Source organism: Ictalurus furcatus, chromosome 3 (genome assembly GCF_023375685.1).
Source record: "Ictalurus furcatus strain D&B chromosome 3, Billie_1.0, whole genome shotgun sequence".
Lineage (NCBI taxonomy): Eukaryota > Metazoa > Chordata > Actinopteri > Siluriformes > Ictaluridae > Ictalurus > Ictalurus furcatus.
Window position 1 is genome coordinate 29,534,771 of NC_071257.1, and position 59,513 is coordinate 29,594,283.

Here is a 59,513-nt window from a genome sequence, read left to right on the forward strand (position 1 = left end):
TCCAATTTAACATATCTGTTAGTGGCAAAAGTATGTGAACCACTAGGGTTAGCAGTTAATTTGAAGGTGAAATTAGAGTCAGATGTTTTCAATCAATGGGATGACAATCAGGTGTAAGTGGGCACCCTGTTTTATTTAAAGAACAGGGATCTATCAAAGTCTGAACTTCACAACATGTTTGTGGAAGTGTATCATGGCACGGACAAAGGAGATTTCTGAGGACCTCAGAAAAAGAGTTGTTGATGCTCATCAGGCTGGAAAAGGTTACAAAACCATCTCTAAATAGTTTGGACTCCACCAATCTACAGTCAGACAGATTGTTTACAAATGGAGGAAATTCAAGACCACTGTTACCCTCCCCAGGAGTTGTCCACCAAAAAAGATCACTGCAAGAGCAAGACTTGTAATAGTCCACGAAGTCACAAAGGAACCCAGAGTAACTTCTAAGCAAGTCCACCATCAGGAGAACACTGAACACTGAACAACAATGTGTGCATGGCAGGGTTGCAAGGAGAAAACCACTGCTCTACAAATGAACACTGCAGCCCATCTGCAGTTTGCTAAAAATCACGTGGGCAAGCCAAAAGGCTACTGGAAAAATGTTTTGTGGATGAGACCAAAATAGAATTTTTTGGTTTAAATGAGAAGCGTTATGTTTGGAGAAAGGAAAACACTACATTCCAGCATAAGAACCTTATCCCATCTGTGAAACATGGTGGTGGTAGCATCATGGTTTGGGCCTGTTTTGCTGCATCGGGTATAGGACAGCTTGCCATTATTTATGGAACAATGAATTCTGAAGCATATCAGCAAATTCTACAGGAAAATGTCAGGAGAGAACTGAATCTCAAGGGAAAGTGGGTCATGCAGCAAGAAAATGACCCTAAGCACACAAGTCATTCTACCAAAGAATGGTTAAAGAAGAATAAAGTTAATGTTTTGCAATGGACAAGTCAAAGTCCTGACCTTAATCCAATAGAAATGTTGTAGTAGGACCTGAAGCAAGCAGTTCATGTGAGGAAACCCAAAAACATCCCAGAGTTGAAGCTGTTCTGTACTAGGGAATGGGCTAAAATTCCTCTAAGTCGATGTGCAGGACTGATCAACAGTTAGCGGAAACATTTAGTTGCAGTTATTGCTGCATAAGGGGGTCACACAAGATACTGAAAGCAAAGGTCCACATACTTTTGCCACTCACAGAATTGTAAAATTGGATCATTGTCCTCAATAAATAAATGACCACATATAACATTATTGTCTCATTTGTTCAATAGGGTTCTCTTTGTCTACATTTAGGACTTGTGTGAAAATCTGGTGATAATTTTGGTCATATTTATGCAGAAATATAGAAAATCCTAAAGGGTTCACAAACTTTCAAGCACCACTGTACATGCCTCCTCATAACAAATGCACATGTCATGGCAGATGCCAATATTAGTATATAAACAGCCAAGAAATGAGTGCAATGGAAATGTAAATAAGACAGATTGGCCACATATGTATGAGCAATTTCATATTTAGAGCCGTGAGCCTTACACTCTGTCCTTTACCATCTCTCTTTGATTCTCCTCTCTTACACTCATCCTGTTCAGTGGCATTTCATTAAGTTCTATTCAATAACATGTTAATCAGCTGCTTTGAAAACTGCTGCAAAATTCATGAGAATGGTGATGAGCTGGCTTATAATGGGATCTATGACTATAATTAGGCAGCACACTTTGAAGTCTTTTTGTATTGTGTGGTAGCCAGATGCTCGCTCTCTCTCTCTCTCGCTCTCTCTCTCTCTTTCTGTCTCACCTCTTTTACCCAGTCCAAGAGTCTCTTGATTGATTCATGGTCTTTGTGCTTCCATCGAAAAACCAGAAATCCTTCCATGCGCAGCTGCTTAAAGATCATATGAGTTTGAACATATGGCCCTGAAACACAAAGCATCCCATGAGATCAAGACCAAAACCAAAAATCCCAAATAAGATACAGTTAAAAGCTTTTACATTTTTACAAAACAAATGATTTTTTTAAAAAAACATTTAGATTATTGTCCTTGCGTCCCATCTTTAATTGTTTTATAGTATATTACGTCTTTTATAGTGTCCTGTCGTTTATTATGTATTTATGTATTGTCACTACGTAAAGAATGAAACAAGTGCTGATGCGATAGAAAATGAGTCAACACCTCCTGACCAATCAGAAGTGAGAATTCAACGGCACTGTGGTATAATGTATGGAGTAGCATGGCGTTTTATGAAAGATATCATTTACTGTAGATTGAAATATAGGACATGAAAAGATCCACAATAGAAATATCAATTGGTTATATATCTGAATGGTCATTTTTTTTTTTTTTTTTTTTAAATTGTGGAAAAATGCAGTGTAGACTTTTGATGAAGGAAATTGTGTCACTGTCTTTCTGGGTGGATATACCTATGCTATTTTCATATTATAATTACAATTAAAAGGACATTAATTTTATCGTTATACTATTAAGTAATGAATGTCATTAAATAACATGAAGACATTCATAATCCTTTGCTCTTAAAATGAGAGTTTTCTAAGACAAACAAAACATTATAATGCTTTCCACCATTTTGTACATTGTTGCCAAACGGCAACAATTTACCAACTACCCTACCCTATATAAAGTTAAAATGAATAGCTTTTCTTGGAGAATTGTAGCTTACATTCACCTTCATAATGAAAACTGCAATTTAAGACTACTGAATATTCCTTTTTATTTGATGCTACCCTGGTAGAACTGGTGTGATCAGCAGTCCTGTGTACCTGATTGTAATTCGGTATCGTTGTAAGTGGCGATGCTTCCACAGACAGCGATCCTGCCAAACTGCTTCATCTGTGGCATCACAGCACTGCTGAACTCTCCACCTACCTGCAAACAGAGGAATTATCCTGATCCTCAGATTGCCCATAATTCTATAAGTAAATGCTTACATTTTGACACTACCACTTTTTGACTTATTTTTTAAAAAACTTATTATGTACTGTAATCAGTTAACAAGAAAAAAATCACCATGAACTTTTGCATTAATACACTGTAAATAACGTTAAAATTGAGCAACAGTAAACCAAATAAGCCAAGTAATCAACAGCTGCATTAACCAATATTCATATCATTAATGAGTAAAATGAAACCCACAGTGTTCAATGTAAATCCACACCTGAATGGACATTTTGGTAGTTGTTAACTGGTGAAATTGTACCAGAGTACAGTAAGCTATCATTTAGTTACATTCTGTAATTTATGTGGACTTATTTTTAGCCATGAATTGAATAAACTGTATTTCGTTACCTTTCAAACAAATGTCAATTAATATTTACTTGAAGTATTTTAAGTACTTGTAAGTGGTTTAAAAGGAAACAAAATGCAGTTTATTTAATTCATGACTAAAAATAAGTTCACAATGTAACTAAATGATAGCTTATTCTGGTGTCTGTGTGTAAATATTAGAACTTGTTTCAGACTCGTTTCTGAATTTCACCAGTTAATATCTACAAAAATGTTCATTAATGGTGTAAATGATCTGCACTTATATAGCGCTTTTTTTAACCTTAGCAGTTCCAAAGCACTTTACACTGGTTCTCATTCACCCATTCACACACACAATCACACTTCAATGGTAGCAGAGCTGCCATGCAAGGCAACTTGGGGTTCAGTGTCTTGCCCAAGGACACTTCGGCCTGTGGAGTCATGTGGGTCGGGAATCGATCAGTCAACCCTACGATTAGTGGACAACCCGCTCTACCACCTGATCCACAGTCGCCCATGTTGTGCCCATTCATTAAGGTGTTGATTCATAATGAACACTGTGGGATTCATTTTACTCATTAATGGTATGAACACTGGTTAATGAAGTATTTACTTACTTTTACTTACTATTAGCATCACTAGTTTAGTGTTTAATCTAACCAAAGTGGTAAATAATATAATTAAAAGCAGTAAATAATGTTAGTTAGGAACCTTGATGTAAAGCATTACCAATCATTTTAAATGATGATAGAGTATATTACCAGATTCCTAGTAGAGAAACATTAGTACTATGACATACAGGCGAGTGTGAATATTTGCATACTCTTAGGACAAAATGATCACGGTAATGAGATTTAATACATCAAAACATCTTGTTGCTATAAACTGGTTTCTAGATGTTCAGATGCATGAGCATGCTCCTCTTACATTCTCAAAATAGCAGTCGTATCCTTGTGGTGCTGCCTCTAGCAGCGTGTCCTTCAGTGAGCTGATGGTCTTGTAGTTGAAGGCATAGTCAAAGCCGAGCTCCTTGAGATAGGAAACCTTCTCATCTGAGCCTGCACAGCCCACTACTGTGCAACCCTGCAGGATGAGAGAAATGTTAAACATTCATTTAAATCATGTTCACATTTGAAGTAAAATAAATAAAGAAAGAAAGAAAGAAAGAAAGAAAGAAAGACAGTGCTGAATGGACAGGTCTTATTTTTACAGTCTGGACCCAGGAATGACTGCATGTCTAATAGTACTGAGAAACCGAATAGAAATAGAAAATTTGTTTTATAATCCTGAAGATATTTTCATTCATCTGAGTAAGTTCTTCATACAGAATGACCTTGATTTTGGCGATTTGTCCAACCACAGAGCCCACCGCTCCAGCTGCAGCATTAACCAGAAGGGTTTCTCCTGCCTTAATCTCACAGACCTCTTCGAGACCATAGAGAGCAGTCAGTCTGCGCAGAGAAATTCAACATAAAGGCTTTAATCCCATGTTCCTAGCAATGGTCAAGATAATGATCGTGATCATCAATGTAGACATACCCTGGCATGCCGATGGCCCCAAGAGCCAGAGACAGTGGCAGTGCCTTTGGCCAATCAGAGTGAATCACCCTGAGGTCAGAGCCATCAGACAGAGAGTGTGTCCTCCAGCCACAGTTTGCAACCACATAAGTGCCCACAGGATAGTTAGGATTTTTGCTCTGGACCACCCTAAAGTCAACAGAAACAGTGTGTTGGGTTCATATTCTTTAATAAAGAGAGGAAGGCAAATTGGCAAGAGATTTCTGAGAAGGCAGGTTGTGAAAAACACTCAAGTGACCGCAAAAGACCTGCAGCAAGACTTTTTCAGTTAGAGGTTTCAGTGAGCACAGTAAGGCGCGTACTAAACACAGAAGGTTTCCATGCCAGAACTCCAAGACGTACACCACTACTGGCCCAAAAGCACAAGAAAAATCAGCTGAAAATAATACAAATAAGCCCCAGAAGTTTTGGGATTCTGTTCTGTGGAGCGATGAAACAAAACTGGAACTTGAAAAAAGCATGTTGACCAATGAGCATTTATCTTTGCTCCCATTAAATCAAAGTGTACTTAAATCTGCCATAGAACCAATGGAGTCCACCAAAACTGTGCTGTCCACCAAAAATTCAAAAACAGTTTGCATTAAATGAATGAGCAGCATGATATTACAGTGAGATATCATATTTCATAATTTGAGTGATGAGTAGAGAGATGAATAATATAACAGCTTTTCATAGATGTAGGTTTAGATAGCTAATGAGCAAGGCAGAGGGGTTAATGGCAATGAAAGTGCTTTTCTTAAGAGTTCATTTTGGTCTGGAAAAATACAGAAAAATATTGTGATCTATTGTATCAAAAGCTGCATCAATTAGTGCAAACAAAAATATGCAATGCTGATCAGAGGTCAGTAGCAGGACATTTACTACTTTAAGCAGTGCTGCATTGTTGCATAAGCACAGTATTGAGGCCTAAACGCTGACTAAAATATTTAATGCAATTCCCATTCAAGCATGAGCTTTGCTGTTGAGCTACAGCTTTTCTTGGCTCCTGTTAATAAAAAAGGGGAGGAGGGCGGGGATACTGGCTTATAATTTGACAGTTCACACGAGTTGAGGTTAGGCTTCTTAAAATCACAAGCCTGAAAGATTTGGGTATACTGCCAATGCTATGGAAGGTATCTTTTCTTCCCCTTAATAATAATAATATTTCCCTAAAAAAGTTGTGTTTTTGGCTATATTTGGGCCAGGGGATTTAAATATTTGCTGGAGGAAGGCTGTCTATTACATTTGATTAGTATCCTCTGGGACTGACAGAGATAGGAAGCCTGTTTTGGTTACATAAGGGATTATCATAGCAGCCAAATATACATGAGTGCTTAATATAAGAGCAGTACAACTACAAATAAGTTGATTCTACAATCATTAAAAGCTGGATTGGACATTTTCCCCATCCTATTTCTATTTCTTAAAGACATTAAAGAAACATACAACTACTTGGATATAAGTCCTTTCCTTAAACATTCAATTCTGTATTTATTTATTTATTTAGTTAGTTAGTGTGTGTGTGTGTGTGTGTGTGTGTGTGTGTGTGTGTATGCGCGCCTGCATGCAAACACTATACACTGTTATAAATATATAAATCCTACTTGGACACTTGGGATCCAATCATTGTATCTCCTTCCTTCATGAGATTACGACTGTATGGCCTGTGAATGAATGACAATAAATTACTGAAAATACTGTAGTGTATATTAAAGACTTACATTGGTGCAAGTAACATGATGCCCTACTGACCTCATATATGGATCCACACTTAAGAAAACAGCCTCCAGCAGTACCTCTGAAACAATTACAATACAAAATGTCATTATTGTTTATGTATATGTTTGAGTTAAACTTTTAAAGTATGAGTTTCAGGTCATCTCGTCAGACATAAAAAACTATTATACAAGAATGAAGGCAATTATTTCATGACGATCTTTTTGGAAAGGATCTAAAAATAGAAGCTTTATATATTTCATAATTAATTAAGTTGTCATTGAGGGCTGCAGCACTGTGGCATATCTTAACATTTCTGATTTCGATTATTCATCTGATTATGCAACAAAATAACAATGCCCTTCAGGAAGGAGAGCTGATTCCATAGTAGTGCTTCTCTGAGTATTACCATGAAGCTGCTTGTTTATTGTGAAAATGCTGACACCGTGTGGTGTGCCCTTTTCAATACACAACTAGTGTGGCCTCATTCACGAGATCATTTATCTAGCAGAAATCATTTACAAATCAATCTATTCCTACTATAAGAAAATTATATAATTGACCATGAGAAAACAGGTTACTGATCAGATGAATGAATGAAGGAATGAAGGAAGGAATTCACTTTTAGTCACTATATGATATTCTCTAGTTCATCATCCTAGTTGATTTATTTTGTGCCAGAGACCTCCATCTTGTGGTTCTCGAAGATTCTCTTCTTTCAGTTCAAAGTCACTGTCCTTGGGAAAGCCCACAAAGTGCTGGCGAAGTGTCCAAAACTTAGCGTGAACCATCGTCCTGGATTGCAAAGAAAAGACAAATAAATTAGTTTAGTTACATTTTATGTAATTAAAATTTAAATTGTTTAAACAGAGGACTGTTTTTTTTAAAAGGTTAAAAATAACCATGACATGTTGTGCTGTGAACCAGATTGAATAGATGAAATTTATTTGAAATGTGGCAGTAAATAATTTCCTTAGTGTATATTGTAGTTTTCATGGGTTAAACCCTAAAAGAAAGAAAGAAATTAAGCCAAAACTACTATGTTTTATATGAACCACATACTTTTGTAAAGGTTTTCACATGTGCTACTGCTAACTGTTTTTCCACAATTGTGCTACACACTAAACAATTGAAAGTCTTTACTAGAACTGGGCAAAAAGATGACATAATATTGATAATATAATATGATAAAATATGTCATTTTCTGATGTATCAGAGTTATCTTCAGCATTTACAAACTTTCCCTACCATCTATTACTACTCTACATTCTTCCACTTCTCCTCTTTCGACAGAACAAATTCTGAAACTGAGACGATTTCTAAAGATCTCTTCTCTTTCATCACTTCACCAGTGACAAGGGTTATACCCATTCTAAAAAAAGCCCACACTAGACGCTTCAGATATTAGCGAATACTGACTGGTATTGTTTAGCTCTTTCTCACATGTCACAAGGACCTCCAGAAACCTAAATCGTCTGGCTATAAAGTGTCACTCTCTACAAAATCTGCCCATATGGCTGTTATTGTGAAGCTTCATGCTGGTAGATCATCCAATATGTGATCAGTCCTGATTTGTCTTAATCCATTTGACACAGCCAGTCACAAGATTCTCCTGTCCATCCACACAAGAGTTGGAGTTAGCGATCCAGCATTGCGATGGTTTGTTTCCTACCTGGTTATATCAGGTGACATGAAGATGATGTATATCTGCTCCATGCAGACTATCTACTGGTTTTCCACAAGGATCATAGTTTGGCCTGCTTCTATTTTCTCTATATAACCTTTCTCCTGACAAGGCAATATCCTCACATGCAGTAGTTTTCTGTACCACTGCTCTGGTGATGGCACACAGCTCATTCATTCCTTTCCTTCCTAAGACGCTTATGTTTCTGCTCAGATCTCAGTGTGTCTGGCAGGTGACAGGAGACCAGCAAACTAAATCACAGCAAAACTGAGTTGGTGTATATCCCTGGAGATGCATCCCCATGTCAAGGTCTTTTCATCTCCCTAGAGAACATTCAAATCATGCCATCTGACAATGCACAAAACCTTGGTATGGTTCTGAACAACCAGCAACCATTCTTCACTCATGTTGCTAAGCACACTCAGCCATGCAGGTTTCCTCTTTATGACATCAGGAGGAACCAACCTTTCCTCTCTACAGAGGCCACTCATGTATTTTTTCAGTCCCTTGTCATCTCTGGGTTGGACTACTACAACTTGCGGTCCATCGGACCAGCTGAGACTAATTCAGAAAGCAGCTACCGTACACGACTTGTGGTCATCTCCCCAAGTTCTCCTATGTGACCAATTGCTTTGTTCCATACTTCCTGTAGCTGCCCACATCAGGCTTAAAACACAGATGCTTGCATACAGAGCCAAAAATGGGCCAGTCCCCACCATCCTTCAGGCACTCATCAAATCTTGCTTTGCACCACGTTTCTTTCAATTCTCTAGCACGACTTGACTCACTATCAAGACACAAGGAAGACATTTATCAAGACTCTTCTCTTCCCTGGCTGAAAGAACACCTGAGTCACTTTCAGGCTTCAAATGAAAATGGAAGAGTCACCTGTTCACTAAGCACTTAAATGAGCACTAAATATATACCGCTCATTAAAAATAAAATAAACGTGTACTCTTTTTGCTGTACTAATTCCTATGTCACAGAGTTTTACCTTCTTAGCTATTCCTAGACCATAGCCTATTTGCACTAGAGTGAGCATATGTATTTGATAGAGAATCCAAATCCCTTCTGTAAGTTGCTCTGGGAAAAGAGTGTTTTCTAAATGCTGTGAATGCAGTGTGTTTTCCTTTCTTCTGTGTGATACTTAAAATGATGAAACTAAAATCATACAGCTGTATTTTTAAAGATATCACAGGGATTATTTTACAAGTCCCTCACATTAGTACTGCCGATTTATTTAGAGCATGACTAAATAACCTAACGTGACTAAATCTGAACTGTACAACGCATCAGTAAAGTGGGCCACCTGAATGCTGGTGCAAGGTTGTCTTCAGAAAAGCCAACTGATCGCTCAGTGCATTTTTACTGTAGGAATAAAACTCTTGAGAGTGTGCTGTTGTAACAGAATAATCAGTACTGGAGTGGTACGGGTGGCCTGACACGTAGTTATTGTTACCACACCGAAGTTGGTTGCTTTCTTCCTGCAACCTGTATGTTTGTGTTTTCCTTTTAAACCACAAAAAATTGCCAATGATTTAAATTTTTGTTTAATATAGAAGGACACAATATAGTTTTTATCCTTTTATCCATCCATCCATCTTCTATACCACTTATCCTTCAGGGTCACTGGGAACCTGGAGCCTATCCCAGTGAGCATCGGGCACAGGGCGGGGTACACCCTGGACAGGGTGCCAATCCATCACAGGGCACACTCACATACACATTCACACACCCATTCATACACTACGGACACTTTGGACATGCCAATCAGCGTACCATGCATGTCTTTGGACTGGGGGAGGAAACCGGAGTACCCGGAGGAAACCCCCGCAGCACAGGGAGAACATGCAAACTCCGCACACACCAGGGCCACGGTGGGAATCGAACCCAACCCTGGAGGTGCGAGATGAACGTGCTAACCACTAAGCCTCTGTGCACCCTTTTATCCTTTTATGGTTATATTTAATGTTGTGCAATAATCAGTCATCCCCTCACCAGTCTCCTTTTTCCCTTTTCTGAAGTTAAGGCAAAAAACAAAAAAAAGCTTGTCATGTTACTGAGTAACTGGAAAGAGCGAAGTCCTCTATTAGGAAATTAATCAACACCTTTTGACTAGCTACAATCACAAATCCAACAGCGCTGTGACTTAAATAAGTTTATATGTGTTAATTCAACAGTGTAACTTCTCAATACTGGAAATATTGCCGCATAAGCAAATATGTATGAAATTAAACGGACAAGTTGCTCCAAATATGAGCTCTGTGCCACAATTACACAGTGGAATATGAGTCATAGTTGGCTATGTAGTGTATATTTTCAGAGTATTGTCTTGTATGTGGCATCGTGATCCTGGATGCTCTATATATCCTCTAATTGGCTGATATGATCACACGGCATAATATGTTATCATACAGTATAAACATAGCACCTTTACCTATGTAGACAAGATATCCACATATCAATGGCTTACAAAATAAATAAATAAACAAATAAACAATACCAAAATCCAACAAGTTACAACAACCCTCATGATTAATTGTTATTATCTGTCACTTGTTTCTTATAAATTGAACTGTATCAGTGTTTTGTACAGCTCTACTCTATATTTTTAACAGGGGTTTGGGGTTGGGGAGGTAACAAAGTTACCACTGCCACTAATGCAATGCTTTCTTTATAAAGCTTCTTCCAGATATTTATAAAGTTACAGATGCACTAATTTCAACTTCAAGAACACTTACATCTACACAAATGACTTTGCCAAAGAAAAAAAATGGCTAAATTACCAAAAGCAGCATGTTGTAAACCATTTACCTACATATGAAGGCTGAGATATTTTGTATGCATATAGAGTTGCACAGGAACCAGAACAAGACTTATCATGTCATGCTATTCAGAGTAATTACTAGAGTTATAAACCTATAAGAACTGCATTTAATAACAATGAAAAACTTACAGAAACACAAACTAGTCAAATGCTATCCTAGTTTACTCAAAAAAATTCAGAAACATGTGCATGCAAGCATATTCCACTTACCTTTGTGCTGAAATATGTGCTCAGAAAGTCAAAAGCATGTACAGAGGTTGCTCTGTGTGAACTCAGAGTATCAGGGTTGCCAGATTGTACAGTATCCCAACTACCTGTGAACATCACTTATATTAGACTAAACCCGCCCAGTGTCATCATGACTCAGCCCCAAAATGAGTCATGGTGAGAAACAACAATTCAAAAAATGTCTCTTTCTTATACAGGACAAAAGAAAAGGAGGGTCGGGAAGCCAATATAAAAAGCACAAATGACCTACAAATAATACACTTTCCTCAACACTAACTGATAACTTTGTTTTCAGAGTTTGTGCACACTGCTTCTATTTACAAGACTGTAGCCAGGTGGGAATATGGTATAACTGTAACACAACTGCATATTGCTTCAGAGGGGCTTCGGAGTGAAAAGGTGGCAGAGCTTTGAAAGAAAAGACACACATCGATATTTATTCTTGTATATGAATAAGCATTACTGATAAATAACTCATAAAACCCTTATTCTTTTTCAAAATCATAGAATTACAATTAAACCATAGTAACCATATACTGTACCACAGTAATTTTGGTCACTATGATATAGCAAAAATGAAATATATATATATAAAAAAATACCTTTGATATTTATGACCTTTGCATCATCAGTCAATGACAATGCATGTTTAACTGGGTGTGTCACAATATGGAGGCGCAAACAGAAGCAAGTGCAGATGTGGCAGTTTAATAAAACAATAACAAGTCCAAAGGGTAAGAAGCCAATAATCATGAACAGGCAGAAGTTAGGGAATCAGGCAAACAGTGCAAACAGGACAGGGCAAAGAGACAAGGTCATAAACATAAGCAAATTTAATAACCAGAATAAACAGACATAGTACAAAGGCTTGGTTGCTCTGGAGAAAGGCGTCTGCCAAATGCCATAAATGGTATAGACAGAGACACTGGGCAACCGAGCATATACTGCGCAACTTGATGAATGAATGAGAGTCTCTTTACCAATTTGCAAGTACAACTGTAACACAGGACTACTTTTAGTTTCAGTGACACTGTACAGTATGCCACAGCTGATGATATGGGTAAACTTATGCATGATGTTATGTGGGATGTGTTTCAAATCACATACTGTGATCTAATAATACATAGTTCAAATATAAACTATGAAGTAATCTGTAAGATCTATCATTTATAATCAATACAATTAATCAATAGAAGCATATATATATAACTGCGCTTGGATGCACTAATAAAAGTGCAACAATTTTTCTTCATGTCAAGAATCATTTTTCTACTAACGCACTAAATTTCATCTTATTTCAGGTCTGTAATGGTGATGGCACACGCTGTAAAAGAACCACTGTCAAGTGGGGCCATTGTCTCCAGGTAGAGTGTAGCCCTCGGTGGTGACAACGTGGCTGGTACAGGTGGTGGGCTGCTGGGGTGTAAGCTGTGGTGCCCAAAATGAAAGAAATTTATGAAGAGGAAGAGGCAGTGTGTGCAAACTGACGTGCAAACTCCAGCACTGTGCGACCCGGAGTTGCATCGACTCCACGTTTACAACAGCGGGGGTCCACAGCCATGCAGAGCAGCTCCAGAGAATCAGTCCCATGTGGCCTCGCTGCCACTATACCAACTACACGGCCTTCCAACACTGCCACCCAGAAACCTGACCCTGTGATATAGATGGAAAAGAGAATGTAACGCATTTATGCTGTTGATCAAAGTATCCAGTGATGTTAAACGGGATCCCTTCACATATGTATATACATACACTTAGACATACACTCACCATCCACTTTTAGGAACACCTGCACATATACAGTACAGATGCATTGTGCTGCTGCCACCTGGTTGGCTGAATTAATAACTGCATAAATGAGCAGGTGTTCAGGTGTTCCTATTAAAGTGTACAATGAGTGTATATACAGTACATATTGGAGGTATAACGCAATGCCATGATCTGTATCTTTTTAATGCTCCAAATATTCATATCTGTATTTGAATTTGAACAGGAAGTAGGTGTAGCCTAAACCTGATTACAGATATACTGTACACAGCATGTGGTCTGTGTGGGAAATATGATGTAGATGCTCTGCTGGAAAGTGACAGGGATATTTTTTAAAATGGAAATGTTAAACTGAAATCATATTTGCATAAGCGCCACATAGAACAAGTACAGGTGAGTAGGGACACAGATACGTATCACATATGGAAGATCAAGGCCAGGGGAAATCCGCCACGTATGCTTCGGTCTTGAGTTCCGCCACTGGTTACCCGTGGATAAAACCACGGCCCATTAGAAGCTTTCTGGCAGAGGCAGTCAGGTTTCATTTAATATCTGTTAATATTTGATGGTCCGTGATGTCATGTATCCTAACAAAATGTCCAGGTCCTCTGGCAGAAAAACAGCCCCAAAATATTAAAGAGCCACCACCATATTTAACTGTGGGCATGAGGTACTTTTCCATATGGCTACCTCTCTGTGTGCGCCAAAACCACCTCTGGTGTTCATTCCAAAAAAGCTTTTTTTTGTTTCATCTGACCACAGAACCCGATCCCATTTGAAGTTCCAGTAGTTTCTGGCAAACTGAAGATGCTTGAGTTTGTTTTTGGATGAGAGTAGAGGCATAAGATATATATATATATTTTTAAGTTGATTTATCAACTTAAAAATTTTGAGGTAATTAGTTTCCTCAAATTTTTTGAGTTAAATGAACTTATCTGGTTTTACAGTGCACTGGTTTCCTGTAGTCGCCCTTATCAAATTCAAGGCCTTGATGTTCACCTACAAGACCTTGTCTGGACCAGCACCCTCCAACCTCAACTCTCTCCTGAAGGCTTACGTTCCCTCACGCAATCTGCAATCAAACAACGACCGACGCTTAGTAATGCCTACTCAGCGTGGTTCAAGGTCCCTTTCAAGAACCTTGACACTAACTGTCCCTCAGTGGTGGAATGAACTTCCAACCTCAATCCGGACCGCAGAATCTCTCACCATCTTCAAAAAACAGCTAAAGACCCACCTCTTCCGTGAACACCTAACCAACCCATAAAAAAAATGGCACTTATACCTCTACTCTGCGTACTTTGCTTCTTCTAGAACTCAATTATAAATCTTGTATCGTATCACTACTTGTATTGTTCTCTGCTAGATAGATCGCTTTGTTTGTATTTCCTCATTTGTAAGTCACTTTGGATAAAAGCGTCTGCTAAATGAATAAATGTAAATGTAATAAATGCATTATTAGTTATGGTTCTTTCCCTGAAAGAAGGGTAGAAACGAAGAGTAGAGTTTACATTTACAACATTTAGCAGACTATCAAAAATGCATCCTCATTAGTTTACTAGGTCAGGGACTAAAAGTGCTTTCACACTTGGTCCATCTCAGTGCTCCAAGTGATCTCAGACCGATGACTAAGCGTTTTTCTGTGCATATGGGAACACAACACATGAAGGGTGTTTTCAAATATAGTTCTTTTTAAATGAACCATACTCATTGCTTTTAATGGGATATAGCTGTAAATGGCCTCAGTGCTTTTGGTAGTCACAAGTGGACTCAAAATGAGACTCTTTCTGGGAATTTTAGCATTGATGAGATGTCAGACCACTTGTTCAGAGTACAACTTCTTTACTATAGGTTTGTAGTGAATATGTGGAACACATGACAGTGTCATTAAAAACGGTTGCTTTATACTGTATGGTGCAATGATTTGGCTGAAATACTATGATTTAGCTGAAAAACAGAGAAGGCAAAACAGATCTGAAGTAAAATACCTAAAGCATATTTGATGCTTTTGATCTCATGCTTCATGCCACAGCACTACTGACAGTAGTACTGGCTGATGTGAGTTGGTGTTGGGGTAGACAAAATTTTCCATCATTTTGCTGTGAATGAAAAATAGAGAGCAAAACAGAATTAGATTGAAATATCAGAAGCATTATCAGTTCGCAGATATCAATGGCGACTTCTCCATGCATACCGAGGTTAAATTTGGTGTTCCACAAGGTTCTGTTTTAGGCCCACTCCTTTTTATTTTATATATGCTACCTCTAGGTCAAATTATTCGTAAACATTGAATTCGCTTCCACTGTTATGCTGATGATACACAGCTGTATGTTTCAGCAAAGCCAGAGGACAGACAGCAGCTTAATAAAGTTGAGGAATGTGTAAAGGACGTTAGACACTGGACGATTATTAACTTCCTTTTACTTAATTCTGACAAGACAGAAGTACTTGTACAAGGACCACATGTAGCTAGAAGTAAGCTTTCTGATTACATAGTTACTCTGGATGGACTTTCTGTTTCATCATGTGCAGCAGTAAAAGATCTTGGCGTGGTTATTGACCCCAGTCTTTCATTGACACACATGTAGATAATACTACTAGGATAGCCTTCTTTTATCTCAGAAATATTGCTAAGATAAGAAATATATCGTCACTACATGATGCAGAAATATTAGTTTATGCTTTCGTCACCTCTAGGTTGTATTATTGTAATGCCTTACTGTCTGGATGTCCCAGTAGGAGCATAAACAAACTCCAGTTAGTCCAGAATGCAGCTGCTAGAGTCCTAACTAGAACCAGAAGATACGACCATATCACCCCGATCTTATCCACACTGCATTGGCTCCCAGTGAAATTATGCATTAATTATGAAATACTATTATTTCTTTTATATTACTATTATATTATTATTGTCTCAGTGTTTAAGTCTAGGCTGAAAACATATTTGTTTACTCAAGCCTACCATGAGTAGATTTTCTGTTACGCAAAGCACAGTTTTACTTAATCATCTCTCCCTCTCTCCTTCTGTCGGGCCACAGATGATTTTATGGAGATGCTAGTGATCCTGATCCTTTCTGCTCTCCAGACCTGCCTGATCCATTCGGATGCCCTTCCTCTGGATGGAGCTCTCATCAACTCCAATTACACATGGACATTCTCACTGTGGTTGCTAGGACTATGGTTTGCTACTATGGCCCTGGGACTGCAATTACCACATGCAGTTTCCTTTGAACAGTGGACTAGTTCAACAAACAGACTTCATATAAAAACCATAATCAACTTTCCTTTGCTTTTACACTATCCGTTGTTACACAGATGAGGATGTATTCCCTTCTGAGTCTGGTTCCTCTCAAGGTTTCCTCCTCTTATCATCTTAGGGAGTTTTTCCTTGCCACCATCTTGCTCAATTGGGATTAATCAACACACTTAAAATCTGTATGCTGTGTTTATGTTTCTGTAAAGCTGCTTTGAGACAATGACAGCTGTAAAAAAAAAAAGAAAAACAATTTTTGATGCTGAATCATCAAAACCAATATGCTTGATGCCACTGATGGTCTTCTGAGTTGTAAGTGTAGACAAAACATAAGCATACAACACATACAGCATTACTATATTACTATTACACATACTAATATACAGTAACTATTGTTCCTGTCACTGACACAATACTATTATTACTGCTGCCTAACTCTGAAGTGGTATTAGAGGCCAACAGGTTGTGCTCACCCTGTGGTCTGCATGGGGCCGAATGCCCCAGTATAGTGACGGAGACACTAAACTGTAAAAACAGCACCGTCTTTCGGATGAGACGTTAAACCAAGGTCCTGACTCTATGTGGTCATTAAAAATCCCAGGACACTTCTCATAAAGAGTAGGGGTATAACCCCGGACATTCCCACATTGGCTCCCTAATAATCTCCATCCCTGAATTGGCTACATCACTCTCCTCTACACTCCACTAATAGCTGGTGTGTGGTTGGCGTTCTGGCGCACTATGGCTCCAGGTGGATGCTACACACCGGTGGTGGTTGAAGAGATTTCCGCCCATACAATTTAAAGCGCTTTGAGTGTCTAGAAAAGTGCTATATAAATGTAACTGTAACTAACTACTTGCGCTATGACATAATTGCTAGTGCCACAGTGCCTCTATTAGCTATCTACTATGTTGCTAATTTGAGTATTTTTTTCTGTTAGGTGTCAGAAACCTCTAGCTTATGTACAGCATGTACACAACCTTCAAGTTCTTTATGGATGAAGTGGACTGAAATCTGTTTGTTTTCACAATATGCAAATGAAGTGCACCACAAAATGAACCACATACAAACATTTGCTTGTCACTTCAGAGTGGTCCGAGTTCATTTGCTGTGTTCACATATGCACAAAACTGCTGAGTCAGACCACTTGGAACACTTAACTGGACCAAGAGTGAAAACACCCAAAGAGTACCATTAGTTTAAAAACCGTGTTAGGGAGCAAAGCAGAAAAAGAAAACACAACATAAAAAACATATTAGTATGGAGAATATAATTTTTGATACCAACAACTATGATGATTTGGTCACAGGGCTTTATTTATTTATTTATTTATTTTTAAAGAAGATCATTTTCAACAGGAATAACATTTTGGTTGGTTATTGGCATTATTGGTACTCAAAAAAAATCCCTTCAAGAGTTGAATAGTTAATGGTCCTACATGGAACCCTTGAAAAGGAAACACTAATGTATAAGAAGTTACATTTAACATAAAACAATACATTTTATATTTACTGAGGACTGTTGCCACCTCACAGCTCCAGGGTCCTCGGTTTGATCCTAAACTCGGTTACTGTGGCGTTTGTGCAGATCATGTGCATGTTCTCCCCATGTCCATGTTCTGGGTTTCCTCCAAGTTCTCTGGTTTCCTCACACCTCCCAAAACAGGATAGGTAGTCTCCTATCTTGAGTATTGAGTCAGTTATTCTAGTTTTTGTGTTATTATTGTGAGTTATCTGGCTACAGTTATGATAATTCTCACACAGCATTTTCATCCTAAACAGTGTAACCTGACTATGGGGAATCCTGTAAGTTGTGGGTGTAACCGAGTGCTGGGACAGGAGAAATGAATGCTACTTGCTTAAAAAAATCATCGGTCTTACACATAATAGATAAACTTTTTAAATGTGCCTGATGCAGACATGGCACTCATCAACTTGTAACATGGGTCAAAGACGAGACATGACTTTTTTGCATCTAAAGGCTGTTTATTTTACAGAAATGTTTTAATATGCATAAATATTACATCTCATTCCATTCCTACTTCTCATTTCTTTAGTAAAGGTGTTCACAGGAACCTGCCTTACTATTCTGCTGTTTAAAAAAAGGTAATAAAGTAATTAAATTTCTGCAACATGTCTGAATATTACATATTTTATTCTTTCTCTCTGTGGCATGTTTAATAAAATAATAACAATAATAATAATAATAATAATAATAATAAAATGATTTCCTTTCTATTTATATACTGTATATATTATATAATATAATATAATATTATACTATAATAATATATAACTTAATTGTAATATCTATTGCATATTTTAATAATAATACATATTTCCTTTCTTCCTTCTTGCAGTTCTTTCTTTCTTTCTTTCATCACAACAAACTGACATTGATCTCTGTGGCATGTTTTAATAATACATATACCTTTCTTTCATTTCCTTTTCTTTGTTCTTTCTTTCTTTCTTTCTTTCTATTTACATTTATTATCTCAATACTTTAATTGTAATTTAATTGCAATTTACATTACAACAGTTCCACTAATATCTGTGGCATATTTTAATAATATTACATACAGTATTTCCTTCCTTCCTTCTTGCAGTCCTTCCTTCCTTCCTTCATTCTTTCCACTATATCTATATGTATTATTCTGTTATCCACATTATGTGGTAACTGTAAGCTTTGATAAATTAAAGTAAGTACTTAATGCATGTACAGTTTGGTAGTTATGTGGCATTACTGACATTATTCGAGGTGCTGTTAAGTGTGTGCTCTGTGTCACCCGGCTCTCTCCATCCACCGAAAGCTTTCTCCAGGTACAAAGCGGTGGCCAAAGAGAGATGATCCTGTAGCTTTCCTGCCACAAGCTGCAGTCCAAGGGGCAAACCCTCCACACTAAGTCCTAAAGGACACTGGGTCACTGGCAGCCCGAGGATATTAAAGATCCCTGCACAGAGAGAGATGTTTGTAGGAGAAAAGCAAGATATTGATGTTCTGAACAAAAGCATCTTTACGATTTGGCTTGCTATTATACTCAACATGAGATGAGATCATACAAAACCAATAAGAGAGGAAGGTGATGTAATAGACATGGGTGTGTTGCAGTACAGTTTTAACACTCTCATTGAATTCTCTTCGTTATTTCTCCAGAGAAGATCCCTGTCACCATCTTAAGGGTTGCTCCGGTGCTTTATTACCCCTTTGAGGCTCGAGTGATAGGGTCAACATGAACAGGAAGCATTTTGATTTAATTGTTCAATAGTTACTAATGGAGCTAGAACCCAAGATGGATATCTGTTTAGACAGTTTTATGTGTCTCAAAAGTGTCTCTAGTGACCACTTACAATGGATTTCATGACTAGCAAGGTTGCCAGAATGACATGACAAATTCCACTGTGTGAGGCTAAACATTCCTGTTGGGTTCAGTTTTGGGACGAACTCAAAAAATGGATGAGTATTCATCTCACAATGAATATCCAAGACGCTTTGAAAAAAGGCCAAGGGTGCTTTGGAATGCTTTGAATTTGTGATGGAGAATTAAATAGAAAGTGACTCAAACATTACTGAAGCACAAGGAAGTGTAAAGGCTGACCTGTGTAAGAGAAGTTGAAGGGGGTGAATAGAGGCTGATGGTGTTTAGGGGCCAGCTGAGGGTGTGAAGGATAGAACAGCACTCCATCAGTACCCAAAAGCTCATCCAACTCCTTTTGCAAACTCTCTTTCTGCTGAAGAATGAACTGAGATGGCTGTGAGCTCTGAAACATCTCCACCAGGGCCAGACCTGAGCAACAGAGACAGGCAGTAAGCAACAGAAATGAGATCCCAGGAAGAGTCGTGATATCTCTATCCTTCTTTTTCACACACAAAAACAGAAGCATGTACCTATAGCAGCCATGGTGTGAGAGGACAGTCCTAGAAACCATTTGAAAAGCTCCCACACAGGCCACACCCTCTTCTCTCCTCCACCCATCAGCTCAGCAAAAGTAGTAGGGGGCTGAAATAAAAACAATCCTCAGTTAGTTAGCACTTATCAACCCAAACATAAAGCTTTATACAAATTCGAGAAACGTTTTCCATCCACAATTCATGGTTTTTGAAAGTCTTTCCACAGATTGAGAGGAACATCTCAGTTGTTCACCTAAACCATCATCACCACCACATTATGTGTTCCCTCAAACCTGCCCATGTTGGGGTATGTCTGAATCAGTTAGTGTTAAAGGGATAGTTCACATAAAAATGAAAATTCTGTCATCAATTACTCACCCTCATTTTGTTCCAAACCCATAAGACTTTTGATCGTCTTCAGAACATAGATGAAGACATTTTTAATGATACCTGGAAGATTTCTGTGCCTCCATTTATAGTCCAGTAACCAAAACTTTCAAGCTCGAAAAAGTTCATTAAGGCATCGTAAAAGTAATCCATGTACTGTAACTCCAGTGGTTTCATCCCAATTTTATGAAGCGATATGAATTAAGTCTGTATTCACAAAATATCTTCAAGTCTGCATAGATCTCAAATGCACGTTCATGAGAGAACCACGACACATGTGTGTTGTGTTGACGCGAGGGTGGATAAACAAATGCAAGTCCTCCTCTATGTCGAAATCTGCAGACATCTTTGTTACAAAGGTTGTTCTATGTGACTCAGTTTGTGTACAGTGTCTCTCTTCCTCTACAGCAAACAGTGCAGGGCTTCCGGGTCCCGCTGTTCTCGCGATACAACAGGGTCCGTTAAAAACGATTGTTCCAAAATCATTTTTAACATGTCCTCATCAACTTCACAACTGGCCACTTGCAGTACTAGAAGCAGTTTTTCAGTAGAAACCATCTTGAACTTGGGGCAAGTACAAGCAAGCTAAAGTTGTTTTCTTGGCAAGTCTTTTACACGAACTGGCTAGTATTCTAATTAACTAGCAGAATAATGTAATAAAGTTCAGCCATCATGTACAGATAATACTATATGAACACGCTATCTGAACATAGCACGTAAAAAATGTCAAACTTGTGCATTTCAGGGTTTCTGTGCATCTTTATAGGCAACTTCAAAGTCTGCTCCTGAACGTGACAATCATGTTAAATTGATCGCTTTGCTTCCAAGTTCACTAACAAACTTCACTTAAGAATTGCGACGTCCTGTAAGATGGCAAAGATAATTCCTAAGGAAAATGCTAAAGGGAAGTCAATAGGTAGAACATTTAAATTTCACTTCCACCTTACTGTACGAATGTGCATAAATGTTCTATTTTATTCATTGTGAACACTCCTCACTCTAAGACATGCAAAAAAAACAAAAAACAAAAAACATTCAAATGCCATTTAGGAAAGACAACTGCAGTCATTTGGAGGAAGCATAGTCAGTTTTCCATTTTCATATAACTGGATAGAACTGAGTTTTTAAGTCTGAAATTGTATTAAAATAATCAGGACCAGAAACTGAAGCAACCCTTAGCATTATGGGCCCCCTTTTAGCAAGGCTGCAATGACAAAGTGCACAAACAACACAACACAAGCAAACCTTTCCATCCTTGCCAGGCGAGGACATCATAGCTCCCCAGATCTGAAAGGAATATTTGAGCTGAGGGATGCGCAATTCTTCAACTTGGACCCCTAAGTCAGCCTCCAAATGTTCAACCATCTGTAATACATGAGCACGTTACAGTTCAGAAGTTTAGATGTTAAAAAGTGTAGATATTAAAAATGCATCACACACACACGTACATGCACACACCTTCTTCTGTGCCTGAATCAGTTGTGGGTCTACAGGAGAGAGAAGAGGTGATCCTCCATCATGAGGAACAGAGAAGAACCGGAGTTTCTTCAGGTCCACATTAGCAGAGAGGGATAATCTGTGAGGAGGTACAGCAGATTTATGGTTTACACAGGTTCTGAACGGAGTTGTTTCATGAACTTGTTCGAAGAACCTGCTGATGAATTGATTTCAGGGTTGAAACCACTAGTACAAAGTGTATATAGTACAGCCTATGTGGTATATACGATTATAAAGGGCCAGTGGTAGTGGATAAGACATTGGACTTCTGGTCAGAAGGTTCTGAAGAACTTCTGAACACATTTACTAATTTGGCTGATGGTGAGATTTGATCTCACAACCTTCCAGTCACTAGCAGATAATCTCATTCCCACTGCTGTACATTTTCATTTCAGATCAAAACAAACAGGTGGGTGGAAATTGTACTTATAAAAATCTGATTGGAATTACTTTTCTGCATTGGGTCCTGCCATAATCCTCAGCATGGGCAGAAGATCCTCAGCATAGCGACACATGGGGCCTGTACAGAGGAAGCCTGGCTGCTGTCCAGACGCTGGGGGATACTGACCTCCGTTATTTACTATACCTGCAGACACATACAGACACAAGCAAAATGACAGCATGCCTCGTTACAAGACTAAGGAATTACAGACAAAGGAATTAAGGATGTCCATGTAGCATGTATCTTACATACACACTTTCTTCCTACCTGATGTTGGCTTATGTCCAAATATGCCATTAAAAAAACAAGGTATGCGAATGCTTCCTCCAATGTCTGATCCCACTCCAATAACAGAAGCTCCACTACCTATTATACTTCCCTCTCCCCCTGAGAGAGAGAGAGAGAGAGAGAGAGAGAGAGAGAGAGAAAAGCTGTCAGTCAGCCAACTATGGCTAAGATATTCCAAATTTTAACCAGAAAATGCCAACGAATGGCTTAGTAGAAAAACCTGGTTTAGTTTCGGTATTCCATGATATGCACTTGATTTTGAGATGCTTTAGGAAGATTTGGCAACCCTTCTCTTTACCAGTTGTAACCACAAGGGGTCACTGAAGATACAATAGCCCAGTGGTTTTCAAAGTGGTAGCCCTTGGGGGCGCCCGGGGGGCCTCAACAATTTGGTGGTAAAAATAAATAACTACATGATTTTCTCTTTCTCACTCTCAGACAATTACACACACACACACACACACACACACACACACACACACAAAATCAATTCCTAATGTAATGTAATGTAAAGATGTAAGATGTAATTATTAATAAATAAAAGGGGGATATATTCAGAAGTCTGTATTTTTAATGTGTTTTAAAGACATCTTGCAAAAGGGGGGCCTCGGTCAAATGTTAATGCCATTTGGGGGGCCTTGCGCTGGAAAAGTTTGGGAACCCCTGCAATAGCCCATTGTTATTATGGTGGTGGGAAAAATCAGTATAGTTTGCAAAATTATTTTCAAATAAAACCTGGTAAAGTTGTGATTGTATAACTATACATATGTGATTGCTGTGTTATGGAGAAACCAGCTGCCATCAGAATTCACATAATTAGATGAATGGAGTCGACCTGTGTGCAGTTAAAGTGTCACATGGTCTTGATATAAATACACCTGCTCCTGGAAGGCTGGAGAGTTTGTTAAAGAACAGACCTAAATAAATAGCATCATGAAGATCAAGGAGCTATCAAAACACGTCCAAGACAAAGCTCTGAAAAATATATTCCAAACTTTAAATATCCCACGAAGCATCATTAGCTCTATTATTAAAGAGAGAAAGAACATTGCAGAACCATGACTCTGCCTAAAGGTTGATGTGCATCAAAAGCTCGTGTCTGGGTAAAAACAGCATTAAAGAAGCAATCAAGGGTCAATGCATAACTCTTTCACAGCTCACAGCTGATATTCACAGCACAGATAGGAGAACCTGTTCACAGGACAACCACGACCAGAAGATTTCACAAAGCTGGGCTTTATGGAGTTTGAAAAAGGTATGTTGGAGACTCATCAAACATGTGGAAAAAGGTTCTCACCCTTAGATCACCAGCTTCACAGTGAAGCATAGTGGTGGTAGCATCGTGTTGAGAGTTATTCTTGGTGTCTTGGTTGCGTCTCTTTAAAAAGCCCTCCAGGGAGTGGGTGGTAAATAGGGGCAGGTGGATGGTTAGGGTATAGGCGAAAACTTATACAAGGTATTGTATGTATCCTAACCTGAGCTGCCCCCTGCTATCCTCCCGAGGTCATAAGGGTTTCTGGTAATGCCATAAAGGCGATTGTGAGACTCCAGCCACATGGCCAGCTCACTGCAGTTGGTCACACCAAGTGGAATTGCTCCAGCCCTCTTTAACAGAGCCACCGGTGGGGCATCCACACCTGACACCACTGTCCTCCTGCTCAGCAGTCCTGTAGAATTTGGCATGCCTAAGAGAAAGAGAGAGAAAGACAGAGCAAGGGAGAAAAGCCTGCTGCTACTGGATCCTGTGCTGTGTTATTAGAGAAGGATCTGCTGGCTTACTGTATATTGTTGGGTGTGTCTTTCAGTGGAACAGATTTTGTTTTTGAGCCTATATATAATCTCACAGATACACCCATCAAATTTTTTGAAGTACCTGGTCCTCAAAAGCAGATTTTTGATTCCAGTGAACATACTACATTCAGATATTCTGTCATTATCAGATATTCGTTAGCAGTTTAGTTAAACTATCAGTCCTGCAACATAGCCAGTTGGCTATTTTAGACATGTAGTGATATTATCAGTAAATAAATATTCAAAGTCTTTTTATTAATATAACTTTTGTCTCAGAAATCATATGAAGTTATCATTTGCAGTGATGATAACAATTATTAACAATTCGTGAATATGATTTAAAAATCATTTTTCTCAAGGCGTTGGTCTACTGCTCAGAAGGTCGTGAGTTCAAACCCCAGCACTGCCAAGCTGCCACTGTTGGGCCCTTGAGCAAGGCCCTTAACCATCAACTGCTCAGATGTATAAATGAAATAAATGTAAGTCGCCCTGGATAAGAGTGTCTGCCAAATGCTATAAATGTAAATGTAAACTTTCTCAGAAATCTTGAGAGGTTGGCTCATATATGTATATAATTTATCATATCATGCTATATTGTAGTCTGTACTACCATGCACATGCATCCACTTTCCATACACTGGGTCATGGGGGAGCCTGGAGCCTATCCCAGGGAACCTGGGGCACAAGGCTGGGGACACCCAGGATAGGGTGCCAACCCATCACAGGGCACATTCACACACTATGGACAGTTTGGAAACCCCCGAAGCACGGGAAGAACATGTGAGCTCCGTGCACACAGAGGTGGGATTCGAACCCCTAACACTGGTGCGAGGAAAACGTGCTAACCACTAAGCCACCATGCCCCCTACTATGCACATTATATTCCAAATGCTATACTGTGTAGTGTATTGGACAGATGAACAGACATGTGGCCGTAATTACCTTGCAGGGCGAAGGCCTCTTTCACAGTAAAGGGAACTCCGAGAAGAGGAAGCCTGTCCTCCAGTACATCCTCTCCTCCTGTCTCCTCCTCTATCAGTTTATCTACCTGTGCTGCCTCTTGGAGTGCTGCAGCAAACCTGACCGAGATAAAAAGCGAGAGAGAGGCCCATGATCAGAACAGAGTTCAAATATCCATGACAGTTGCAGATAAAAAAAAAGAACACTGGAGAGTCTCACTTACCTGTCTTTAACCAAAGCATTGATTAATGGGTTGACTTCCTGGATACGATCGATGTAGGCCTGAACCACCTGGACACTTGTTACCTAGGGTACAAATAAAAGCTGAACAAATTAAATCTGAACATGAACTTTATTGACTTTCAATCTCAACATGAGGTGGATGCCACACTAGAGACATTTAAAAGTGAATACTGCCCCATCATTACTTTCTTAAAGATATGATGAGAGTACAAATAACGATCAATCACTATCAATTATTATTTATGTACTTGTTTGGAGTTAGTATTTATTGTTACTTAAACTGTAAATTATTTTAGTCACATTAATGCATAGTGACTAAAATTAGTTCATTAGTTCAATCATTTCTCAGTTTAAAGCTCAAAAGATTAGAAACAAATATACATACAATATCAACTTAAATATAACTGCAATATTAATTAAATAATATTTTTTAAAAAACAGTTCAGGACTGACAGGCTGTAAATAAAAAAAGGAAATACTTATCTATTACCATAGTTACAGTGCGCTTCACTAATATTGGCACCCTTGGTAAATATGAGCAAAGAATGCTGAAGAAAAATTGTCTTTATTGTGAGAAGACTCAGAGCTGTTATCTTGGCAAAGGGAGGTAGCACAAAGTACTGACTGAAAGGGCGCCAATAATTGTTGCACACCTATATTTAACAAAGGTATTTTTTATAAACCTGTGTTGTGTTTGCAGTTATTTAATATCCATGAGAGCAGAGTATTTTTGTGATTTTTTTTGTTAGACAAAAGATCAAAAGGTTAACAATAAAGACAATTTTTCACAGCCTTCTTTGCTCATATTTACCAAGGGTGCCAATATTAATGGAGGGCACTGTATGTTCATAGTCCATTTATGTTAATGCATTTTTAATCTGTGCTGCAATCATAATGGGTGTTTTATTTAGAAGAGCTAGATAATGCAGTCCATCCATCCATCCTTTTTCTGTGCCATTTATCTTACACAGTGTCATAGGCCTGGAGCCTATCCCAGGGAACTTGGGACACAAGCGGCACCTTGGGACAGGATGCCAGTCCATCACAGGGCACAATCACACACCCATTCACAATTTAGAAATGCCAATCAGCCTACAACACATGTGTTTGGACTGGAGGAGGAAACCAGACTACCTGGAGGAAACCCCATGAAGCACGGGGAGAACACGCATGCTCCATTCACACGATGGAGGTGCGATCCGAACCCCCATCCCATGAGGTGCAAGGCAAATGTGCTAACCACTAAGCCACTGTAACCCCCCCTTGTCCACTACTCCTGAATTTTGTTTCCACGTATTTAAAGCCATGTTTGGATTAGGAAATAAGCCTTGAACAATAGGCTGCTCATTTCTCAGGCTATCTTGACCTTTACACACTCTAAAACGCCCAAGTCATGTACACAGACTTGAAGACGCGCAACTATTAAAATAACCATCCCTTTTCAGATTGCATGAATGTTGCAGCATTTCTAATCCAATGGTTTCCAACAAAGTGTGTGTGTGTATGTGTGTGTTTGGGTTGGGGGGGGGGGGGGGTGTATATGAAGCATAGCCAGGGAATATCTTCTTCTTCTTCTTCTTCTTCTTATTATTAGGCCTATAATTTGTGGTGGAAATCCCAACCCTAACAGAGAGAGTGTGTGTGTGGGGGGGGGGGGGGCCCTACTGTGTGAAATAAATCGCTAAAATATTAACTAATAAATATTAGTTAATAATAAATACTAAATATTAATATTAACTAAATTTTGCACAGTTTCATTTATTACAGGGTCAAAAGTTAGGTGCTGCGAGTCATCCGTCTTATAAACACATGAAACAGACAAAACGTTGTGATTAAGCAATATAAAAACAACAACAACAACAACAACAGAAACTACACTTCCCAGAATTCCACCGAACATTTCACCTTGCATCTCTTCCTGAAACAGAGACCTGAGCGACACCCGTTTAAAAGGAGGTCGGGTTAAATGTTACATGATATATTATCTGTATATTATTTTCTTCATCAGGATTAGAATACAGCATTAAAAGTGAGTGTCTCACTTGTTTCCGGCGGATGTTCCGCGCGAGCTGAACGGCGGAAACCCGCAGCAGCGGCTCGGTGATGGGGGGAAGCCGGTGACCTTCTCTGCTTCCGAGCTGCTGAGGTGCGAATAACCTGAAAACGGACAAAAACGCTTTAACGACCAAACGCAGGAAAAGAACCCAGAGCCGCTCCAGCCGTGTCGAGGCCATTGCGAGCGGATCAGGAGGCGAGGAGGAAACGAAATGCTTTATCACTGAAAAAAACCAGGATTTTTATCCTTCACTGCCCCCATCATGCAGCGCGGTGCAACTACTGTACAGATCAGGTGTACCTTCCCATACAATAAGAAATCATCATTTTGGAATTCCAAGTCAAATATTCTACATGATCTTGTAAGAAAACAAAAATCTGCAAGATAAGACATTATTAATTATTCATCAAACTATTAAAGAAATGTTGCCATAATAAGTCAGCAGTGGTTTAAGGTATTAATGCTCCAGGGTTGGGGGTTCGAATCCCACTGTGTGCATGCTTTCCACGTTTCCTCCAGGTAATATGGTTTCCTCCCCCAGTCCAAAGACATGCACTGTAGGCTGATTGTTCATAGTGTGTGATTGTGCCCTGCAATAGGTTGGCATCAAGTGTGTCCCTCGCCTTGTGCCTCAAGTTCCCTGGGCTAGGCTCCAGGCTCCCCTACGACCCTGTGTAGGATAAGCGGTATGGAAAATGGATGGACGTCAGCAGATAATTCTGCAGATAAACTGTCCCATTATAGCTGGAAACAGTGCCTGTGCTCCAGGGTCTATAACCCTCTTCCTTGAGATTTACGTTCCTGCAGATTTCATCTCCAAACAAAATCTAACACACCTATTTTAGTTGATCAAGGACTTCTTAAGGCTGTGATTAGATGGTCAAGTGGGCACAATTATGGTTGGAGCTAAAGTCTTGAGGAAGTGAAGAAAGTCTCCAGCAACAGGATTGGTGACCACTGGTTTATAATCTTCAAATAAATATACCCTATATGGCCCTATGAGTTCAGCCAATATCAGGCCAACATCACACCAATGTTTAAACCCTGAATGAGCCAGTGTGGGTGCCCACATGAGGAAAATTCTGTGAGGCTAATTTTGCACCAATGTGCAAATCCACAGTGGCCCAGTAAGGGCTGCCAACATCAGGCCCATACTAGTTCAATATGCACAGCTCACAATGGTCCATTGGTGATTTTCTCATTGGTGTGACATTAGCTCCATGACACTGGTCTGATGTGTGTTTCCCACAAGGGGCCAATGTCGCACCAATGGGCCAAGTTAGTTGCACAAATTGGGCCCATATTGTGGGTAAAAGTGAATTGTTTCAGGAAGACCATATTGGGCTGTCCAATTGGTTGAGCAGTTGACTGACATGTTATCCCAAATGATCCTGAAAAATTTTGAGATAACTAACAGAATTTAATATATGAAATAAATGAATACATTTTGCATAACATCAAATAAGTTATATAAGTATATTAAAAATAATAATTTAAATATATAATAAATAATTGTGAAATGTAATAGACTGATAATAGATAAATAACTTTCATAAATAATAAATTTCATATATATATATATATATATATATATATATATATATATATATATATATATATATATATATATAGTAACTAGTAGTAATATATTAGTAACATTTAGTAATGATTCAGGTTAACATCAGATTCATGAATATCATACCTTAACTGGATGCTTGTTAGAAAGCACTACACAATGACTTCATAAAATTCTAATTCTAAATCAGTGACTCCCTTCCACACAGACAGCAATACACTATGACTTCATAAAATTCTAATTCTAATTCTAAATTCTTGATTATTCCTACCAGTCAGTGGTAAGGCTGCATCGGTCTTTCTGCATAATAAAGGACAAACCGCCTTTGCGTCAACACGCAAGCTTCAGGGTGAAACTTTTCCACGGGTGTCCGCCGGTTTGCTTGTTGTCCAGAAAAGCTGAAAAGACTTGCACAGCCCAGCCAGGGATGCCAAATTGCTGTGGAAATTAGACAACACTCGCAGACTCGTCCTCTGAAGGTAAAAAGGTTTATTACAGAAAGATAGTTAATACAGGATAGAATAAAGCAGGATAGAATAATGAGAGCGCTCTGAAGCCCTTGCACTAAACCACTACTATATATATGAAACACAGAGCATAACATAATTCTGTGTACCGATAAGAAGCTGTTTGAGACAGTTCAAACAGGCTTTGTTTTAGGATCTTGGAAGATGTTTAGATGAACCTTGAACAGAAGAACATGTTTGTGTCTCTGTAAGCAGATAAACATTCTGTACTGATCTCAGTGACATGACATGGCCTTCTTAGGCGTTATCTTCACATGAGAATGAAACAGAACAAGAACAAACTTATTACAAAGTAAAAACGAGTAATTTCCCTGACATTTCCCCCATTTTATCATTACAAAATATGATAACTAAAATTAACAGAGAAATTACAAGGCTGTGAGTACATCAGAAATTCAGAATCCTTTCACGGTTCAACTGAAGTCAACATGATACAGACATAATGAAGGCACTAAGGCTGTTTTTGCGGATATAAAGTATCCTGTAGTCAAGCAAGCTCATTTAGGGTGAACTGAGAATCGTCATGGTCAAAAGAATATTTACAATAAGTGTGAAATGGATGTCAATGGGTCGTCATTGTCAGTGTCGCTGAGAGAATCTGATACCCAGTCAGGTTTAGGATACAAGTGAGGTTGGTCATCATAGGGATAGTAATCAGTCTTTGTCAACATCAGCATTTGGTCATTAGTTATTTTCAGCATGAGAGACTGCTCTGAATGAGAGAAACAATACAAGGCAAAATGAGCAAGACAAGAAGAATTATTACACCTATTGGTAGACAGACGGTTAATATCCATGAGCCCCATCCCCCGAGTACTGAGTTCAGCGAATCAAACCCCATCTCGCTAGTCTGTGGAGGGTTGCGAATCGCACACCGCATGTGTTCAATGATAGAATAATCATTATGTGTCTGCGTGACATTGTGACTTTGGACATGCCAATAAGCCTACCATGCATGTCTTTGGACTGGGGGAGGAAACCAGAGTACCTGGAGGAAACCCCTGCAGCACGGGGAGAACATGTAAACTCCGCACACAGGGCCACGGTGGGAATCGAACCCCCGACCCTGGAGGTGTGAGGTGAACGTGCTAACCATGTTCGAGTGAAAATCGAGTGAATATGCATTCTCGTGCACAGACAGAAAAGATTCAAAATGTGTGCCAAATCTCTCGACATTCAATTAATCATATAACCTATAGGTTCAATAGAGCAAACCTTAAGAATGTAAAAGAGTTTACCTGTGAAGCCGAGTCCACATACATCAATTTGGTAGGACTTACAGTTTTCTCTTCCCTTCTTTTTTTTAAAAAAAAAATATATTTATTTATTTATTTATTTATTTATTAATTTTTATCTCAGTAGAATTTACTTGTGCCTTAAATTTGCCAAATATATCATGGACCACTAATATGATGGAATGAGTCAATGGGGCATGCCACTTGATAATAACCCGCCGCAAAAATACTGCGTCTCTTGTGCTTCTTAATAAGTACTCTCTTTACTTATTTATTGCTCGAAGCTGACTCTTTCCGTTAGCAAATATTTTTACCGTTATTATCTCTCTCTCTATATATATACACGTCGGTATATATCTTAGTTTTGAAGCTGTGATCTAAGAAACACCAATCTCTCTGCCATTGCAGAAGAGAAGTTCCTGGAACTTCTTATAAGAAATCGCTCCATGTAATACTTATCTCTATGTAATACACGCATTTCTTATATCATTGACTCCCTTCCATACAGACAGCAATACACAATGACATCATAAAATTCTAATTCTAAATCATTGACTCCCTTCCACACAGACAGCAATACACTATGACTTCATAAAATTCTAATTCTAAATCATTGACTCCCTTCCACACAGACAGCAATACACTATGACTTCATAAAATTCTAATTCTAATTCTAAATTCTTGATGATTCCTACCAGTCAGTGGTAAGGTTGCATCGGTCTTTCGCTCTCACAATAAAGGACAAACTGCCTTTGCGTCAACACAGTCTTCAGGGTGAAACTTTTCGAGCGTCCTCCGGTTTGCTTGTTGTCCAGAAAAGCTGAAAAGACTCGCACAGCCCACCCAGGGACGCCAAATTGTTGTGGAAATTAGACAACACTTGCAGACTCGCCCTCTGAAGGTAAAAAGGTTTATTACAGAAAGATGGTTGATACAGGATAGAATAAAGCAGGATAGAATAATGAGAGCGCTCTTAAGCCCTTGTACTAAACCACTACTATATATATGAAACACAGAGCATGACATAATTCTGTGTACCGATAAGAAGCAGTTTGACGCAGTTCAAACAGGCTTTGTTTTAGGATCTTGGAAGATGTTTAGATGAACCTTGAACAGAAGAACTTGTTTGTGTCTCTGTAAGCAGATAAACATTCTGTACTGATCTCAGTGACATGACATGGCCTTCTTAGGCGTTATCTTCACATGAGAATGAAACAGAACAGGAACAAACTTATTACAAAGTAAAAATGAGTAATTTCCCCTCACAGTATGCTCGATTAAGGTGAATATAACAAGAATCAGGAAAACATGGGTAACAGACTGGACTGGAGGACCAACAGCTAGGCGGTCTACAAGAAGGGCATGAGCAGACTGACCACACTACTTCCTGAGGAAACTCAGATCCTTCAATGTATATACCAAATTGTTTTAGACCTTCTACCAGTCTGTGGTTGTAAGTGCAATATTCTTTTCTGGAATCAGTCGGGGGAGCAGAATCGGAGCAGGTGATTCAATGAAGCTGAATATGCTAATCAGGAAATCTGGGGTCCTAGGCTGCAAACTGGACAACCTGAAGGTGGTGGTGGACAGAATTGATAGAATCTTACCCCCCTGCAGGGTAGCTTGCAGTGGTCCCACATGGGATTAGTGGCTGAGCCAATGTGAGATATGTATGGGTTTGCCCTAGCCTCCAGCTGCCACTGATGTAACCCCTGCTCTGTTATTTATATGTCCAGTAAAATATAAGAAATGAAAAAGAAACAAATACAATCCAAATTGTGGCTACAAACATTTGGAAAACCCCTGAATTATGTGACATAACAGGGGAAAGTCTTCAAGGTTCATTTGGAAACTGAAACTCTTTATTCCTGGCACTAGGTGTTCACTGATGCAGTTTCTCTGGAGTTTATTTGAATAATGCTGAGCACAGAGACGAGGGAGGCAGGAGCTGTGACCTCAGCGTGTTCAATCCCAATATAAATGACACAGATACAACACACTGCAGGGGGAATAAAAGGACGTTTATATTGTGTAGCTATTATATTGTGCTGCCCAAACACCACAGACTGAAATTATGAGGAAACTAGCCTACAGAATTGGCCTAGAACTTAAATAGCTTCCAACATCCTATACAAGTCCACGTGGTAGTGATGAAATACTGGTGTATGGATTATAGTGCAAACTCATGTGCATTAGGGATTTATTTAGGATTCACGCTCAAGTGAAGAGGAGCTCGTTGCTGCTCGCTCTGCGCATGCGCGACACCCCGGCGTTCACATGTCCCTCCCCTTTACAGGCGCGCCCCGAATGCTGACCAATCAGAGCGCAGGATTAGTGAGCGATTTGGCCGTGGCCGAGACAAGCCGACGGTGATCCGAAGATGGGCCGAGGCGGAAAAACGGGACCAAGGTGGAAAGATTAACGACCGCAGCATCGGATAATTACGACTTCCTGTATTCCCAGGTGTTTGAAGAGAGAAAGAGATATTGTGGAAATCAGGTAAGCAGCGGTTAATGTATTTAAAACCAGGGTTAAACCGTTTAAAAACGATTAAACCGGCGCATCGCTAACAGTTGAATTCTTTAAACCATCACCTCAATCTAGATGAGAAAGATTTTGGCGTTAAATAATGCTCCATGGACATGAATAGAATTGGTATTGCGTATTAAATATGGATAAAACAGTATAATATTAAGACTAAATCTGCGCTATAGCAGTCTGTGTAATTCAGGCAGATATATGGATCTCCGCAGTGGATCCCTCTCTATAATAATCCCCCTAAATGATCACAGCATGAAACATGGTGCGGCTGCCCCACTCTCTCTCTCTCTCACACACTCACACACACACTCACACACATTACTACAAACAAACTCTGCGGATATCTGAGATATTATTTTGGTGCCAAACGTATCACTAATGCATTGGCGGTTCACATCATTTTAACCTTGCTATAGGGTTATTGGGGTTGCCAGATTGAAACCAGACTGACATTGATTAAAAAAAAAATCAAACTCAAACTGTAATTCAATTATGTGCAGAAGCACAAAGTATTTATCTTGTCCAGCTGTATTTAAACAGACTTACTATTTATTTTCCCCCGATAAGCAATGATATGTTCAGGTTGTTGCATTTGTCAAATTTATTTAAAGGTTTAATTGTCGGGTTTCCAGATTGGGTTTAATGTGTAAAGGTGTTTTAAATCACCACAAATCAGCATAAAACTGCAATTAAATTATATACACAAGCACAAAGCATTTATGCATTTATGCTATTATATTTAAGCTAAATTATATGTACTAATACAAGGAAATTTTATCCCGATCCCAACAATAAACAAACAAACAAACAAAGCAGAAATAGGCCTACTGTATAGTTACTAACCCTGACTGAGAAGTAGTGTTAAAATTTGTCATCGGTTTCATCTGTGTGTCTTTCAGTTTGTGCTGTAAAAAGGTCTACTAGTAGAAACAAACTCAATCCCTATTATTAACGTTGTGTTTTGGTTTGACACTAATTTGGCAAATTTGTAAAGTTCTGCAGTTCGCTGTATTCAGACCTTTGAATACCTATAGGGTTACTGCTGGGGTGTACAGATTGAATTTGCTGTATAATGCTATTCCAAATGATTAAAAACCTGTCTCACATTCGATATATACAAGCACAAGGGAATTTATCCCATTTTACTGGATAAAAAAAAGTCAGAAATAGGCCTACTTGTTACTGGCACCCCATTAGAAATGAAATCAAATTCACTGTCAGCTGTTTAAGCAGTTTCTGCCAATTTGTGTCATAAAATGACTTGTTTCTAATATACTTAATACTAATTACTATTATTAAAGGTTGGTTTTGGTTGAACAGCAAATTAGCAAAAATGTGCAGTTGATTGCATTATTTCTCTCTACTACTGGGCAGGGGTGTAACCCGGCCCTGGTATTCGGGCTGTAGCTCTGAAGATTTTTTCTTTAGCCCGAGCAATTATCCACTTGAAGCGATTTGTCACAACGTAAGTGAAACTCTTTAAAAGAACACGGTGTTGTTGTAATTTTATATCTTCAGTGAATGGAGGCGAGATCAATCAGACAGGGTTTACAGGAAAATATGTGGAAATACTCGTGTCTTATTGGCTGACAGTCTCTCAATTCTGCCAAACGCTAGCTCATACAGTCAGTGTGAGGGAAAATGGATATACGCCAATTTTTTTAACCAGTAAAGGGGTTGAAACTGAAACAATAAAATCCCCTCATACTGAGCAGGAAAACAAGGTGTGTAAATGTCTGTATGAGTTCCAGTTTACGTGCACATGATATGAGCAGAGCATAAGGAAAGATCACTGTAGCAGACAATGATTGCTTAGCTGTGCCTCCCAATGGCTAGCGACACCAAACCAGCCTAGTTAGAAAAGTTTGATCTTTTATAGGTCTGATAGTCCTACAAACAGTGACAACACCCGAGGCAAGTTTTATGATAAAATCCAACTTTTTCTGATCATGTCAAACATGATTAGTTAAGTTACTTCCGCGTCCATAAAACAAAACTTAGGCCACTAGCTGGAAAAAATGCATGGAGAAGAATCTGGGCTCAGCCCAGGATGATTAACAGTCCAGCTAATGCCCCTGCTACTGAGCATGCCAGTTTGACACAGCCCATCCATCCATCCATCATCTTCAGTAACTCCTTTATTGTGGATCAGCCATCCCAAATGAATCCAGCCTTAAACTGTAACTGAATTATCACTAATGTAAATTATATCTACCACCACAAGGGAATTTTATCCCATCACAAGTGGATTAAAAAAACAGTTAAGCAGGAAATCCACTCAGTCTGGCTATTAGACAAATGATGGTAGCAGGGGTACCACAGAGGTTGTCATCTTTTTGATAAGAATATGATACTTATTACACATTAATTGTCATTTCTCATTTCAGCAACTCTGGTGTATTTGCATTGGTGACATGGACCGAAGGAGAAGGGTCAGGAGTGTTTCTCTCGGAGCCTTGACCAACACCAGCCAATGAGAACATCATTACACACTTACTGTCTTTTCTATCCTACGAGTGCACATACCTATCAAGCTTACAAAGGAAAGCAATCACAAGGTGATCACACACACTAGAGGACCCAAGACCAGAGGCTTGAGATGACATCAAACCTGATAGATGCTGCCAATGAAAAAAAATGATGAAAATGAATCTGGGATTTAAAAATCCTGTCTACAAACCTTTGAAGTGTGTTTAGTAAAAGTGAGCTCTGTGTTTTTTTTCCTCTTCTGGAATACGGACGTGTGTGGACATCACTCAAAAAGCCGAGACGCCGATTCAACGAAAGGTTTATTTATATTTACTGGGCCATGGGTCGAGTGACCAACAGGACCTCATCATAACCTGTATTTGCGTCCATCACCATGGATGAATGTGAGACGAGCGCAGAGATTTGGGAGCCGCCTCTACACGGACTCCATGGGCCGAACCGCATGCGGCCTTCATCGTACCGGGCTTTGCGGAGTGCAGTGTCCAGCCTGGCACGAATCGATGATTTCTTCTGTGAGAAGATTGGCTCTGGTTTCTTCTCTGAAGTTTTCAAGGTGAGTTTCCTTCCTCCCCACACCCACCCCAAAATGAGAATATTTACTTTAAACTGCCCTTTACTAACTGACCATCACTATCAATTGACTTTGCTTTCACTGTGTCTGAGGACCACACATGCAGATTTACAGCGTTTGTGATTAGAAACTATTCATTATTCTTCTCATATTTAAATATTCTGGATACTACCTTAAACTGGATACTATCTTAAATATCGGAATGTTCTATAAGAAAAGCTAAAGTCCTGTATTTCGTTTATGATTTATAAGACAAGAACAAAAGTTCAGACCCATTGAATGTAACTACAAAGGGTTAAACATCACTATGTCTTTCATTAATAAATTGACATTTATAATTGTTAACAAATGACATAAGAATGGTAAGAAGTTGGTTATTTTCCAAAAACAGCACACCCTGAAGTGTTTTATTCCTCTTACACCGCAATAGTTTGCCAACAATGATTTAAATTTATTAATGAAATACAGTTAGTGATTTTTTTTAACCATTTAATGTTGTAGGTTGTCCATAAAGCAAGTATGTTTCTGTTATTACTTGTGTTATAGCAGTTATAAACAGTTGTTCCTCCACCAGCCTCGATTTTTCTTACTACATTAAAAAAATTAGCTTGTCTTGTTGCAGAGAAATCAGAAAGAGTAAACTGCTCTTTTCTGAAAACTTACTGACTGTCACAAAGCCCTGACAATGGAGAAGCCTTCCATAAACGTTACCTAAACGTCTTACAGAAAGCTTCACCATGTCAACAATTACAGAATTTTCTTTAGCGCATTTTTTGGTTTATTATTAGGTTTAGATTTGGTGTGGTTCCACCATACATGCCACTGTGAATAGGTTTCTACCATACATGTGATCATGTAGAGTAGAATGAGCAAAATAATATAAATCTGTGATTTGCATTGCAGCCAGAACTATTCTGCTGCTGTTATAAAAATATAATCAACAAATCCTGACCAATCAGAATCGAGAATTCAGCAGCACTGTTGCAGAAATACCAAGACAAAATTTTGAATATCATTGCCTAGTCATAACTATCTCCCAATCTTTCTTATCGCAATATTCAAACACACTGCTTTACATTCCTGAATGGTCAAAGTGAATGACCTCTCCTTCTTCCTTCTTCGTAAATAATTAACACACACCTATAGAGCTTCTTTGTGACCGTTATAAAGCTCCTGTACACTACGAATTGGTAACCTTGAGCAAACATTTTTCCCCGTCACTTCCTTTTGCATTGTTTGAAAATCTTCTGTGTAACGGTGTGCAAACACTATACGACGTCTGACTTGTTTGCTCTTGACGTGAGCTGCGTTGAGTCATTCCTGATGCAGGACTCATTGGGCTTTAGATACAAAACTATATGTATAAAATTATATAGAAAATTCTAGTCAGAGGATTTCATCACTGTATAGATAAATGCTATATAAACACTAATGTGAAGCTTGTTTTATGTCAGCATCTTAGAATTGTGCCCTAGAGTACGCTCACTGTAGACCACTTCCTCTGACAACATGTATTTATTACCAAATGGAAAGCATTTGAACAATCGAATTTATTGATCAGAATTGCATTTGTAAGATTGCGTGAACTACAGTGAAACGACTAATTTATATGGTTTTCCATCTTGTCTGTACTATCATGCTGGAGTAATATTGATCAGAATAATAATCAAGTTTGTAATGCTTTCTTTTTGCGTTTAAAGGAGTGTTAAATCACATTTTACAGCTCTTGAGGATGGCGGTGATCAGGGTGGGACATTTTGCATTTGAGAGCTACACTGTTTAATGCTGCACTTTCAGCGTAATGGATTTATTAGGCCTATATATTTATTGTATTTGCATAGACATGCTGAGTGTCATGAATCTGATTTGCCTACACAAACGGCAGTGTGCTTGGGAATTGGGTCGATACAAAACCTGTTAAATGAACATTGATTGTTTAAGTGTTTTACCACTTCATCAGTGTTTTCAATTCAATTTTATTTCTTTAGCTCTCGCAACAATATACATGATCACAAAGCAGCTTTACAAAAAAGTGGATGTAGATTTATTGTTTTGAAACAAGTTAAATAAAAAAAAAACAACTATTTCCTATAATCTTCTTTTGTGTACATTAAAAATAATTTGATCTGATAACGGCATACGTTTTGCAGTTTATGTACATTTACTTAACTCCTGTCCCCCGAAGAACCATTAAAAAACTGACTTGTTTCTGTGAAGTGACTTAATTTAGTATATATCTTACATGAAAAGCTGTTTAATGAGTAGATCTTTCATACATGCTGCTAATGATGCACTGAAATTCTTGCCCGGGACCAAACCAAAAATTAAGGACACTCTGGACAAGGGGTGTGCAATATGACAAAAATACCATGATAACATCATAAGACATTTCTTATATATATATATATATATATATATATATATATATATATATATATATATATATATATATATATATATCAGTGAATTAATCAGTGAATTCGCTTTGAAAAGCAAACATACAAAGTTTATCACAGTAGTTTTCACTACTAGTGAAAACAAACCCTTTACTGTTGACAAGTTTGCCCTTTTAATAGGACATTGTTATACATAAATGAGCTGACAGTTAAAATATTAAATGTATAGGCTATGAGGTGTGCTTATTAATTAACTGGGATATCCTGTTTGGTGTATCACACCTGTAGTATAAAAGCGATCATTAGGCCCAACATTTTAGTAACCCCCTTCATTCCATTGCTGATCACATATTGAGATGTGTATGGTATTATCTCTCTAATAGACACAATACTCACTTCTGTTCTTTAAGTGTTTGTGTGAAATTACTGGTGACAAACATCATAGTACACATTTGCACAAGATAACTGCAGATTGAAAAATGAAAAGAAGAATTCACAGTAAATAGCAGCTTTGTTTCCTTTGAAAGACTGAGGCTTGTGGTTAATGAGAGCAGGAGACCATTAGGGTTTATGTGTGTAGGTTGTTTGGTGTGCGTGAGGGAGCGCGTGGGGTTACGGTGTAATTCTCGGTGTGATGTCATTGTGACGGCAGATCAGGTGGGATGACGGGAAATCCACAAAGCCTATTAGTGCTGAGCAGTCACTAATACTTCCCCTCTTTCTCTGTCACTGTCCCTGTTACTTATCATTTATAATGCATAACTCTTAAACATGCGAATCAGTATAGAACTGCAGAAGAAACCTAGAACCCTACAGAGCAAATCTGTGTTTAGTGCTGTGTAGTGCCTGTTTAAAGACTCGTTTATATACTCTACTGGCCTCCAACCCTTTTCTGGAGTATGAACATTTCCTTTTGTTATTTAGTCTCAAAGATCGAAATCCATGCTTTCTGATTAGGGTAATGTCGGTCTTATTGGTACACAGCATGTAGTGTATGAATGGTGACTTGGTGATGACTACATGCATTTCTTGTCATGGTGTAAAGTGGATGGTCTGTATCTTAGTTCAATCCTGAGTAAACTTTTCCCTCAATTTTCATCACAAGACTGATATGTAAGGAATAAGGGACAAGGGGTGTGTTGTTAAAGAAAGATAATCAATGATGGTGTAGTATGATGAGGACTTGATTGTTTACCAATAACGGCGTGTTCTGACTACTTGCACTACTCTTAAACCACACATTTTCCAACAATTACAATTTTTACAATAATTAAAGGATGACAGAATTTTAAAAAAATATATCCATTTAGAATAAAGGTGGCACAACATCACTTTCTTTACTGATACTGAAACCACTTGACATTCGTTGGATGTTTTTAAAAAAAAAAATGACGTTTAAACTCAAAAATAACTCCCACTGTAAGTATAATAGATATATTAAAGTATAAATAGAATAAAAATCATCCATCCATTCATCCCAGGGAACTCGGGGCACAATGCAGACGGGGTGCCAACTCATGAGAGGGCACAATCACACACAGATTCACACACTACAGACAATTTGGAAATGCCAGCAGCCTACAATGCACGTCTTTGGACTAGGGGAGGAAACTGGAGTACCCGGAGGGAACCCCAGAAGCATGGGGAGAACATGCAAACTCCATACACACAGAGGGGAGGTGGGAGTCGAACCCTCAACCCCGGACATGCGAGGCAAATGTGCTAACCACTAAGTCTCTTTATATGTTCCAGAAATAAATTTCTTTTCCTAATACAGTTCCAATTTTTCCAATCTGTTACAGGATCTGATATCTGATATGTTTTCTCCCATATCCGATCCACCATTTCTTTTGGTGTCTTGATACCAATACTGGGTATCACCGATTGGTGACTGTTCTAGTTTATAGTTAATGTTTTGGAACATTCATGGAACATGTTAGGCCCCGTTATCACTTGCATTATAACGGCTATAATCAGGCGTTCTGCCACCAGCCTGTTTTATTTTTTGTATATTGCAGAAGATCCTCAAACTTAATTGTTATGTTGTTAGTTAGTGCCCTCATTTCTGTCTTCCATACTGGATTATCACAGAACATCTAAAAACCCATAGAAAACATAATACTACTGCGTGCTTTCACCATCACGCTGGCCAGCATATTGTAGCACAATCTGCAGCAAGCAGATTTTATTCCTAATATGGAGCTGAGTGTAAATCACACACAGGCTGAATGCCAGGCCCAGCATTAGTTTTCACCCTGATGTAATATCAGCTATGGAGATTTGATATTGTGCCAAACAGCACATCTGTATTAAGTGTCATTAATATCAAAATATACACTTGTAGTGAGTACCCAATATATATATATATATATATATATATATATATATATATATATATATATATATATATATATATATATATATAGAGCGCTTTTCTGGGCACTCAAAGCGCTTTACAATGTATGCGTATTACCACCAGTGTGTAGCATCGATCTGGATGATGTGACGGTAGCCATAGTGCCCCAGAACGCCCACCACACACCAGCTATTAGTGGAGAGGAGAGGAGAGTGATGTAGCCAAATCAGGGATGGGGATTATTAGGGGGCAATAATAGATAGGGGCCAATGGGGGAATGTTGCAAGGACACCAGAGTTATAGGGGTTATACCCCTACTCATTTACAAGAAGTGTTCTGGGATTTTTTTAATGACCTCATAGAGTTAGGACCTCAGTTTAATGTCTCATCCGACCATGCTGTTTTTACAGTACAGTGTCCCTGGCACTATACTGGGACCCACACAGACCATTCCATGCACCATAATATGACAACCTCATTTATACCACTTCCAGCAGCAACCTTTTATTTCCCCAGGAGGTCTCCCATCCAGGTACTGGCCAGGCTCAACGCTGCTTAGGTTCAGTGGGAAACCAGGCGAGAGCTGCAGGGTGATATGGCTCTGGCAGATTTTGGTGACAAGTTGAATCAGTTCACTGGAGAAAGTGAAAACACCAAAATGTGCATGGCAGGGGTACAGTGAAAAACACTGTTCTGTGTATCTTGTGTCTTGTTACACAAAGTAATGTGCTAGGGGTTGCATAGACTGCTCGCAGACAAGGAAGAAGACAAAGAAGTTTGTTCACTGTAATAAGAAGAACTCTGTTGGTGAGCTTCCTTGCTGCATGCTCTCAGTTTCAGAATGAACCGTTTCAGCTGAGCCACCAGCTCGTCTACATGTGTGTGTTTTAAGTATTGGTGCATCCTTAAATTTGATTACCGCTCATATTGTTTTGCACATTTATTGCACTGATTTTAATTTTTTTTTGCTTTAGCAGTGTAGCCTACAGAAGCCTGTAATTTGTAGCTTGTCTATGGCTGTTAATTGAACTGCAGTTTGACATGTCTTTTGCTGTTTTTTAATCAATATTTAACTAAACCTATACAATTCCCCTAAACCAGTGGCTCCCAAACTTTTCCAGGGCAAGGCCCCCCAAATGGCATTAAAATTTGACCGAGGCCCCCCTTTTGCAAGATGTCTTTAAAACACATTAAAAATACAGACTTCTGAATATATCCCCCCTTTTTAAAAATTAATAATTACATCTTACATCTTTACATTACATTACATTAGGAATTGATTGTGTGTGTGTGTGTGTGTGTGTGTGTGTCTGAGAGTGAGAAAGAGAAAACATACATTTATTTATTTTTCACATCAAATTGTTGAGGCCCCCTGGGCGCCCCCTGGCGGCCCCCACTTTGAAAACCACTGCCCTAAACAACAGAGATATCTTGAATCAGTTTCTGTTTTGATAACTTTTTAAATTACTGATTGATTAGTAAAAAAAACAAAAAAACATGTATGTGAATGTGATCACGACTGAAGAATTTCCTTGTTTTGACTTGATTTGTAATTACACAAAGGTTCAAAGTGCCATGTATTATACTGCTACACTTGTAAATATGAAGAACCCAGAGTTTTCAAGTGATGCTTGCTAATTCCAGAAAGCTCCTCTTTGTGTCTCAGGTCCAGCACAGGATCACAGGGCAGGTGATGGCTCTGAAGATGAACACGCTGGCCAGCAACAAAGCCAACATGCTTAGAGAAGTGCAGCTAATGAATCGCCTCTGCCATCCCAACATCCTCAGGTCTAACACACACACACACACACAAAACACACTAACGCTATTTTCTCCTCAGTTATGTTTGATTAGTCTTGGTTGTCCTCTGCTGACCGTTTGAAAATGTTTTTTTTTAACAGGTTTGTCGGCGTGTGTGTCCATGAAGGACAGCTTCATGCTCTAACTGAGGTGAGACTTTGATTTTTATATTACATGGAAGCTCCATAATATTACTACAGGATATACTATTAAAAATAAGAAATTGTCGTCTGGTTTGTATGGTTATATATGGTTATATATGGTTATAGTACATCAATGGGGGTAATCTGGAGCAGCTGCTGGACAGTGATATATACTTATCCTGGGCTGTGAGGATAGGACTGTCTCTGGACATTGCACGTGGACTACAGTACCTTCACAGCAAGGGGATTTTTCACCGAGACCTCACTTCCAAGGTATACACACACACACACACACAGACACATAATATAACCTGAGTTTACTTAGTACGTAATAAAACACATAGAGTGTGCTTTTATAGGAAAATAATCAAAAACTTGTAACAGTTACTGTTTTCCAATAATAGCACATCCTGAAATGCTTTACTCATCTTATACCACAGCAATTTGGCAGAAAAATGACATTTTTATTGATTACAGAATACTTTTTATCTGTGAAACAAGTTAGTGTTATCGCTTACATCATAGCAGCTATAAACAGTCGTTCCCTCAGTTTCACTTGAAGTTAATAAGATAATACAGCTTGTTACTGAGAAACCCCTAAATGCAGCGCTCTCTGTCCTGAAGACTTTCCTGTGGTGGAAAACCTCTAACTGTTACAAAGCACTGACACTGGAGACTCCTTCATTCTAGTTTTAATTCTTTGTATATTGAGCAGAAACAAACTCCTCTCTCTGTTGTATGTTGCAGAACTGCTTAGTTCGCTGTGAGAACGGTGTTTTCACGGCTGTGGTTGGAGACTTTGGTCTGGCGGAGAAAATCCCTGATTACAGGTCAGTGTTTTTTATTTACATATACATTTAAATATACATTAGTAAAATATACTTATACGTAACATTTAAAAAATGCTTAAAAAAGTGACTAAATCCCAATTCCAAGTCTTATTTCAGTGCACAGATTTATGCATGTAAAGCAAAATGTGAAGGAACATTAATTTCGATGAATATTTATAATTGTTATTTTAGACATTATTGTGTATGTGGTATGACTTAATACACAGTAAAGCAATGTATGTTTTTTTTGTATTAATCTAATGTTGATGTCTGCTTATATTTAAAATATATAAATTCAAGCATTAAGGGAAATTATACTGAAATAATGATCACGTTATTATTATACAAAAGCACAATTGCAAACATGCACAGCAGAAATAGTTGCCTACACACAGCCTTTTACATTAATACAACCAATATAATGAAGTGGCATCTTAATTTATAGTGATTTTTATGCTAAGCAGACAAAATTTTAAGCATGCATGTCTTACACTCGAGGGGGATTTGTAGTCTGTTAATTATTGTATTCTGCATTGGTCTTTCAGCCCTGATCTGAATCATTTGCATGTACACTACTGCTCAAAAGTTTAGGAACACTCATTCTTTATTTTAATTATTTTCCCCACATTTTAGAATAATAATAAAGTCATCAAAACTCTGGAATAACAGAAATGGAACTATGGGAATTATGTTGTGATAAAAACAAAAAAACAAAATAAATCAAAATAATTTAATATTTTATCATCTTCAAAGTAGACGCCCTTTTTTCCTAGAATTTCCAGAAATGTATTCTTGGCATTTTCTTAACCGATCTCTTGAGGAATTTCACGAGATGCTTTTTAAACAGTATTAAAGGAGTTCACACCTACGCTGGACTTTTATCGGCTGCTTTTCGGAATATTTCGCTCCGAGTCGTCCGTTTTAAAAAAAAAATTTTTGCAAATGAAATGTTAGTTTTCTAACGAAAGAAATGAATACGTCGGAAGGATTATATTTTTGTCTACAACACCGATTTCACACATTTAATCACACACCTTCAGATCAAAAGCTTTTTAAGATCATGAGAAACATTTCAGTCAAGTGTCTACAAACTTTTGTCCTGTAGTGTATTAATTATAAAATAATTAATTTCACTATATTTTGCTGATGTAGCGATGATGTTTTTTTGCATGTAAGCATTATTCCAAAGATTCCTGAATCTGATAATGACTGTGGGTTTGAATGTCCAGGAGTTCAGGACATTTATAGCGTGCACTTCATTATTAGCAAGCTTGCAAGTTTTCATAGTATGTAAGTGCGCTACAAATGCCGGTGTGATGCACTTTCTTTCTTGTTATATCAGCTGTGATGTGACTGCATTAAACAGTAATGCACTGCACATGGCATCATGCCCAGTTTAATCAGTGTTCCTTCAGTATACTGTATATCATGTCTTAATCAGATATATCACCTTCAATCCTGGCAGTAAACATGCACACAGTGTGGTTGGAGACTAGAAGGCTGATATTATTTGCCTACTGTTTCTTGTTTTTGACAGGATATCCAAATGACTTTCCCTTATTTAATCTGAGCAGAAATATTATTTTACTAGGGTGATCTAGAGTTATTACGTTGAGTCTGTAGCAGCCACGGTCTTGTTAAAGCTTTTTTCATTCTTTTTTTTTTTACTTTTAAAAATTCCGTGTTAACTCCTAAAACATCAGGGGCCCATTCACAAAGATTTGAATCTTTCCACTAAGAGTTCCTAACTAGAGGTTTCTCCTTATAACTTATCCACAAACCTGCTGAGAGGAAACTTTACTAAGGAATTTCTAAAACTAACAGTAAGGTCGGGGTTGCTATTGCTTGTTTCATAAATATAATCCCAATGCACTGTCGCATAAAAAAATTTGAACTGATTTCATACATGAAAACCATCTGTGCTCAAATATAAAATACACTCGCTGTCCACTTTATTAGGAATACCTGTCCAGTTTGGGTGAGTCTGTGCCCATGATAGCCTCGGATTCTTGTTCTTAGTTGCCAGGAGTGGACCCTGATGTGGTCTTCTGCTGGTGTAGCCCGTCCACCTCATGGTTTGATGTGTTGTGAGTTCTGAGATGCTTTTCTACTCACCACACTTGTAAAGAGTGCTTATTTGAGTTATTATAGACTTCCTCTCAGCTCAGACCATTTCTCTGATCTTTCTCATTAACAAGACATTCCCCCCCACAGAACTGTCACACCATTCTGTGTAAGCTCTAGAGATCATTCTGTGTGTATAATTCCCAGGACATCAGCAGTTTATGAAATACTAAACCTAGCCCTTCTGGTACCAGCATCCTTGCTATGATCAGAGTCACAGATATCACAATTTTTCTTCATTCTGATGTTTGATGTAAATATTAACTGAAGCTCTTGACCTGTATCTGCATGATTTATCGCATTGTGCTGTTGCCACGTGATTGGCTGATTAGATAACCGTGCAGTTGTGCACGTGTTCCTAATAAAGTGAATAGTTAGCGTATATTTTCTGCAAACTTAATGTAGGCTGTACATGTGTATTAATTACAGGATTTATATTTTAATGTACATTAGTATCATTTTACACAGTCTGTATTTAGCACACTACTCTGTAGTGCATCCATTTAGTGTTTTGTAGTTTGTTAACATCTAAAAGAAAATATATTTACAATGTCAGTATAGAGTTTTGATTAGTATAGTATGAAATCAACAACTTTCATTTGAATATACATTTGTTTATTTTTTTAATGCTGCAGTTTTCATGTGGTAGCAGAGAGTTGTGTACATTCTGATCTTGTACGGTATTACTTAATCGATAGATAGATAGAAACTGCACATTCATTAAAATATTCCGACAGTCAACATGATACCTTATTAAATCTTGTTCTTATTGAATACGTTAAACTCATGAACTGGGTTGTGCCATTATTCACCAACAGCAGAATGGTAGAATGGCATGGCACGACTTGGCATTAGTGACTTCAGCACTACCATTAAGTGTTGTAGGGCCTAGTGTTTTAGTACTAAAATGCTTTGTGAATTACTGTTATAGTAAAAAAAAAGTCTTAATTTTAGGGTTAACACGCCCATTTTAAAAAAACAGTTTCTCTTAAATTGGCCAGTTCGGAGCTACTTTTAGGCTTGAGATTCTTTGTGAATATGGCCACTGGTTTATGTTTCATATTATCTAGTACCTACTATAAATTATTCCGTGAAATAAGAAAGGTAAATAGTTATGATACTGTAAGTCTAGACCTGGGAGATTAGGGGGTTAATATATTCTTCAACATTTCATGTAAAACCTGCCAATGTCTTGCAGTGATGGAGTGGATAAGCAGCCTTTGGCCGTGGTTGGCTCCCCCTACTGGATGGCTCCGGAAGTACTGAGAGGAGAGCTTTACGATGAGAAGGTATTTACATTTACATTTACATTTATATCATTTGGCCCCCTATCTAAAGTGTTTTACAGAAGTACTTTGAAGTCTCTATCAATACACCCATCCTCATACTGGCTTACCAGGTCAGTAACTCGAGCAGTTTGTTTTACCCAGCACTAATATAATATAATCCTGCAATATAATCCTGTTTTCTTTTCAAAATAGCAGATAAGGCTGTAAGCATAAGCAGGAGCAACCACCACCACCACCATTTGCAATATGAAAGGGCTGTTTTATTCTTGAAAGCTCATTCTAATATGTTAGCATTTTAATAGTAAACGCTCATTCACAGAAATTTGTATGGCGGACGCTCCACATAATCTAAGACAAATAATAAACAGATTAAAAGTTATTATGTTATTTAACAAAGAAAACTCATAATTTTTAATATGATGGAGCTTTGCATAAGGCGACATTTATTTAACATTTATGGAAGGGGTCTCCAGTGGCGGCGCTTTGTAATAGTCAGTAAATTTTTCCACCACAGGATAGTCTACAGGACAGAGGAATTTTTGGTTGTATTAACTTCAAAAGAGAGAAAAAAAGAGACTAGTTGACTTCTGTTATAGCAGCTATAACAGTTTTGTGAACTTTCCACAACATTTAATGTAATTATAAACTGATAATAAAATATGACACAGTGTACTGTATATGCTGTGGTATCAGAGGAATAGAACACCCTGGGACATGTAAATAATAATAATAATAATCAACTCTGACATGGTAACAGTGACTACGTTTACATAGACAGCAATAATCTAATTATTGACCTTATTCTGAGTAAGACAGTATTCTGATTAAGGTGTGTACATGTCTGTAATGCACGTCGATAATGGCACTAAAACAGGAATACTCCACATGTCTTAATTCGATTTGTCAATAATCGCTGTGTACACGGTAGTTTCTTAATCGGGTTAATATTGGATTATTGATCATCACAACACCCCATATTTGATTATGTTCCTATAACCCTTTTCCTATAAACTGTTGTATTTTTTTTCTTTACTTATAACATAGGATATGAATCATGTTCGTATAGAGGAACTGAATTTAAAAAAAAAATCAAAAATCAAATGTCATCAGCATGTGTGTCTTGACTGATTGACAACATTGTAGGAAAAAGAAAATGGTTTCTTTTGCCAATGTAGCATTTTAAAATAGACAATAATGCTCCGTTGTGTTCTCCAAACAGGTGGATGTTTTTGCATATGGCATCATTCTGTGTGAGATCATTGCTCGGATCGAGGCCGACCCAGACGTCCTCCCTCGAACAGAGGTACCGCTCAGAAAATTACCACTATAAACACCCTGTACTTTCAGACTGTCAGAAGTGCCATAAACTGCACATATGCACTGCATCCCATATGAATTTTTCATATGTTATTGATATCCATGTAAAAGGATCCTCTATTAACTACAGCAGTAGTGGTGAATTTTTCATGACTTCCTTCTGTGGACTATCATGCAAATCAAATTCGCATCCTGTTCAGGCACAACAGTCTTTTGCAGATCTCTCAAGGTTCACAATGTAAAACATTTCATAAACATGAGCCACAATTTCCTTGTTTGAATGATTGTTCTCGTATTTTAAACCAAGATGTGTTTAATATTTGATGGTCAGATTCATCACAGCTTCTATCCATGTGTAGGACTTTGGGCTGGATGTGGAAACCTTTGAGCAAATGGTTGGAGACTGTCCACCTGCATTCCTCAGTCTGGCTGTTAACTGCTGCAATGTAAGGGACATGTACAGACACTGACACACACACAGCTACACACACATACAGTATACAGTCCTCATATAAGTGTATTTGTACTATGGCTGTCAGAACGAATTTCACTGCTTGAGTAATTGTCCAAAATTCATACATATACGAAGACAAAAGAAATTCCACATTGGCATATTTTAATATCCCATGTTGAGCTTATGGAGTCTTGTAATCTAAATGACTAACTAAATGAACCTTACAGCCCCCTCCGAAACTATTGGTACAGCAAGGCCAATTTATTTGTTTGTGACCATTTGGGTTTGTGATCAAAAGATGAATATCTGAAGATGAATATATTTCTTCAAAACAAATCTGTTCCTATACTTTTGCTCACCTAACAGTTGGGTGTTCTGATACAAAAGGTTTTATGTTTTATGTTGTTTAACACATCTAGATGTAAATACCAGGAAATAAAAGCCTTTGGTGTACAGCACAAACAGATGAATCGGCCTTGCTGTTCCAATAGTTTTGGAGCAGACTATAAAAGTATAAGTTTGTTCATATTTAAATGCATTCAAGTTCTAAACCTGTAAAGTACGTTTTTAATTTGTAAAGATTTCCTAATTTGCACATAAGAACATGTTATTGTTTCTTGATAGAAGATGCTGCATTCAGATTTGTCTTCCATGTTAAAGTGTACGTTTCTGCCCTCTTCTGGTAGATGTGTGCAGAGAGGCGTCCTTCATTCTCTGACATTGTTGTGACCTTGGAGAGGATGGAGTGGGAGAGGGAGAAGACTGAGACACCAGTTACTCTAGGTAAGAAAAGCTTTTGTTTTCTGGAAGAGCAAGCATACTGCTAAATTAATGACACAATTGAGACACAATTGGTCAAATGTTTTTCAAACAAGCTTAAAATCATCACAAGAATCATTACAAGACATGTACTGTAAAGAAAAAATGAAGAAATGAAGAAAAAATGAAATTGCAAAGTTACAAGGGTTATGCTTATGTTCATTTTTTATATCTTATATCACATTGTTATTCAAAATGACCTCTACATATATGCCGGAATTTTTTTTTTTAAGTGGTTATTTAAAATATTATTTTTGAAAAAGTTAATTAGAGAAATTGAGAAATGTTAGTATTGTTACACTTGAGGTACACTGCTAATAATGGGATTTTAAATCCAAACACAACACTACAAAGGTTTTTTTAAAAAAAAAAAAAGAAAGAAAGAAATGGCGTTGGAATGGAAAACGACTTATCGGACATTTTCAATTAGTATAAACAAATGAATTATTTTATCGCCGCAGTTCTGGTATAAGATTAGTCAGGACACTGGTGGCTTTTTGTGTGTGAAGTTTCATGACTGTGTGCTTAACTGCTGGTGAGCAGGGGGATGGGAAAGGGGCGGAGTTTGATCCCCCTGCTGGGCAAACAATTCACACCTCCCCATGAAAACATTGAGACAGAAGTAAATCGGAGAGCACGACTAAAGCTTTTTTGATAGTAAGACACCGTATACAACTGCCACAATAAAATTACAACATTTAAACCAAAGATCGGACTTGTATAAATGTTTACCACCTTGTATTACCTACATAGACGAAAATCCAGTTCGTTCGCGGTTTTATAAATCATGCAAATTTCCATCGGTATAAAGTCCGTCAGCTTTATTGAAGAAAACAAACGCAAAGTTCCATATTTAGTCACAAATATCCTCTTCAAAATGCATTAAGTGTTTTGATATCCCACTCTTCTTGAATTTAGTAATTAGCCATAAACTGAAATGAGACACATTCTAAAAAAGTTAATCTGCTTTGGCTATGCTGAGCAACCCGCCTCCTAAATTTTAATAGGGCAGTCTAACTTGACTGACACCCACATGGACCAATTGTAGATACTTTTAGCTTTCAAACAAGCCCAAACTCGACATGATTGACCACTCAGAGGCTGAGAAAATCAAAAGCGTAATCAGCACAATTAAACATTTTACGCACGCATCCATTGGTCTTGAGATGTGTCAGCGGGTACAGGCCAATCAGCAAAGCGCTACAGGGCCGTGCAGAGAAACTATCAGTAAATGGCTTTTCCGCTCTAGCGGTCTTCCTGCAAAACTTTATACAGCAAGTTTTTGCATGTTTGGCTGTTTTTTCTGATCGCTAGTTTTCTACTGGTTTTTGCTCAGCGTGCGATTTATCGGCGTCTTATAGCCGCAGCGTGCTCCCGAAAAAGCCTGAATGCGTCACAGATCCTCGAGGAGTTATTTCGGAGTGGCTCTTTGTTTTTTTTGGAGGAAGACGGTGTGGATTGAGTTGTGGAGTATTCCAGCATGGAGTGGGCACGGTCCTTGGCAGGTACGTAAATTATGTTGCTTTCTTTTTTTTTTATTCATTTTGCATGTAGTATGGAAATGTATTTTTTTACATGCAGTATGAAATTCTTGAGTATTGCATGCAACACGGCAGAAATATTTCCACATGCAACACTGCAGAAATATTTCCACATGCAACACGGCAGTGTATGTTTTCTATATGCAATATGGGCCGGCTGTGGCTCAGGTGGTAGAGTGGGTTGTCCACTAATCGTAGGGTTGGTGTTTCGATTTCCGGCCCACATGACTCCACATACTGGAGTGTCCTTGGGCAAGACACTGAACCCCAAGTTACTACCGTTGGCAAATTAGCGCCTTGCGTGGCAGCTCTGCTACCATTGGTCTGTGTGAGGGTGAGTGTGAGTGTGTGTGTGTGAATGGGACACAGTGTAAAGCGCTTTGGATAAACGCACTATGCAAGTACGCCATTTAACACGGCATTTTTGTTTTCTACATGCAACACGGCAACAACGGCAAATGCACCAGCATGGGTTATATAGAATATATATTATACATAATATGTAGAATTATTATTATTATTATATAAATATAAAAGTCATTTTATTATTTACTATGGGTGATTTTGGGTACTTATTGTACTTTGTATTCATGATTATTTATTGTTACAGAGAAGAAGAAAAAGGCTCCTGATCCTCCTCACACTTCTTCTGAGGCCTTCTACCACATGGAGGTTTCCACTGCAAAACTGACAGCTCTATCTACCCCCCAGAGAAGTCAGAGGAAAGGGGTCACTCATGTGTCTATCATTTGAGCCATTAGGAGAGCAAGTGCTCCTTCACCTAGGGCTCTGGCACTATTTTTAATAAACATTATATTTTATAAGTATGTTTCAGACTTTTTGTGTGTGTGTGAAATTACACATTGTGTAACAGAGTTCATGCTACTGACATTTGTTTTCATTTTGTGCCATTTGGAGAGGTTTGGTGCCTTTTGGAGAGGTTATTTTGTGCCTTTTAAAAAAAAAAAAAAAATTTGCTATTTCTAGAAGTCTGGCATTTTTAAAGGCTTTGTGCCATTTTTATAAGCTTTGTGCCGTTAAGAGAGGTTTTATGCCATTTGGAGAGGTTTGGTGCCATTTTGGAGAGGTTTTTACCTGTGTTTGGATAACCTTACACACAATTTTACTGGTTAGAGATAACATTGTCATATCTTGGGTGTTCATGGACAAGTACGTGGGACATCTTTGAGACCAGGAATGGGGTTGATATCAACATTTGCTGTGAAGATATAACATTTGTGCTAAAAGTAAACAATTTTTTTAATGATTAAAAAAAAAAATCTGAATATATTGCCCCAGGTAGGCTAGGTAAAAGAAGAAATACTTGAAATAACTGCTAATTCTTAAAGTCTTAAGTGTCTACTTTCATATGAGCCATTAACCACTACTGTGGTGTGTGATATCACAAAACAAATCAATGCTGAACACCGGTACCCCCAAAACAGACAAAAATGCCATTTTTTGGCTACCGTGAAAAGAGGTTAAGGATAACAGACTGTTGCAGAAATCTGTTAAAGCAGATGGATTCATGTTCACCACAATGCACATCTGTCATATTGTAGATAATTTAACTTTCTTTTTTAAATGGAAGTGCATTACAATAAATAGTTTTGTTTTTTTACTATTATAAGGTGCAATATGGGGCAGTGGTAGCTTAACAGTTAAGGCTCTGGGTTACTGATCAGAAGGTTGGGGGTTAAAGTCTCAGCACTGCAAACTGCCACTATTGGGCCCTTGAGCAAGGCCCCTAACCCTCTCTGCTCCAGGGTTGCCCTATCATGGCTGATCCTGCGCTCTGACCCCAACTTCCTAACAAGCTGGGTTATGCAAAGAAAGTATTTCATTGTTCTATAATGTAAATGTATGACTTATAAAGGCTTCTTCTTCTAAAAAAAACACTGTTCACAGGTTAAGTTAAATACAAGTACTTTGTACTAGTCGTAGCTCAGTGGTTAGGACATTCTGCACATTCTAGGACTTCTGATCGGAAGGTTGTGAGTTCAAATCCAGCACCGCCAAGCTGCCAATGCTGGGCCCTTGTGTAAGGCCCTTATCCTTCAACTGCTCAGTTGTGTAATTGTAAGTCGCTCTGGATAAGGGGTGTCTTCCAAATGCCGTACATGTAATGTAAGCACTTTGTACTAGTTGGAAATTGATCAAAAAATGAAAGTCACATGCTCAAGCTATCTAGAAAAAATAAATGTAATTGATATGAGTATATTTTAATTCATACCACTGCACTGCTGAATTCTCAGATGTGATTGTTCAGAAGGTATTGACAGTACAGTTGTTCTAGTTGCAAGGCAAATCACAGGTTTATAGGTTATAAATAGATTTAAAATGTGTTATTTAACGAAGAATAATTGATATTCATTGATACGGTGAAGCTTTTTGTAGGTAGACCTTAATTCAACATTTATGGAAGGAGTCTCCAATGTCAGTGATTTTTCAGTAAGTTTTCACTATGGACAAGTTTTCAGGTACATTCCACTTTCCAGTTGACAAGATGTGTTTTTTTGTCTTATTAACTGTAGGAGAGGGGAGAAAAGAGAGGATGATGATGGGGCGACTGGAACCAACTTGTTTTGTGGATGTTCCAAAACATTAAATATAACTTTAAGAGGATAAGAAGTATGACATGGCATTTTCTAAGTAGTGCAAAAAAGATGGGATGTGCTGTTATAAGAAAAAGTCAAGAATGTGGTGTGATGCAACCTGAAGTTGATGGTTTTCCTATAAGAGCACGTTCCGAAGTGTTTCATTTATCACATATTATCACTTTAATCTGTGAGCAGTAGATAGTTGTGTATATTTTATTCCTCCGTGTCATACCAGTGCTTTTTGATTTCCTCAGAACCCATTGCTGCTGATGAGAGCCCGTACAGGAGGCGGAGTTCACCGTGCCAGTTGGGCACCCAGCGCCTGGCGAGGAGTCAGTCGGCCCTGTTGCCGGCAGCCTCGAGTCCGTGTGTGGGCACACCGGTGCGCCTCAACCCCTTCTCCTTACGCCATGACCTGAACGGCGGCCACATCAAGCTCTTTGACACACCCAGCAAGTCACTTATCTCCCTGACCTTCACTTTGCCCCCGCCCCCTGAGCCTTCCTCTTCTCCACCACTGCGTGGAGCCTCGACGCTTCGAGGCCCCCCTCGCCGATGCCAGTCCTTACCCTGCACTCCTGATCTGGGTCGACCTTTGACCTCATTCCATGAGCCTGAAACTGAAAGTGTGGAGGAGAAGAATGGAGAAAAAGAAGAGACAGCAAAAGAGATGGCTGGCTCATATGATGCTGGGCAGGACCCTGGCATGGTGCTGGATCTAGACATGGTATCTTTGGAGCGTGTGGAAGAAGAGGAAGAAGATGAGGAGGAGGAAAATGAAGCAGAGGTGGAGGGACTCTGTCGGGTTGAACCCATGGACTGCAATAGCTCTCCTGATGCAGCAGAAGGTGCCCTGAGATCAACAGCAAAGCCTCTCCTTCATGGTTCTTATTCATTCTCCTCTTCCTTCAGCCCTCAGACTAATGGCTGGACAGTACCCATTTCAAATGGCCCTCCATCCCTTTCGCCCCTGCCCCGCCTGGACAATAACAACAGCATGCTGGGAGTTGGCCGGGTGCCTTGGGTGCGGCTCAGTGGCTACCGCGGTCATCGTGCTCCCAGCCGTCTGGCACCTCCTCCCGAACAAGATGACATCATTTCCTGTCCAGGCTGTTGCCTGGTGGGCTTTAGCTTTCCATCGGTGTGCCTGCGTGGAGCCCCGCCTCCTCGCCGAACCCCACCCCTCCGCCCATACAGGAATCTTAATGGGGGAGATGCAGCAGCTGGCAGGTCAACCAACGGACTGATGTGTCGAGGAGCAAAGGGTCTGGCTCCGCCCACAATAACATGCGAACCGGGTTTGCCACTTCCAGAAGCACAGACGTAGTTAGAGTGCCCTGTAGAGCACTAAAGCACAACCTTGGCACTGTGGCTGTGCCAATAACCACTATGGTTAAACTATTAGTGCTAATGTGCGGTGAGGATGTAAGAGATGGGGTGTTTGGGTGTGTGTGTGTGTGTGTGTGTGTGTGTGTGTGAAAGAGGAAAATAGAGAAAGGTGAAGTGTTATAGAAAAACAAACATGTACAGTATGGAAAGTCTGGCTGTGGTACTTTAGGATACAAACTAAAATCTTTTGTGATGAATTCAGAGAAGGTGCTATTTAAGCCACATTAGACCTTCAGTTTCATAAGCCACTGTGGGAATGTTGCCCTAAAAGACTGTGTGTGTGTGTGTGTGTGTGTGAGAGAGAGAGAGAGAGAGAGAGTCCATGTATAAATGTGACAATAATTCAAGCTTATTTATTTATTAAAAAAACACTCATCCAAAACTGAGGATTAAAAGATACAATAGTGAAAGATTGTGTGTGCGTGTGTGTGTGTGTGTGTGTGTGTGGAGAAAGTCTAAAAGTTGTTAATATGTCTAGAATCAATGTGTGCAATAAGTCAACACTGTACATACTGTTTAATTCTTTTTTTTTTTTTAATGGAGAATGCACCATTTTGAATCTGATAGAAACATGGGTTTGCTTGTGTTGTAATGTGTGTCATTTTTACTGTCACCTTCTAGTGACACAGATGATCCTTGCTGGTCAGGTTTTTTGCTGCTTGTTAAAGTACTATCGTGTACGTGTATTTACAGATTGCTAAACCAGATCACACAGGATGGACTATTCTCACTTCAAAATGTTTTTAAAAAAAACAAAACGATTTTTCCTATTTGAAACTGTAATGTAAATCACATGCAGGGTTGTGAATGAAACTGTCAACATGAGTCCTAATCAAACTGATGAAGGTTTGGTCATTTTTACAAGATGAAAATTGTAGTGAAATTGTAGAAATCTTGAAAAAAAGACGCAACATGTCCTGTGTGTTCTGGTTCACTCCCCGACTGATTTAACAGCATGATTTTGAACTTAACCTCATGAGTCCATCTAAAAGGTTCACTCAAGCTTGCGTGAGTCCACCTGCCCATGATGTGAGTGCTGAAAGCCTGTGCATGCAGACTGTGCAAAACACTACACTATAATGTAACACGGTGCTACTCTTGCATAGTACTTTTTTTAGGCTAGGGGTATGCCTAAAGAGACTTTCCATTTTTATCTAGCGGAAAGCTTTGTTTGAAAATGAGATGTCCACGGTTAAATGGAAAAACATGCTGTTCCCAAAACCAACTGAATTTGCAAAAGATGTAACTTAATCCCAGGGTAAAGTTAAAACAACGTCCTGTGCTCGTCGATCAAAATCTCATTTGACGAATGTATTTTGTATGGAAAGTGTTAATCTGACCATAATCTACTACTGACGCTACAGAATTTGTACAGTTTAGTTATAATTTCTATCTCTTGGATAATAACAGAAGCTTGTGATTGACATGATGGATGTAAAGGCTGAATTACATTTGATTCCTAAGTGTGTATTTACTGTGTAAAGGTTAGCTTTTTCCCCATATAAAAGCACTTAGCACAATGATTATCATCATCAGTTCTGGGGAAAATTAGCTTTAATAAATGTTAATGATTTATGTTATTTATTAAACTGTTTTCAACATTAAAATATTGACTGTAACCCTGTGTCTGGCTAGTAATGTTGCATTGACTCACTAATTTTGTAGTGGGTAATTTTCTAGTGGGTAGCGTTCGTACCTGATATCTGCCATCTAACTATGGTCCACTGTTTGATCCTGAGCCCTAAACAGGAAACAGTTACTAAAGATGAATAAATGAATGAATTCGTGCCATCTTGTTTAGTGGAATTTTTAATAGTTCCTACACCATCCCTTTAAAACAAGCACTTTTCTTTAAGATGGTAATTGTGGGATTAAAAGACGGATAGTATAAAGCAAAGAGCATTTTTGCTGACATTTGCAGTACAGTTAAGCAGAAACACAGGAGGCAAAACAGACTAAATTATGTTTTGCCTAACAAGATACACAAATCAAAAGAAGAAAAATATTCGAATAAGCACTTCAACATAGAATCTTTTATCCAAATGTAGGCTTTTATCCAAAGCGACTTACAAATGAGGAAATACAATCAAAGCGATATACTGTATCAAGTGGAGAATAATGCAAGTAGTGTGACCGTACAAGATTTTTCATTTCTAAAGTTCTAAAGAAGCAAAGTGCAGTTTTTTAAGGGGGGTTAGTTAAGTGCTCACGGAAGAGGTGGGTCTTTAGCCATTTTTTGAAGATGGTGACAGATTCTGGTTGAGGTTGGAAGTTCATTCCACCACAGAGATACAGTCAGTTTGAAAGTTCTGGAAAGGGACCTAATGCCTTGCTGAGTTGGCACTACCAGGCGTCGGTCATTAACAGATTGCGTGAGGGAACGTAAACCTCAAGGAGCGTATTGAGGTAGGAGGGTGCTGTTCCAGACAAGGTCTTGTACGTGAGCATCAAGGCTTTGAATTTGATGTGGGCTGCTAAAGGAAGCCAGTGAAGGGAGATGAAGAGGGGTGTGACATGGGTCCTTTTGGGATTTAATATGTATATAATACACACGAACAGCCATAACATTAAAGCCACCTGCGTAATATTGTGTATGCCGCCAAAACAGCTCTGGCCTGTTGAGGCATGGACAGGTCACCTTCTTCTATTGCTCCATGGTCCAGTTCTGATGATCACGTGCCTATTGTAGGTGCTTTTGGTGGTGGAAAGGGGTCAGCATGGGCACTCTGATGCACTGTGTGTTCTGACACCTAGCCTTCACTCCCCACATGCATCAATGAGCCTTGGGCACCCATGACCCTGCCGTTTACCGTTCCTGGGACCATTTTTGGTAGGTACTAACCACTGCATACCCGGAACATCCCACAAGACCTAATGTTTTGGAGATACTCTGACCCAGTCGTCTAGCCATCACAATTTGGTCCTTGTCAAAGTCACTCAGATCCTTACGCTTGACTATTTTTCCTGCTTCCAACACATCAAATTCGAGAAGTGACTGTCCACTTGCTGCCTAATATATCCTCCTTAACATGTGCCATTGTAAAGAGATAATCAATGTTATTCACTTCACCGGCCAGTGGTTTTAATGTTATGGCTGACTGGTGTATAATATATGTGTAGCTCAGTATCAGTGACAGTAGAGGTATGATTATACATTTTAGTACAGTGATATAATAAGTAAGCATGTTAGTATAATGGCCATTTCGGCCAAATTTTGTCCAAAACCAGATTTTTATTTTTACAGTTTTGCCTGTATTACAGAATTTAGACGGAGAACTGTCCACATTTAAAAGACGTTTTAGGCTGACTTTGACATTTTTTCCTGATTTGATTTATACTGCAAGATGGACCTTTGTAATAGTCATTTTAAAGGACTGTAGCTGAACCACCTGTCGGGGATCCTTGTTGTGCATGAGGCCCTTGTCCTCATTGTTGGGAAATATTCCGTTTCTGGTTACACATTCTGAAGACTTTTGCAAGATCGGGGTTTGACTAACAAATTCTTGCATGTTTCTCTCACCAAGCTTGTCTCATTGGGTGAATAGGACTGTGGTGTGTTTACTGCCATCTTCCTGAAATACCTTCATAAAAATTTCCACTATCTTCTTGTCTTCCTGAGTGAACATTCCAGGCTGAACCATGACCAGGAAGACATGTGGGCCAGGAGC

General features: G+C 38.6%; 3 protein-coding genes across 5 annotated transcripts in view; 1 reads left to right on the forward strand and 2 right to left on the reverse strand.

Annotated features, from left to right (window-relative positions):
• LOC128606010 (prostaglandin reductase 1) overlaps nt 1-11,359 on the reverse strand; it is a 12,967-nt gene extending 1,608 nt beyond the window's left edge. Inside the window, exons 1-9 of the mRNA XM_053621952.1 lie at nt 11,257-11,359; nt 7,221-7,330; nt 6,572-6,617; nt 6,424-6,483; nt 4,802-4,969; nt 4,596-4,713; nt 4,190-4,345; nt 2,779-2,884; nt 1,798-1,916 (exon numbers count right to left, since the gene is read on the reverse strand). Of these exons, the coding sequence (XP_053477927.1) occupies nt 1,798-1,916; nt 2,779-2,884; nt 4,190-4,345; nt 4,596-4,713; nt 4,802-4,969; nt 6,424-6,483; nt 6,572-6,617; nt 7,221-7,326 (879 nt within the window). The 5' untranslated portion in view covers nt 7,327-7,330; nt 11,257-11,359. The remainder of the gene's footprint in view (nt 1-1,797; nt 1,917-2,778; nt 2,885-4,189; nt 4,346-4,595; nt 4,714-4,801; nt 4,970-6,423; nt 6,484-6,571; nt 6,618-7,220; nt 7,331-11,256) is intronic.
• A 6,900-nt stretch (nt 11,360-18,259) lies between these two features.
• Nucleotides 18,260-28,859, reverse strand: faah2a (fatty acid amide hydrolase 2a). Its single transcript, XM_053621947.1, has 11 exons — nt 27,834-28,859; nt 25,772-25,854; nt 25,531-25,667; nt 24,273-24,482; nt 22,777-22,896; nt 22,518-22,653; nt 22,029-22,146; nt 21,816-21,935; nt 20,181-20,292; nt 19,891-20,079; nt 18,260-19,245 (listed from the first exon to the last, which is right to left on the reverse strand). The coding sequence occupies exons 1-11, from the start codon at nt 28,023-28,025 to the stop codon at nt 19,025-19,027; spliced, it is 1,638 nt and encodes a 545-aa protein (XP_053477922.1). The 5' UTR covers nt 28,026-28,859; the 3' UTR covers nt 18,260-19,024.
• An 882-nt stretch (nt 28,860-29,741) lies between these two features.
• tesk1a (testis associated actin remodelling kinase 1a) lies at nt 29,742-57,456 on the forward strand. 3 transcript variants are annotated; one of them, XM_053621942.1, is made up of 13 exons: nt 29,742-29,902; nt 33,482-33,684; nt 36,114-36,284; nt 36,491-36,769; nt 43,206-43,327; nt 43,441-43,489; nt 43,609-43,755; nt 44,230-44,312; nt 47,635-47,725; nt 48,945-49,028; nt 49,402-49,488; nt 50,183-50,279; nt 54,711-57,456. In XM_053621942.1, the coding sequence occupies exons 4-13, from the start codon at nt 36,590-36,592 to the stop codon at nt 55,781-55,783; spliced, it is 2,013 nt and encodes a 670-aa protein (XP_053477917.1). In that variant the 5' UTR covers nt 29,742-29,902; nt 33,482-33,684; nt 36,114-36,284; nt 36,491-36,589; the 3' UTR covers nt 55,784-57,456. The 3 variants fall into 3 exon arrangements, with proteins under 3 accessions (XP_053477917.1, XP_053477915.1, XP_053477916.1); XM_053621940.1 differs by having other exon boundaries at nt 36,114-36,769; XM_053621941.1 differs by lacking the exon at nt 29,742-29,902 and adding an exon at nt 31,525-32,086 and having other exon boundaries at nt 36,114-36,769.
• The last annotated feature ends 2,057 nt before the right edge of the window (nt 57,457-59,513 follow it).

Coding starts and splice junctions, on each gene's coding strand:
- faah2a (XM_053621947.1), bottom strand. CDS start 28,025: ATGGCCTCGACACGGCTGGAGCGGCTCTGGGTTCTTTTCCTGCGTTTG. Junction 21,936..22,028: donor TGATTCAGGCACAGAAGAAG/GTGTGTGCATGT, acceptor CATGTATTACAG/ATGGTTGAACATTTGGAGGC. Junction 20,080..20,180: donor TCACACCATGGCTGCTATAG/GTACATGCTTCT, acceptor TCTGTTGCTCAG/GTCTGGCCCTGGTGGAGATG.
- tesk1a (XM_053621940.1), top strand. CDS start 36,590: ATGGATGAATGTGAGACGAGCGCAGAGATTTGGGAGCCGCCTCTACAC. Junction 43,328..43,440: donor TGCCATCCCAACATCCTCAG/GTCTAACACACA, acceptor TTTTTTTAACAG/GTTTGTCGGCGTGTGTGTCC. Junction 49,489..50,182: donor TGGCTGTTAACTGCTGCAAT/GTAAGGGACATG, acceptor CTCTTCTGGTAG/ATGTGTGCAGAGAGGCGTCC.